The following is a 72,089-nucleotide window of genomic DNA, read 5'->3' as shown; positions in this document are numbered from 1 at the left end:
CATGCCCTTTCCTTATGTGTATTAAGGTCTTAAATGGAAGGGTATAAAGTTGTATGCATTTTTACAAGCCATGTAGGGAAGTTAGGGAATCATTTGGCCTCCTTTTGGGAGTTTACGGCCCATGGACCAATCCTAGGGGGGTTTACGGTCGTAAACTCCTAATTCCTTGGTTTAATTGATGTTTAAAGCCCCTACTTCAATTGTGGTTGTTTCTAGACATTTACCCAAGCCATAGGAGGTGTTTAAGGTCATTTCTAACACCTTAAAAGGTGTTCACGGCCCTTGATGAGGGGTTTACGGTCCAGGAGTGTTCTTGAGCCGTAGACTCATGTTTACTCTCCAAAGTTCAAGGTTTTGGTGTTCTAAGCTCGAATGTGTGAGTCCACAAGTCATAACTAAGTCCTAGGAGTGATTTAGAAGGGTTTTGGGGCTTCAAAACCCCACTTATGGGTGTTTACGGTCCAAGAGTGTTCTTGGGCCGTAAACACATGATTTGGCCCCTATTAGATGTCTTAAAACACGAATTTGCATGTTAAATGAGCTAAACAACAAGCTAGGGTGGATTACTTACTAGTTTGGGGCTCGAAATGGGCGGTTTTTGGATCGAAAGCAACTTGTAGAGAGAGAGAGAGACTGTAGAGAGAGAGTGAAAAGTCTCAAATGAGTCCACTGACCCTTATATAGGGGTTTGAGTTTGTGGCTCGGTGGAAATTTACCCGATACTGACGTTAAATGGGGCTTTTGGTCGCACCCGATTAAATGGTCGTAATTCGACTTGGTTGAAACTAAAACTTTTCACGGGATTATTGAGGGTGTTTCTAATTTGTTTCAACCCTTACGAAGTCATAAAAAGTCCCACTTTAATTAACCTAATCCAAAAGGTTAACGGACAAATAATAAAGCGGGTTTTATTAACGGAAGATGTGGTCAAAAATGACGTGATAAATTTCGGGTTGTCACAGGAAGTTTATATAATACAAATTAGACAAGATGATCTATCAGAGTTTGTTTATATAGTTAATCTAAAGATATGTTGATGGAAGGTCATATGTCAAAGACTAAATATCATCCCCTGTTGACTAGAAGACACTGACGACACTATTAGTACTAAAGGCACTAAAAGTATTATCAGCACAAATAGCATCATTCACTAAAGAATAATTAGTGTGTTCATATGCTGAATCTCTTATACTAATACATTGCTGATACATGTTGATGGTTATACACTCTTCTAAAGCTGAAAATACTCTAGCTGAAGTTGAAGTTGATCAATGTGACTCCCTAATGTTGATGCCCCTGATCATCATATAAGGTGCTGGTGTTGATGTCCGAATCTCGATCAGATCAGAATTACTTAGTGAAGAAGTATTCTGAAGATCTCATATGATTTGTTCCATAAAATACCAGCTATGCATTTATCATTAAAGATTTAATCCCATAAATCAGGGATTTGATTTAAGTGAAGATCTGGTGTATCTAAAGAATTCTTATCTCCTAGGTTTAGACAAATATTTATACTAGCCCTTCTCATTAGTTGAGAGTTGATGATTTATATTGTATTCTGAGAGTTAGAGTTTTTGTAGAGATAAGCATGACAGTTCTTAGTGAGTTGTTAGATTGTACTCATCGTCTTTTTGAATTGCTTTGTGCACCCCATTTCTTTGTGAGAACCTTACTTAGTGAAAGACGTATTTTTCATAATTCTATTATTCTTACTAGTTCTTACTTGTTCTTACTTCCTCTTACTTGTTTGTATTCGATCAACGAACCTACAAGATTCATACTTGTGTTATTATTTCGCGTTTCTTTTATATTCATATACAAGTGTTTGGGTTTGGGACCTCATAACTGGTATCAAAGCAGGACACAACATTCGTTTTATGATCTACTGAAGATTCAAAACTTCAATCACTATTCAAAAACTCAAAAATCACAAGGAGAATAAGAATAAGATATATTATACAATCATCTAGATATGATGAACACTACATAGTTATAGAAGAGAGATTATGATATGTTTTTTTTATCTATGTTACTATATAACTGCAACATGTATGTTTGCTCCTAATAATGTCTCTTAAATTAGAGAACTAATTTTTAAGTGGCATGATCAACAAAGATACAAATGTTCTTAATGAAGAAAGAGAATAATAAAAGTATAATATATAAATATGTAGTTGATGTAAGTCACTTATCATGTTTTCATGAACTAATGTGTGATCCAAAGGATCCCCTATCTATTTTCTTCATGGTTGAAGTTGATTTGAAAGTCAAAATTATCAATCAGAATCAGGATGATATAGAAGTGTTGAAGAAGAAACTAATAGAAAATGAGAAAGAGATACCTGATCTAAAGGAGAAGATAAAAGAGAAAGATGTACCTAACGAAATTCCATCTTTAAGAAACACAATTTTTCACCCTGATGAACATCACAACTCTTGCACCAACAAGCCTCATGCTGATAAGATTCATGTTGAGAAATCATGAGCTAGTCATACTCGAAAAGCCTCATCAAAACTCGTTACCATTCTCAAAAGACCCTCTTCCTCGACATCACCTCACTTTGGAATGACTACAGTTCACACGGTAAAAAAAATGCTCGCACTGCCAATCCTTCACACACTGATAAGTGAATTCACACTGACAACTCGTGTCTCAATTCAAAGAAAGTTAACACTGCCATTCCAACTTGTGTTGCCAAGAAGTCTTGCACAATTAAAACATTACTTAACAAATCATTCACACTAATAAGTTTCATCTCAATACAATGACAACTCGCATTATCAATCTATCTAAATTCGTGAAGACTTCATCTCACCCTATCAAGACTCAAGCTCCAGCTCCAACTCCAAACATCAGAAGAGCTCAAGCTGGTAATTTATCCTATGTATGTTCTTTCATGCATAATTCTTTTTATATGTGAAAACATTCACAGAAGAGAAAGAAAAGGACACAATCAAAGAAGTCTTGGTTTTTAAAGAAGTCATCTCTAGAACCCACAAAGATGAAGCAAGTTTGGGTCTCTAAGAATACATTTACGTATCCTGAAACAAAGCCAAGCATTGGAATCAGAAAGAAGAATTAGAATCAAAAGTCTCCTAGAAAGAAGGGAAGAGTTCAAAAACCTGGAGCCAATGTCTCTTTAGCTAATCAGAATGTTTCAGAAGTGAGGTATGCTCTAAAACTCATTCTCAAATGGGTTCCTAAAGTTGTTTGTTTATTTTTCAGGATGTGGGAGAGTCTGAACATTTGAAAGTGGATATTATTTGTCACTCATACTGAATAATGGTGTGATGTAAATTATTGTTGTAAATTATTCTCCTAAGTTTTATTTAGTTAATAAAAAACCATTTTTTAAAGTTTTAATAAAAAAAATTCTAGTTTCTAAAGTTTTAATTTATTTTCTTTAAATTTAATTTTCTTTTGTACATTTTTGTTCATAGTTGTTAAATTCATTTCAATTTGATTTATTAAAATTTTTATTTGATATTTACTTTGTTTTTCTAGTTATGGTTTAAATCTAAAAACTCAAAAACAAGTGTTGTGCACGTACTCTCAGCTAAGATTATAAAGTATATATCCTTTATCAGTTTGAAAGAAATAAAATTGGGAGAATGCACTGCAATAAAAAAATGGAGTCAATTCAACATCTCCGAGGGAAAATTTAAATGTTTTGTCTAGTGTTCAAATTATCTATGAACATCAGAACTTATTTACCCCTATCACTTCTAAAAGTATTATCTTTTTGTGTCTTTAAAGTTCTTTGGTTTCAAACACTGATTTGTAGTTGAATAAAAGATAGCATAGATGTTAGATCATGTGTTTTTAGATAGTTTCAAGTGGGTCTTGGTGACAGTCTACCTAATAGGACAATACATATTTCGTTCAAGATATGCAAATTCATTGCACCACTTTAATGGAATTGACGAGAAATGTCATGCTTTATGATCATAGACTATGCTGACAAAGATAATTGGATAATTAAACTGAGAAGATAAATATGAGAAAAACTTTAAATGTTTAAAATTAACCTTACATATAATTATAAAAGATTATAAAAGAATATGTAACAACCCAAAGAATTTATATATGTAATAGATTACTATATATAAAAGAATAATCAAACATGTGTCCTCACATGTTTAAATAATGATCGTTAGTTAAATCAAGACTAGGCATCATTCATGAATTCATGATATATAATAAGTATAAGGAAAAGACCTATAAAATGATCATTGAATAAGTGTCCTTTCCACTCACTAGTTTTTTTGTGTGGTGGATTGTTGTTAGCCGAAATGGTATGGTTAATTAACACAAAAATTTAAGAAGTAAGAAGATGATGTGGCACTTGTGGTCATGGTTTGTTGGCGAACCATGTCTTTTTAATCGGCATGCAAATTGAGGACCATGATATAATCAAGGGTCACGTTTTATTGTGTGGTTGTTTCAGCATCTTATTTGTGAGACCTCAGTATCCCAGGCACAAGTAGAGGATACGCAAATCGAAGATTAACATGCCATTGAATAGTTTTGATGAATGTCAAAAAATCTAGAAAATTTATAATGACTGAAATTGGTAAAGTGCATTACATACCTAAAATAAATTTGTGATATGATTAAGGTATCTCTCTTCATAAATCGAATTAAAATGTGGATCCAAAACTTAAAATAAATTAGGTATTTTTTATGGATTAAAATTAAATAACTAAACTTTGTTTCTCATTTTAGATGCCAGGAACAAATGGTCTTCATGTCCTATTTCCTCTACCCACCAAGACCAACGTTTCCCTCATTTTTGTTATTCATATAGAGAAGCTCACTGGTAGGGCTCATTATCTCTATTAGATGAGAAACCTAAGGATCACACTGAGGTACGAAAAATATTAATACATATTGGATGAACCGATCTCTGTTATGTATGATAACACAAGTGATGTAAAGAAAGTTGCTCACGCCAAACACATAGATGAGTAGAATAAGGATTCTTGCATCCTGATTGTCGCCATGTCATCGGGCCTTCATAAGGATTTCGAGAACACATGGTCATATGATATGAACTTGCAACTGGCTAAAATGTTTCAACAAAAGGCAAGGCAAGAGCGATTTGAGATTTTCAAATCCCTAACGTCATGTCAACTCAAAGAAGGTGGTTTGGTATGTGCTCATGTTCAACAAATGAAGAGTTATATAAACCGACTTAAGAACCTCGATGTTGTCTTTGAAAAGAACCTGGTTGTAAACCTAGCCTGTGGTTCTCTCCCTAGTTCATATAATAATTTAATCACGACTTATCAATTAAATTGTATGGAAAAGACATTGATGGAGCTCTACCGCCTCCTCCATACATCTTAAGCCAGTATATAGAAAACTCATTATACACCTCAAGCTCAAGTGCTCACCATTCAGAATAGTGGTTAGCACAAAACGAGGCGTTTTAACCCAAAGTAGAATGGAAAAGCAATGACTTTACATTCCCATAATGGAAAGATTGATACTATTGTTCCAGTTGTGAGTGATCCTAAAGAAGCATTGTGTCTCTATTATGGCATTGGGGGGTTGGGGGGGCATTGGAAGTGAAGCTTCCCAAATTTCTTGAAAGATCTGAAGGATGGTAAGGTTCAATCGACCAAGTCTTGTTCAGGTACTTATATGATCGAAATTCATAATACTACTACTGCCTCTAATTCGTGAGTTCTTGATATGGGATGTGGCACTCACATATGCATCGTATTGTAAGGACTAAAGGACAATAAGATTCTTAAGCATGGAGATTTTAATATGATCATGGGAAATAGATTAGTGTCGCCTGACTGGATTGTTAGAATATTCGAGTTGTAGCTTAGTAGTGGACTTTTGACTAATTTAGTTAATTGTTGTTACCCTTCAGAGATGTCTAGAAACATTATTTCTTTCCATGCAGTGTATAGACATGGTTTTCAGTTTATGTTTGATAATGAAAAGGGTGATATTTTAATTTATAAAGATGGTTGTTTTATATTTAAAGCTTCCCTTTGCAATGGAACTTATGAAAGTGTTGTGTACATTTCTAATAATAGCAATGCTAGCTATAATATTTATTGTAGCGACTCCTATTTCTATCATCAAATTAACTACCGAACTATTAGAATTTTTTACTAAAATGGGGAATTCTATTAAATTTTAAAACAGTCTACATCCTAGGTTACATTTTTTTTACAATAAAATCGTACAAATAATTTAAAGGGGTAAGGAATGTAAAAATAAATAAAACTACTCCTAATCTATGTCCTTGTGCTCCTATCTTCTTCATGTACTCCGGTTACAACCTAGACCTACAAAATATGAAACATCTCTACAACATTGGACAACAATGTCTGGTGAGTTATATTCTTTTTATTTTCATGTTTATCTAACTCTTTCTATCTTTCTATTCTCTAATCTTCTTATCTTATCTTTCACACACTCTACAATCTATCCTTTCTTCACTATCTTCCTCATATTTTTACATACTTTACATCATGTCCCCTTTTCTCATACTCTGCTCTATTATCTATCTTTCTCATCATATCTAGCTCTTACTATATCATCTATTCTTCTTCTCATACTCTTTCTTAGCCTCGTCTTGGACCCATCTCATACTCCAAACATGTACTATCTTCTCTTTCTTTACCTCTCTCATGCTCTACTCGCTTCTTACCTTTTCTATTTCTCTATACTCTATCTCATCTCATATTAGTCTATTATTTCCTTTATTTATGTATTCCATTCTAACACTCACAACATGCTCCTTTATCATATTTTCCTATTGGCATGACTTTCTCTTACTTTACTTACCCTTATTGCTTAATTCCAAGCATCTCATGCCTTATGCTCAACAATCATCTTTGAGTGACAACATCCAGCTAATGGTACAGAGTAAGATCATCCGGTCTTACTCATGTCTCTTATGATTCGTTGTGGATCCTTAGTCGTTTTCTTCTCTTGAATACCTTAAGGAATCCCTACTCCTAATCCTTTAAGGATTATATCAAAGTTCTTAAAAGAACTCTTTTACCTTGTCCTACTAATGGAAATTTTCTCTACCTCTTGTCTAACCATACAAATCCTTATTACTATAGGAATCACCTATCTATGTTCTTTTACGAACCATCATCTCATTCCCAATGGAATCATTCTCTTGTCCCTAAAGGAACCTCTATATCATTCCCGAAGGAATCATATTTCTACACTTATCTATCTCTATTATTTAACTCGTCATATATTACATTTTCCTATGGATATTCTATCGTTTATCTCATCGAGAGATTACCTACTACTCATATAGTACTTAAATAATTAAGTATTTAATCACCATCTATGTCTATTAACATATAGGTATTCTACACAATACCAATAATGTCTACACATACATGCATACATAGGATTATAATGTATATAATGTTATTCTATTTTATATACATTATAATCCTATGTATGCATGTATGCATGTATGTGAAAGATTATAATACATTATAATGTATACAAAATAGAATAAGATTATATACATAGGGAAAAAAGCATTGGCAAAAGTGAAAAATACATGGCAAACTTTGGACATTAACGAACAAAAAAACAACATAGGGACAAAACCAACAAGACCTGACAAACTTAACGACTTTTATGTCAAAAATCTTACTCATAATACCATTACCATCTACACATGCTTACACACTCTTTTGTATGATTATAATACGTACTCTATCTCTCTCTCTCTCTCTCTCTCTCTTTCTCTCTTTCTCTCTCAGTATATATATATATATATATATATATATATATACATACATATAACAACAAAGAGAAAGGGAGAGAGTTATAACACACCTTGCTAGTTGGTGAGGACTAACTACCACTTGGCTCCATATCTTCAATTGATGCATAATAACACGGGAAAGCACAAAGCCAATACCAAAGTAACACGAGACATGCTCTACATGGCCAAAGGTATAGCTCCATTATCATAATAACACGGGAAAGCATATTGCACATATAACGCATAACATACAATTGTCCTTATACTGAACTCACCGTGAAGTAACTGAATGGTAAAATGCTGATTTGGCCAGAACTTCGTCTCTAGATATGACTTTCTTTGATGAAATCGGGGATTTAGTTTGAAAACCGAGCCTTGCGTGGGCTGAGTTTTAACTTGAAATGATTATTTTCTTGGGTCTTCGGTGTGTCGGGACCTGCTTCGGGTGTCCGGGTGATTTTCTAGGCTTTGGGGGGTGTTAGGGTAATTTGAGAGAGTAAAAGGTAAAAGAGAGTGAAAGAATATGAGAATTTGTAAACAAAATTTGGAAGACTTGCTTTCTACTTATATTAGTCCGAAGACTCTCCGTACGCTGGGCGTAACTCTGTTACGTTGGGTGTACGCGTATGCAAGGCATAATCCTCGTTTGCTGGGTGTACCTGCTATGTAGTACGTGTTCAGTTCTTGGGCCTCGGACGTGTCATAACTGCATGATACGTGTCCTTCGTCCATAGTATGTTGGGCGTACGTATGAAGTACGTTGGGCGTACGGCTTCGGATAAGTCTCAAATATTATGTTTAAAACTTCAAGAATTCATATCTTTCATATACGGGCTCCGTTTTAGACGTTCTTTATATCCACGCATAGGTTAAATTATGCTCTACAGCTTTCGTTTAGAATGCATCGGCTAATTTTGACATCATTTTTAATATTATATTTTTAACCGGTCGGGACAGGAAAACTTTATTAAAAATTCACAACTTCTTCATCTGATATCCGTTTCATATGTCTTTTTACCGTTGTACTACTATTGACAAGACCTTCGATTCTCGTTTAACTTGTGTCGGCTAAAAATCACTTGATCTTAATTTTGAAATTTGGGTTGTGTACTGTTATGCAAAATCTTAGAAAAATCATAACTTCCTCATACGAAGTCATATTTGAACGTTGTTTTTATGAAAAATTCTGGTTTAACAAATACTACGACTTTCATTTAGATCACAAATGCTAAAAAGTAGTTTATCGGAAACTCGTTTTTTACGTCATATAGCATCGTGTCGATTTTGTCTAGAAACTCCAATAAGTCTTAACTTCTTCGTTATAACTCAGAATTCAGTGAGGTTTTCACTGTGACAACCCGATATTTCAAGACAATACGATGGAACGCAAGTCAAATTCAGGTCAAAATTTAACTTTCCAAAAATATTATTTGGGTTAAATAAAGTAGTAGGAATCGTATCAAGGTTTTCATACATGTAAAGAACCCAAAAATCCGAGTTATAACGAAGAAGTTATGACCAACCGAAGATTCTCGGCAAAACCGCCAATACTGATAGACGTAAAATACGAAGTTTCAATACAATAGTTTTTAGCCTTAGGTATCTAAGTAAAAGTTTTAGATATCATTAAACCGTAAACGTGCATAAAAAGAACGTCCAAATCTGACTTCGTATGAGGAAGTTGTGATTTATCTAAGTTACAGATATAACAGTAGACAGCTAAAAACTCGAAATAGAAATCGAGAGACTTTTAGCCGACACAATCTAAATGAGAATCGAAGGGCTCAACAATACTAGCGCAACGGTAAAAAGTCTGACGAAAACGGACGTCGGATAAAGAAGTTATGAATTTTTGAAGAAATTCCTTAATCACGTCATTTTAATAAATAAATAATAAAAATAATTTCATAATTTGCCAACGGAATCTAAACGAAAGTTGTGGATCTTAGTCTCACCTACGCGTGGATATAAAGAACGTCGAAAACGGAGTTCGTATGAAGGAGATATGAATTTTAGAAGTTTATTTAAATTAAATAAAAATTTAAATATAAATTCATGATAATATCCAAAGACGAGTCAGCAGATAGGACCGGAGTACGCCCTGTGTACCCTCGTACGCCCCGCGTACTCGAATCAAGGGCCTCAGATCGTCCACGTCGCCCCTACTCCTCTATGCTCTCCCATCCGAAGTGCGTAAGCGATGACGTCCCAGTACGCGCTGCGTACCCTCGTACGCCCAGCGTACCGAGGCGGTTCAGCACCCCTATAAAAGGAATGCGAGGGTTTCCGAAAAACTTGCCCATTTCTTCTCTTTTCTCTTACGTTTTGCCTCATTTTCCGTGCCCGTTCAAACCCGAAACCCTGGTCATTTTGCTCAAGTTCCGAATACTCCCGAGATTCCCGAGAATCCCGAGAAAAATCCGTTTCCCGAGACGATACTCTGCCCGATTTTCCATCTCGCTTTCTTCAATCAATCAGGTGAGTTCATACCCCTATAATCCACACTTTTACATGTTTTATAAATGTTTTTATAAGCTTTTAAGGGGGAGAATACAAGTAAAACACACGATGATTATCGTATGTTATATAAAGTTTCATTTTACACTATTTGTCAACGGAATCGCATGTGATTTATAACTATTATAATGAAGCTTTCATATGCAAAAATGTATCACGATAACATCAGATCTTTTGAAATGAAAAGTGTTGTTATTATTGTATAAATCAAACACACTGCTTATACCGTATATATACGTGTCCATCTTAGGCACTACAAAAATTATACCTTTCATAACAAGCGAGCATTTCACTAGGGATTTTTATACAAACGAGTCACACTTTTACAAGACTATAATAAGTATAGTTTTGTGAGAACATCATGAACTTTTATATACTAGAAATACTATTGCAAGGAGATACATTCATTTACAAGAATAAACGAATACTTTCATACATACTTCAAATAGTTTTCACAAACGTTTTTACATGTTGAAACACTTTTAAAAACTATCTTACAAACTATATGTTTCCTTTTTGAATCTGTTATAGTTGTACTTCAAACAAAGGTTTTCTCACATTTAAATTGTCTTGTCAAACGATTTTCGAATCGATTTATAAACTGACATCAAGTCACCAATATTCTTATTAAACTTTTCAAAGGTTTTACAAAACTTCTTTTATGCTTTTATATTATAAAATGCATGCCTCTATATGTATAGTTATATAAGAAATGTTTAAAATACTTAGGAAGGCTATCCACCCTGTTTCCTTTTCCTCGATTTGGATGTGGTCTGGTGGGATATCGGGTACTCTTTCGAAGGTCGTTTAAATATTAGTTATATATCATGTGTACATGTATGGTCATAAATGTTCCATCAGTTAATTTAGTTCTGATACTCTTGGATAACAAGGGTGTATAAACCTGCTTGGACACTCATCAATTACATTCTAGTAAACTATTATAGGAATAGTTTAGGGTATACAAAACATTATCTCTATTACAAGAAATTACACCAGAGTCAGTTCATTCATGAGTCTAGACTACATGCTATATGAAAGGATACTCTTACAGAGTTTCCGCTTACATGAATACGTGTACATAGATATACTTAGCTGAGTACATTTACATAGATCATATATGAAGAGTTACTACTACATATGATATGTGTAGATATTTTTATATAGATCACCTTCTTATCTTTACCTTGTGATGCAATCACATAATCGACGAGATGAATTGGACTTTATATCCTAGTACCAAAGGATACCTTGAGGGACTAACCATTCCTATAGCCACTATTAGCTACAGAGGATGATGACGTATCTACGGATGTCTACGGTTGATCAGTTTATGGCGAGTTTCCACTTCATGTGTATCTTTACTTAAGGGACTAACTATTCCTAAACCCAACTGTTAGCAACAGAGGTAAATGTACATCTACGGATGTCTACGGTTGATCAGTTTACGGCGAGTTTCCACGTCGTGTGTATCTTAGTACCAAAGGATACAACATAAGTTATTATTACTTGTAGAGTTTTATAATAATAGTTAAACAGGGAAAAACCGTCACATTTTCAAGTGATGCGTACTTTCAAAACAGTCAGGTCTTAGTAAAAGACTACTTTCAAAACATTCGGGTCTGAGTAGAAGACTACTTTTATACTAGTAGGAAATATGGGATTTTCTAGAGTTTTCATACTTATACTAAATGTTTCATCAATCATTCACCAGTCTTTCATAACAACTAATCAAAGCAATGACATTAAATACTTATGAACTCACCAGCTTAAATGCTGACCTACACTTTCAAAATAACTTGTATTCTCAGGTTACAAATAGATAGGTGCCGATGCAAGGTTTAAAGAAGATGGAGCAGTCAAGACTCGTCCTTTATTTTGATAAATTATCTTGTTGTCTTGTACTATGAAAGAAAACAATTGTAACTAAAATTATACTATTAATGCAATGGATGATGTTGTTGCTTGTTTACTACTTTACATTTGTTGTGATGCATACATGACGTCCTCCGCCCCAGAACGTTTCCGCCGTTCTCGGTTTTGGGGTGTGACATTCACGTAAATGAATATAACGAGATAATTTACAACTTTAAATAACATTAGTTTTACTTATTTTAAATTTTACATTTTCGTTAATTGCAATACTTAACTTTTGATTGGAATCTCAAAAGACTTCCCATCACTTACCAATGATTCTAAACATAGTTTACTTTAAATCTCACAAAACTATCGTGTTAGAGCTCAACACTCAAAATCATATATTATTTAATAATATTCATTTTTAAATAAAACACAATAACTGAACTATATGTTACACAAACTCTCTTCAGACCGTAAATGCCTCGCATCTGAAAACCATTTTCGGCCGTAAACCATTCGGACCGCAATCCTTGCATAATTTGCATTCTCAATCGAAAACACCCAAGTTTTATCCACTTCACACTTCCCAACCAAGGTTTCCCATCATGATTTCAGCCTTATACATATGGGGGGCCGAAATCATCACCTCACTTCTACACCTTCTAACCGAAAACACATCCCTTGTTCTCAAGATATTCAACCGAAAACCCACCATTCTCTCTCAACTATCATCTAAAAAAGCCTTGTATCTCCTTAGGATCTTGCCAAGAACACCAAGTTTTCTTCATTTCTTCAAGCTATCACCTTCCTTTTCGGTGATCTTAAACCGAAAATGCTTGAATCATCATAGTTTCACCAAGAACACACTTGGATCATCTAACCGAAAACCCAAGGTTGGCCGAAAACTCCAAATAGCCTTTCAAATACCTTCTAACACTCTCATTTTGTAAGTGAAACTTACAAATTAGGCTATTTCCTTAACCTAATTGCGATTATATTCACTAACTATATACATATATATTGCGTCAAAATGCTATTAGGACTCATTTTAGTCGCGCGATCTAACATGTGGAAAAACATCCTATATCGAACCTTAAATCGAACCACTAACATAAGGTGAGTCCATACCCTTACAATTTACCTTTTTCAATTTTTTTAGGAGGAGAATACAAGCAAAACACAATATAATTGTGTCAACACTTACATGTGAAAGCAAACAAATGAAAGAATTCTTATGCTTATAAATATTGTTAAAACCATTTTCAAACTCCTTTTAAACTATTTTAGACTTCTGTTTATATCGAATCATATTCATTTGTATATTTATGTATAATTAGGCTTTAATGGACTTATGACTACTGTTAATACCTTAAATACCGTTCAAACAAACATACTAGTAAACTATAATAGGTATAGTTTAGAGAATCAATTCATTCTATTTTCTAAATCAGAGAAACATTACATAAATCAATACATACACACTATTACTTTTCATTACAAAGTACACTACTCATTTTCAAGAACAAGAAACATATACATACTATATGTAAACAAGTTAACTAGAATGTGAAATACTACTTCATGGTACTTTGCAAAATCCTTGTTGAGTCGTGTTTTGTAACCAGAGTCTCTTGGAGGGAGAGCGTGAGTTTATGTATAGATCTATATGATACTAACAATCCCGCACCTTGGTTGTTAGCTACAGTTGAGACCAGTAGCTCTACGGGTGATAAATGTCATACCTTTTTCGACGCCTTAAGAACGTCGTGTATTATAATAATTATTTAAGTATGGTTATAATCTCATTCACATTAAGAATTAACTAAACAATTCAGTTTACAAGACAAACATTTCTACAGTAGTTTTATTTTAAACAAAACTACTAAAAGATATTATCTTCTAGTACATACATACAATGATCTTCACATATGACCAAACATACTATTTTTCTATTAAAAATAGTTACGAATAAGTTCAAACATACATTCACACTATTTCAAGTATAAACATACATTTTACACTATTTCAAGAGAACAAAACTTACAAACAGTGGGGTCTTGGGAAAAAGACTAAGTTTCGGTTTAAGTAGAAAGTACACTAACATTTTCATGAAACAAATAAAAACATTAGACACTAAATACTTATGAACTCACCAACTTAAATGTTGATACTCTCTTTTCAAAATAACTTGTATTCTCAAGGAACCAGTAGATAGGTACGCTCATGCAGGTTTTTGAGAAGATGGAGCTTACTCAAGGCTCTTCTTTTTATTTCCTTACATTTTTGGTGTCATACATTCAACTAAAAGAACACACATGTATTAACTATATTATTAATGCAATGGATGTTGTTGCTTTTTTTTTACAATTCTGCATTGTTATGATACTATACATGACATCCTCCACCCCTGAATGTTTCAGCGATCTCGATTTAGGGGTATGACAGGTAAGGTTAGTTTTTACATGAATATTAAAACTCATTTGTATGTGTTGAACAACTGGGTCTTTTCTACAAATCATTTACAGTTCAAACAAACGTACTAGTAACCTATAATAGGTATAGTTTAGAGAATTAATTCATACTATTTTCTAGATCAGAGAAAAATTACATGAATCAATACATACACACTATTACTTTTCATTAAAAAGTACACTACTCATTTTCAAGAACAAGAAACATATACATACTATACGTAAACAAGTTAACTAGAATGTGAAATACTACTTCATGGTACATAGCAAAATCCTTGTTGAGTCGTGTTTTGTAATCAGAGTCTCCTCGATGGAGAGCGTGAGTTTGTGTATAGATCTATATGGGACTGACAATCATGCGCCTTGATGGTTAGCTATAGCTAGGACCGGCATATCTACAGGTGACAAATGCCATACCTTTTTTGACGCCTGAAGAACGTTGTGTGTTATACTAGTCAATTAAGTATGGTTATAATCTCATTCACATTAAGCATTAACTAAACAATTCGGTTTACAAGACAAACATTTCTTCAGTGGTTTTATTTTAAACAAAACTACTAAAAGATATTATCTTCTATTACATACATATAGTGATCTTCACATATGAACAAGCATACTATTTTTCTAGTAAAAATAGTTATGAATAAGTACAAACATACATTCACACTATTTCAAGTATAAACATATATTTTACACTATTTCAAGAGAACAAAACTTACAAACAGTGGGGTCTTGGGTAAACGACTAATTTTCACTTTAAGTAGAAAGTACACTAACATTTTCATGAAACAAATACAAACATTAGACACTAAATACTTATGAACTCACCGACTTAAATTTTGATACTCCCTTGTCAAAATAACTTGTATTCTCAAGGAACTTGTAGACAGGTATGATCATGCAGGTTTTTGAGAAGATGGAGCTTAGTCAAGGCTCTTCTTTTTATTGCTTTACATTATTTTGTGTCATACATTCAACTCAAAGAACACACATGTATTAACTATATTATTAATGCAATGGATGTTGTTGCTTGTTTTACTATTCTACATTGTTATGATATTGTACATGACGTCCTCCACCCCTGATTGTTTCCGCCATCTCGGTTTAGGGGTGTGATAGGTAAGGTTAGTTTTTACATGAATATTAAAACTCATTTCAAAAAAAATACTTAACTCATTTGTATATGCTGAACAAATGGTATTTTCTCCAAATCATTTACAGTTGTGTATTATACTAGTCAATTAAGTATGGTTATAATCTGTGACAACCCGATATTTCAACTCTTTGTAATGACCAAAAAGGGTCAAGTATTGTAACCACTTTTGTGTAATAAAATTTACTTTCATAATAAAATGTACAAATAGTTCTATTTAATTTCCTTCTATGTTTAAATGTCTTTGAACCATGATCGTACGTGAAAAGAACGCCCAAATCCGACTTCATATAGCGAAGTTATGATATTTCAAAGTTCGGCTTAGCAACAGAAATCTAAAAACTCGAATCGGAGATCGAGCGACTTTTGGACGGAATGACCTAAACGAGAATCGAAGGTCTCAACAATGGTATTCCAGTGGTAAAAAGTCTGGCAAAAACCGACATCAGATAAAGAAGTTATGAATTTTCAAAGAAATTCCTTAAACACGATGAGTTTAAAATATATAATAAAAAAATAAATTCGGAATTTGCCGACGGAGTCTAAACGAAAATTGTAGAGCGTAGTCTCACCTATGCGTGGATATAAAGACCATCGAAAACGGAGTTCGTATGAAGAAGATATGAATTTTTGAAGTTTATTAAATAAATTATATATTTATTTAATTCAAAAATCGGACCTTATCCGAAGAGGGGTCAGCGTCCTCATCCGAGGTACACGCTGCGTACCCCTGTACGCCCTGCGTACCCGAGAGACTTGGCCTCTGATCGTCCACGTCGCCCTATCCGAGGCGTCCGACCCGTTCGACCCGTCCGAAGCGTCCGACCCGCCGTCCCATCCGACCTGCCTCCCCAGCAACCCGTCCCATCCGAAGCCGAGGCAGTCGAGGCTTCGGTCATGCATGACGTACGCGTACGCGCTGCGTACGAGCGTTCGCCCCGCATACTGAAGCAGTTCAGCCTTCCTATAAATAGGATGCGAGGGCTTCCGAGAAAAGGGCTCATTTCTCTCCTCTCTCTCACAATCTTGCCTCGTTTTCCGTGCCCGTTCAAACCCGAAGCTCTGGTCTTTTTGCTCAAGTCCCGAGGGTCGATTTTACTCCCGAGATTCCCGAGAATCCCGAGGAAAATCCGTTTCCCGAGACGAAACTCTGCCCGGTTTTCCATCTCGCTATCTTCAAACTTTCAAGTGAGTTCATACCCCTTAATTTACCTTTTAAATATTTTATAAATTCTTTTATATGCTTTCAAGGGGGGGATTACAAGTAAAACACACGAGTATTATTGTGTGTTACATAAAGAAACTCTTTTATATGCTGTTATATATCCAAATCACATGCGATTTATAAACCTTTAAGGAACTTTCATATATATATAACATATGTTAAAATAGCATTCTATCTTTTGAAATATAAATTTGTTGTAATGCATGTATAAACTAAACTTTTCTTAGATTATTCTTGTCTATCTTAAACTCTACACCAAAAATTTATGCTTTCATAAACAAGTGATTCCTTTTCTAGGTATTTCTAAACAAACAAGACACACTTTTAGAAAACTATAATAGGTATAGTTTTACGAACAAATTTCTAACTCTTATGTACTAGAAACCTGAATTTCAAGAAGTTTACTTTCGTATACAAGAACAAACGTAACATTTTAACAAGTAGATCTGTTTTTATGCCACGGTTTTGTGAGACACTAACTTCATGTACGTTCGAGTACACATTTCAAGTCCTGTATTATATACCCGAATCCCTTGGAGGGGGAGCGTGGTGTTTGTGTATAGATCTATACGGGCTTGACAACCCGCGCCCTGACTGTTAGCTGCAGTCCACCGTTTGGGGTGACAAACGTCATAATATTCCAACGCCTGAAGAACGTTGTGTATAGGCATTTCGAGTCGATAGTAGGGTTATAAAACTCACAAGGGGTATTAAAAATGCATTGATTTACAAGGTTTTCAAACTCATTGGTTATTTTACACTTACATACATTTTAGAAACAAACATTGGTCTTGAGTGAAGGCTACTTTTATACTAGTAGAAAATATAGGATTTTCTAAACACAAACAAACAAGGACAAAACATTTCATTTCATTCAAACATTGTCATTTAAATACTTATGAAACTCACCAGCTTAAATGCTGATCTACTCTTTCAAAATTACTTGTATGTCCCAGGAAATCAGTAAATTTCAGGTATTCATTTTGCTTTTGATGAAGGGATGCTGCGGCGCCAGTTAAATCTCGTATTTTGACATCATATTGTAATTGGTTTTGAACATGTAACTTTTGACAAATGTAAACTTTCAATTATATATATGATGGTTGTATTGCTTTCTTTACTATGTATTCATTTGTTACGTTACCACATGAAGTCATCCGCCCCCGAACGTTTCCGCCGTTCAGGTTTGGGGGTGTGACATAATCTCATTCACATTAACCATTAACTAAACAATTCGGTTTACAAGACAACCATTTCTTCAGTGGTTTTATTTTAAACAAAACTACAAAAACATATTATCTTCTGTTACATACACACAGTAATGTTCACATGTGAACAAGCATACTATTTTATAGTAAAAAAAGTACAAACATACATTCACACTATTTCAATTACAAACATACATTTTACACTATTTCAAGAAAACAAAACTTACAAACAGTGAGGTCTTGGGTAAAAGACTAGTTTTCACTTTAGGTAGAAAATATAGGATTTTCTAGGAAGTACACTAACATTTTCATGAAACAATTATAAACATTAGACATTAAATACTTATGTACTCACCAACTTAAATGTTGATACTCTCTTTTTAAAATAACTTGTATTCTCAGGGAACCAATAGATAGGTACGCTCGTGTAGGTTTTTGAGAAGATGGAGTTTACTCAAGGATCTTCTTTTCTTTTCATTTCTGGTTTCATATATTCAACTCAAAGAACACATATGTATTAACTATATTATTAATGCAATAGATGTTGTTGCTTGTTTTACTATTGTGCATTGTTATGATATTATACATGATGTCCACCACCCCCGAATGTTTCCGCCATCTTGATTTGTGTTGTGACAGATTGGTATTAGAGAATTGTTTATAGTGAACTAAGTATATCAACCCATAAAGGATATACAACTATAAATACAAGGGGATTAAAACACTCTGACCAAGAGTTATACTTTTTAAATATAACAAATATTTTACTAAAGTATACATACATGCATACATACATACCAAAAGGAGTATCATACTAGAATAGAACGAAAGTATTCTAATTGTTGAACAACACAAGTAGGCTTGGGGATATATAATCAGGTCTAGCATTTATATAGCAATATCAACTATATCTATCCGAGAAGTGATTAGCATATGCCTAAGAATAGTTGTGGTGTTGCAAAAAGTCTAAAAACTTACCAATTCTTACTACAAAGAAACGCTAGAACTTAACATAAACTTAAAATATTATAGGAGTATTTTCTGGTACTATAATTTACTTATGTGAAAACTAAAAAGACCCTTACTAGTAGGTCTACAGTTGTTGAGTGGAAACGCTAAGGTTATATATGACCAATATGCTATAGACTTAGAATTTTTTATCTTCACTTTACTTTCTATTCCTTGTTTGGTTGTGGTCTTAGAGTTGGGTCACTTATTCGAAGGTCTATTCTATCTTAGTTATATATTGCTTATATGCACTACGTAAGTATAGGAGTAACTGGTAAGGATCACCCATATAAATATCTTTAGAAATACATCTATTATATGTCTCTTACACCCCTATTCTCGGTTAGATAACATGGCTGGATTTTATCTGTCGGGTGACCCGTACTTTCCCAATCAAGGGAATGGTGGATGGCTCGAAGTTGAACCAGAAGAAGATAACCCTGTGGTCCCAGTGGAAGAAGACCCCGAGGAGATTTTTGAGGAAGAAAATGAAGGGGAAGTTCAAGAAGACTCCGACTCAGAACCAGAGGTCTTTAATCCACCTCAAGTTACCCAAAATCCTAACCCTCGACAGGATTTTCAAGGCCCGATGCCTCTATGGGCAGTAAACTTGGGAAGGTGGAGTCACAAACAAGAACAACCCCCTCCTTATAATGAGGACCAAAGCTTCTACAACCTGAGTGTAGGAGGCTCAGCTGACAGAATCCTCCTTATCTTGGTTCGTCGTGTTGCTCGCAATGATGAAAAAGGAAGAGCGGCCATCAACCAAGTCATGGAGGTTGGTGCTAACTCGGGAGTCAACACAGATCGCCTCCGCCACCTGAGCGAGGACCATGAGTTAACATGGACTCACATTGATGCACTACAGAGGGAACTGACTGCCAGTCGATCCGAAGTTAGAGATCTTTAGCAGTGCCAAGTAGCACTTGAAAGGCGTGTATGGGAAACAGAAGACCAGTTGGCTGACCCAGGGCTAGAACTAGTACTAAGTAAAACAACACTCCTCGCGAGTAGGGCATACTCTACTCACTCTTTTGGATATAGATTAAATTTCCTTATAGACTCTAGTGTTACTTTCTTATTTATAATTTGACCTCAAAATTTCTATTTCTCTAGGTCTTTATGCTGTCAAAAGCTTTCTCTATGTTGGTATGTTGTAGACCTACTACAAGGTCAAGATTTTCCTGAAATCTATACATCTATAATATCAATGGATTTGGCAGCCATCTAATTCTCTGGAAAGGTTTCTATCTGAATTCATTCACTTTCTACTGATATATCTCTATTGCAAACACTTAAACCAATACATGGTGAACTAGAGAAAAATTGGTTCAAGGAACACTCACATTATAATCACTATTAGCATCTTACCATTATCTTCCTTTTTATAAACTTCTAGTTAAAGGATGCCTCCTCATAAATCAAACAGACGGTTCAACAATAATCCTCTAATAACTCCAACTCAACCACCACCACCTCCACCACAATTCAATCCTATAGTTTTACAAGTTGCAGTGATTATGGCTGTGACGACAGCCTTAACTCAGATCAACACTAGCGGTACTAGTGGGGGTGGAACGGGTATTTACCCTACCCAAGAAGATAGTCACGGACACCCTAAGGAGTGTTCATACAAGGACTTCACCAACTTCAAACCTAAAACGTTTATTGGGAGTGGGTGAAGCATTTCACTATGACAATGGTTTGAAAAAACGGAGTCTATCTTTGAGATCTGCTCCTGCCTTAAAGGAAGCAATGACAAATCTGTTTCATGCACCTTCTCTGACAAGGCCCTCACATGGTGGAATAACCATGTCAAGTCACTTACACTCATAGTGGCTAACTGAATGGGCTGGGAGACACTAAAAGATCTAATGATGGTGGAATATTGCCCGAGGGGCGAAGTACAGAAACTAGAGCAAGAACTTTAGGGCATTACTATGAAAGGCTTTGGAATAGTAGTTTACACTACTAGGTTTAGTGATCTAGCGGCTCTATGTCCAGGGATGGTCCCAACGGAAAACAAAAAGATGGAGAGGTACATCTGGGGACTGTTACTTCCATTTCAGGGGAATGTAATGTCATCAAACCCCTCTACATTCGATTATGCCAAATGCTTGACAGAGAGACTCATTGACCATGGAGTCTATTTGCCAGTAACAACCTTTGTCCCAGAACACGCGAAAGTGATCGAAAAAAAGAGAAAGTTTTCGGAAAGAAAGAAGAACCAATCGCCACAGAACCCTGCCAAGAAACAACAGATTGTGGTTGTTCATGTTGGGTTTTGAGCATTGTAACACTCCTAAGTGTACATGCAACCCTAAATACCTTGGATCTATGTTTTCTCTATTATACATACATATATGAATATTCCAAGGTATTACCCTAACTAGCATACAATCTTTTGATACTTGAATAATAAACTAGATAGAAATACATACCTTGATGATGTAGCTTAACTCCATGAAGCTCGAGAGCCTAGTGCCCCAAGTGTGACACCTCAAATGGTTCAAACAACATCATCAAAACTTGGAATAACCATGAAAAGAACACAATTCATGCTCAAATTGGCTAGCCCTCATATAAGTATCACTAGTGCCAATTTCTTTAGCTAAAGGGGTCTTCATATAGTGTGGCTATTAGGGTTACACCATGTAACTCATGACTTTACCCATTCCTTATGCTCCATGGGTTTTAACCTCCATGGAGTATCCAACAGTCTCCCACTTGGATATGTCTAAAACTATTATTGAGTATGACTTCAAAACCTAACTGGCAATCGTAGCTCTCAAAAGCCGCTGTCAAACTCTGACCTTGTTGATGAATTTTCCATTAGATAAGGGATCATATATTCCTCCATTCTAGATATCATATAGACTGAGACATGGATTAAAATCATTCTCTCTGTCCATTTGTTGTTTCCCGATTTCTGATTTATGACGACTGACTGACTGAACAGATTAAATCAGTTCTGGCTTGGCCAAGCACTCACATGTGTCATCATTAAATCATCGAGGGGCCCACAACTATCGCTTTTATCCCGAAGGTAAAAGGAATGGATAAACTTCGACTCATATGGCTTGTTCTACTACTTGTTGAATCATACACAAAGGCACGTTTTATAACATCGAGTTACCGAATGTGTTTTCGTGCAATCAATGTACAACCAACTCATAGTAACAACTCATATCTCTAGGTTTGAAGAATATAAGATATTATCGTCTCATGATCACTCATGATAAAATCCATGAAATAATTCCAATGAGCGCGGGTTGAATCCAATACTCAGAACTTATGAGCACTCATGAGTGTTATAGCACAACTTTGTCCACCGACTTGGACCTTTACAAGCCAACCCATGACTGTCTTGATTCATATCTACTTCCAACATATGACCGACTGTGGATGGTTTGAATAACTTAGTCATTCCGGAAGAATAACCTAGTTTACTCTTGAAGTCAAAACATGCAAAATGAAACACAAGAATAATTGAATCTAATATGGTATCAAAACCTATGAACATAAATAAAACACCTTTTATTTATCACCATATGATTACACATTATTAATTGCATATTGTTTCAGCTATCAACTTTATTCTTGAATTAAAACAATAGTTGTCCCATGCTCCGAGCATGTACACTATGTTTTTCTAAACAATAGCTTTTCCATACACCAAGTAAGCACTCTATGTTTGTCTATGATCCTTACTTTGTGAAATAAACTAATTGACCAAACTTTCAATGATTCGAATTTCACACTCCTGAATTCTTATGGCAAATGCAGGAATTCCAAATTCATGCCATTTTACCGAAATTTGTTAGATTCTAAACTTATATGCAATGATTCTCTTGTAATGATTATGCACAAAATCACAAAGACTTGACAACAAATTTTGTAGAGCATTCCAAAGGAGATCAACTCCTTGGAAACATCCTTCTTGCATTAAGTTTCCTAATCTTACATAGATTTATTGAACAATTTCCACCAATGTGATCATTTCCACATTCTCCTTTTGACTATCACTTCTGAACAAGAGTTTCCTCTTTTCAGAATATGTCAATTTGATCCTTCCAACAATTAACACTATACTTCCAACTGCCCCAGGCATTTGGAAAATTTTAGAAAGGATGAATATAGAAAATGTAATCGATCCTATATCTGAAGCATATGGGACACGATTCATGATCTCTCACATAAAGACTAAACCAGTCTTTTGGTATAATATTTCCATTTCTATTTGCCAAGTTCTCATAATTCAGATTCTGAAAAGGGATGCCGTAATCATAATCGAATTTTAGAACGCAAATAATGAACCCATATATAGAATTTCCTTATGTTGAGCCATTCTAACATGAAATTCATATATATATATATATATATATATATATATATATATATATATATATATATATATATATATATATATATATATATATATATCCTTGACTAAATTTGATTAAAATCTCAAGCTATGCTTTTCGAATTGAAATGAAGTATAATTTCCTCTCCATTAATTATAGCAAAACAACTTTTCAATCCCTGCAGCCTCACGGATTGAAACTTTTGTTTTCTATAATTAACATTGCTACCTTGCAATACTTATCACAATTATCATGCTCCCACTAACATGATGATTAGTAGCATAACACTTAAGCTCCCACTAGCTTTGACATGTACTCAGAAATCAGTTGGACTTCTAGAAATCAATACTTTATTGACTTTCTTACCAAAGTGCACTTTTCTGATACTAGATTGCTTTGATAAGACTTTATCAAAATCATACACCTTTCATTAGATAGCTCACAGGTGTGTCTAAACAATTTAAGAACTATGAAAAGGGATGTCGTAATCATAGTCTCAATTGTTTAGACCTTTGTCGCTTCTCACAAGTCCAGGTTAGTGTGCCGATTAACCACACACGCTCCACTAACGACTTTGAGAATGCAAATATCACAATTTCTATCTAGTTAAAATCTACTTAGTGAAAGTGTTTCCTCACTATCATTTTCATGAATCAGAGAGAAGCCTTATGACACTTAGATTTAATGGTGTATGTGTTCTTATCCATGTGAATTGTCAAAACCATAGTCACAAGACAAGGATAATGACAAATCCAAACTCATATGGACTGAACTCAATCTTAATTTCTTGCCATCTGGCAGCTCAAGGGCTTGCCATTGCTTCTAAGTTGTTATGCAACCAATTGAGAACTCTAAGAACTCATATGAAAAGCCAACTTTAACTAGAATGAGCACAGAATATGTCAACATGATAGGTTATAAACCTCAAGTCGTGTGCTAGTGATCAACTTACAGGTTTTTATTCTTGATTATCCTTTTAGGATCTTTAAGATTGCCACTATCCTCTTGACACATAAGGCTCACTTGCCAAATATTCAAGAGATAGTTTGGATTCTTTATCAAGACAAACACTTTACACAATTGGCCTTAGTTGGTCTTTGTTTTGTCCAAAACATCACAACTTACCAATTTCAAAGGTACAAGAGTAGAAAACTTTTACTCTTACATTTGACAAGTGTTTTAAACCTTTCTTTAAGATATTTCACTCAACTTACAGTCTTGGAGTATGACTCTAGGACTTGTTTTGGAACGAAGTATGACTCAACTTCTTGATTTGACCACTTCAACAATTCATAGCTCCTCTTCTTAGCTATCAGAATGCACTTAGGGAATGAATTGCGATAAGGTCTCTTAATCGTTAAGATGATCATATGACATGATACTAAAGTACTCTCCCATCTTTTCAGATTTGAGAAACTTTTATCCTTTTGCCTAATTTGATTCTTCTTATTCGCTCTGCCATACATTGGAACCTTTTCCAATGTCTCAGAATTACATTTAAGCTTGTAAGTGTAACCATATTTACTGAGCTTTAGTAAATTATGACGAATAATCTTATCGGTCCTTTGTGGTGGAATTTGGCCAGTGCACAAGAATGTGTACTCGATCACTTAGTACTTCACTTGACTCACATATACATGTGAATAAGGAACTAGTCTTAACTTTCCAAAGATGAACAATTCTCATTCATCATGCTATACAACTTGCATGATTCCGAGTTTCGGTCCAATTGAAACTTGGGTGATGAGGATCTTTCCTTATTTGATAAATTTAGACATTACCACAAATGAAAGAATCAATTTCATATTTCCACTCTTGCTATTAATGGAATCATATAAGCAACAATTTTTTTCCTCGAATGCCATTGTAAGGATATTTTAAAATATATAAAATCATCATTTTTTCCTTTTATTTTAAAAACTTTGAGGAAAAACTATCCTTACAATGCAAAAGAGCATGAAAAGTTTGTTCTTATATATTCATAAGCAATATATCATAACTCCTAAGAAGTAGCTCAAGAATCCAATCTTCAAACTATGCGATAGAAATCCAATCTTCAATATGTGACCCAGTCACATCATGTATCAATAATCTTAGTATAGAAACTTAGCAGAGTTACATAGTGGATTTTACCTGAAGTAGGGTCAAAGTTATTGACTTTAACATCCTTAGGTAAAATTGGTAGCTTCGCAACTAATGCCCCTTCCTTTGGCAATATAAACATATGGACCCTTTGGTAATGGTACTGGTACTATCACAGACTTAGCTTTTCTCTTTACCATTTGGTCAACCGAGTTGACTATGGCCGATCCCTTTCCATTGGGAAGAGAATGCTTTTTCTAGATTTCCAGTGTCTTCATTATCAATGTCCATAAAGTTTTAGGAAGCTGATCTTAGCAAATAGATAAGATCATTAAGGTCTTGTCATAGTCTGTTTCATAGGAGTCCCTAAGGAACTTACTATGTGACTTAGAAAGTGATTGAAGCACCAACTTTCTCAAGACTTTAACACCCAACTCTCCTGGCTTGTCAGTATGTGACTTCATCTCCAAGATGTGATCACACCAAGACCTTTCCTTGCCAATAGGGCTTGAGTGACCTTGAACTTGTGGGTTAGGGAGAATAATTGGAGGAGGTGGAGGAAGTGAAGTTCCAAGAGATTCGGGAGGATCGTAGATGTCTGAACTAGACATCTTTTGGGAGACATTAAAGATAGTTGATTAAAAGTACTTAATATAACACCCAATATGAAATATTAAGGCTAGGACCCTACAAACTATTTTTATAACTCGGAAGCGAGATGCCATAATCCAAGCTATAAAATATTTGAAGGTAGGTGAATGACGATTCACCAATTTCCACCAAGATAAACGAAATGTATTATTAGGTTTTAATTGGTTTTTGAAACTCCTAGATCTTTTGAGATTCATTGAACTGTTCAATGGCATGTTTCAATCTTGAGTGTGCCCTTCAGGTTTTGTGCCTGGGATGCCAAGGATCACAAAACAAGGTGTGAATAACCATACAAATATACTTGGTACCCTTAATATTTACCACTCAATCAATGTGCCGGTTAACCACACACGCTCCATCGATACTATGATAAATATTAAGTTACCCTTTGCCTACCTTGTTAAATACGAGTTAGTGTGTCGGTTAACCACACACGCTCCACTAACTGACTTAAACAAAGTGCAAAGTGTAATTTCATGGATTAGCACCTTATTCACATTTTCCTAAAGAAACTAAGATTGGGAATTATAAAAAAATATTTAGTTACTTTATATTTATCATTAATACTTTTAATGAAGGGAGAATTATAGTCCTTGTCCTACCCGTTCGGCTAACGACCCTCCACCGGTCAAGGAAGCAGTGGGTGAGAGTGGACACCCATTAAACTGCCAATTTATAGGCAGTAACCTTATACCCCCCTTATAGACCGGCTTTGTGAATGAGGCCTACTAACGGTAGGACTGAATTGCTCTTATACATATATAAATATTATTAACTTATAATATTATAAAGTATAAGGGTTGAATTTTAACTCTTTAAAATTCTAAGGGCTTAACTTGGAATTAAATTATTCATAAAAGAAAACTTTTCAAATTCCTAAACTTGAGGGCAAGTTTTGAAACTATTAAAAACTCTTGGATTTTCATAACTTATGAGTTTTAATTAAAGCACTAAAACTTTTAATGAAGAGACTATTGGACATCCATAACTTGAGGACAAGTTATGGAGGCATAAAAACTATTTATAAGAAAAGACTCTTCATTTTTTATAACCTAAGGCATTTTTATGAGTTTTTAAGATTCATAAATGTGACTTTTCATATAACTTGATGACAAGTTACAAAAACACATTTTATGAACAACTTTTAGATTAATTTGGATTGAAAACATGTAACACATATTTTTCATTAATCTAAAAAATAACTCATAAAACAAGGAAACATAACTTATAGAGTTAAATGTTTGTTTGATGATGAAACTTTTCATGTTTCGTAACTTAAGAATAAGTTATGGAATTCTTTAAAACATTAGCACCAAATTTTGTAACTCCATAAAAACTTTGAATCAATTTTTTTAAACCTTTTCATATAAATAACTTATGGAGGTTTCCAAAAACTCTTTACATCAAACTTTTAAAACTAATAAAATAATCATATCATTTTATCCTTTACTAAATTTGACCTAATTCAACTCATATAGCAAATCATTCAAATTTTACAAATAATTATTTTTTCACAAAAACAAGTAATTATCTTAAAATTTGATAAACGTCATGTTTTTTTTCCTTTTTTTTTCAACTTTGAAAATACAACATTTGCATCAATATAACAGAAAACAACCCATGTCTCTGATACCACTATTGGATTTTGAGCATTGTAACACTCCTAAGTGTACATGCAACCCTAAATACCTTGGATCTATGTTTTTTCTATTATACATACAAATATGAATATTCCAAGGTATTACCCTAACTAGCATACAATCTTTTGATACTTGAATAATAAACTAGATAGAAATACATACCTTGTTGATGTAGCTTAACTCCATGAAGCTTGAGAGCCTAGTGCCCCAAGTGTGACACTTCAAATGGTTCACACAACATCATCAACACTTGGAATAACCATGAAAAGAAGACACTTCATGCTCAAATTGGCTAGCCCTCATATAAGTATCACTAGTGCCAATTTCTTGAGCTAAAGGGGTCTTTATATAGTGTGGCTATTAGGGTTACACTGTGTAAATCATGACTTTACCCATTCCTTATGCTCCATGCGTTTTAACCTACATGGAGTATCCATGGGTCACCACATGGGTTAAACCCAACATAAGGAATCTTGGATCATAAGCCCACATATATAAGAATTAACGATTTTCACAATCAATCCCCATATATTTAATTAGTCCCTTTTGATTACTAAATTAAGTCCAAATTAATTCTTGATCAATACTAATTAAATAACATGATTTCATATTAATATATTTGAACTTATAATATATTAATATGTCACAAATGTCCACTTCTCACAAACGGTCTATCGAAATGTTTCGATGCCATGCAACCCAAATGGACCATGCTGAGTCGGGTCAAGTACATACCAATTATAGTTATGGACTTAGACACTAATCCAACAGTTCATGCCACAACAACCCCTGTTGTCCCTACACCAGCAAAGCAGTCTGCTGGAAATCCGCCAAAGTGCAGTAAGTGCAACTTCCTTCACAACGGACCCTGCTGGGAGATGCAATGTGCTAACTACAGTAGAAAGGGGCACATTGCCCGTTTCTGTAAGGCACCGGCAAGAACAATCACCCAGGTCCGTAGTATTGGAGTAGGCAATGCTTGTTACGGGTGCGGTGAAGTTGGACACTACAAAAGGAACTTTTCAAAAGCAGGGAATACTAGTGGAGTAGGGAGAGTTTTGGCGATAAGCCATGAGGAAGCTGTGACAGATCCCACGGTGGTCACGGGTACATTTCTCATCAATAACTCATATGCATGCATACTACTTGATAGTGGAGCGGATAGGAGTTTCTTGAATCGAAAATTTAAACACTTACTTAAACAACAACCACAAGCCCTAAAAGAAACTTTCATCGTAGACATGGCTAACGGGAAGACTGAGAGCACTAACGATATATACATAGGATGCACCCCCACTTTATATAGCTATTCATTTCAAATCAACCGCATGCCTGTCTCAATTAAATGTTTCGACGTCATCATCAGCATGGATTGGTTGAGTCTCCATCGTGCTGACATCCTGTGTTTTTAGAAAGTTATTTGTCTTAATCTACTGAATAATGAAACCCTAATTATCCATGGCGACAAAACATGCACGGCCCTTCGAATCATATCATGCATCCGAGCCCAGAAGTACTTACGAAAGGAAAATCATGTGTTCATTGCTCACCTATTTGATGCGAGCCAAAAGGTGAAAGACATAAAGAGCATCCCAGAAGTCCATGACTTTCCTGACATTTTTCCCGAGGATCTTCATGGAGTGCCACCAGAACGCCAAGTCGAGTTCAGATTCGATTGAATTCCTGGAGCTACCGTTGTAGTCAAATCTCCTTATCATCTAGCACCAGCAGAGATGTAGGAAGTATCCATTCAACTGAACGAACTACTCAGCAAAGGACTTATCAAACCAATCTTCTCTCCCTAGGGAACACCGGTCTTGTTCGTGAAGAAGAAGGATGGATCGTTCCGTATGTGGATCGACTATCGTGAGCTAAACAAACTGACCATTAAGAACTGATATCCTCTACTGTATATCGACGACTTGTTCGACCAACTTCAAGGAGCAAATTAATTTTCAAAAATTGACTTAAGATTCAGGTATCATCAATTACGTGTTCTAGAGGAATATGTTCCCAAAAAAGCCTTCCAAACTCATTATTGTCACTACCAGTTTGTAGTGATGCCTTTCATATTAACCAATGTGCCCGTAGTGTTCATGGACTTAATGAATGGGGTGTGTCGTCCTTACTTGGATAAGTTCGTGATAGTATTCATTGATGACATGCTTATCTACTCACGCAGTAAGGAGGAACATAGTCAGCACTTACGCCAAATCTTGGAAACACTACGAGCAGAGAAGCTTTATGCGAAGTTCTCTAAGTGCGAATTTTGGATTCGAAGAGTCGAATTCTTAGGTCGCGTGGTTAGAGAAAAGGGAATTCACGTGGATCCTTCCGAAATCAAGTCAATTTCTAGGCCTTGCTGGCTACTATCACAAATTCATTCAGAATTTCTCAAAGATCGTGAAACCACTTAATACCTTGACCCAGAAGGGTGTGACCTTTGACTGGGAAGTGAAATAAGAAAAGGCGTTCCAAACGCTAAAGCAAGCCTTATGTAGCACACCGATATTGTCCCTTCCCAGATAAATAGAAGATTTTGTGGTGTACTGTGATGGACCCAACCAAGGGATTGGTTGAGTTCTTATGCAATAAGGAAAGGTCATCCCCTGCGCCTTACGACAGCTTAAGACGCACGAACTCAACTACACTACTCATGATCTTGAGTTAGGAGCAATGGTATTTGCTCTAAAGATCTGGATACACTTCCTGTATTGTACAAAAAGCACTATCTTTACGGATCACAAAAGTCTGCAACATGTATTCGATCAAAAGAAGCTCAACATGAGACAACAAAGGTGGGTAGAGCTACAAAATGACTATGAATGCAAAATTAATTATCATCCCGGTAAAGCCAATATATTAGCTGACGCCCTAAGTCGGAAAGAGTACTCAGGTCGTAGAGTCAAAGCATTGACTATGACCATCCCATCACGTGTGTCCACACAAATTAAGGAGGCTCACCAGGAAGCCTTGAAACTTGAAAATGTGGTAGGTGAAAACCTAAGAGGAATGGATAAGAACTTAGAAGTCAAGGGTGACGGAGTCTTTTACCTCATGGTTCGGATCTAGACACAAAATCTGAGTGGTTTCAGAGACGTTGTCATGAGCGAAGCACACAATACTCGATACTCCATTCATCCAGGTTCAGACAAGATGTATCTGGACCTCAAAAAGTTATATTTGTGGCGTAACATGAAAGTAGAGATTGCTACCTTTGTGGGCAAGTGTCTTACTTGCGCCAAAATTAAAGTAGAATACCAAAATCCCTCGGGATTACTGCAACAACTGGAGATACTTGAGTGGAAATAGGAATGGATTATAGTGGATTTCATAACCAAGTCGCCCAATACAACGGGTGGTCTTGATACCATTTGGGTGGTCGTCGACAGATTAACCAAGTCCGTGCACTTCCTACCAATTGAAGAAACTGACAACATGGAAAAACTGACCAGAACATACATTAGGGAAACTGTGTGACTGCATGGTGTACCCATATCTATTATCTCCAATAGAGATAGTAGATTCACCTCAAGGTTCTGACAGTTACTAAAAAATCCCTTGGAACCAGGCTGGACATGAGTACAGCCTACCACCCACAAATTAATGGACAGAGTGAGATAACCATTCAAACATTAGAAGACATGTTGAGAGCTTGTGTGATCGACTTTGGTAAATTGTGGGATATCCATTTACCATTGGTCGAGTTTTCATACAACAACAACTACCATACTAGTATCAAGGTTGCCCCTTTCAAAGCTCTTTAAGGCTGAAAGTGCAGATCACCTCTATATTGGGCTGAAGTGGGTGATACATAGCTAGCTAAACAGCAAGTTCCTGACAGCACTCTCATTGGTCCGGAGATCATTCGGGAAATGACAGTAAAGATTGTACAAATTCGTGAGCGACTAAAAGCCTCTAGAGATTGACAGAAAAGCTACGCTGACAAAAGACGGAAACCCTTGGAATTTCAGGTTGGTGACCTTGTGTTATTGAAGGTCTTACCCTGGAAGGGCATGATACGCTTCGGAAAGAATGGAAAACTGAAACCAAGCTACATTAGGCCTTTCTAGATCATCGCTAGAATCGGAACAGTAGCTTACAAACTCAAAATACCTCAAGAACTTAACAATGTAAACCCTACCTTCCACATGTCCAAACCAAAAGAAGTGGCTATCTGATGAGACTCTTGTTATCCCACTCGATGATATCGAGATCAATGAGAGCCTCTACTTCATGGAAGAAACAGTAGAAATCATGGATAGGGAAGTCAAGCAAACCAAACAAAGTCGTATACCCATAATGAAGGTTCACTGTAATGCCAAACGTGGACCTAAATTAACATGGGAGCGGGAAGATCAAATGAAACAAAAATATATGCATCTTTTCCCTAGTCCATGATTCTTCCCTATAGATTTAGTTTTGGGATGAAATTCCCTCTAACAGGGGGATGATGTGACAACCCGTTATTTTCAATCTTGTAAAGTCAAACTTGGGTCAACTAATGTCAAACTTATCATTTTTGATCTATCGTATTAAGGTTAGATTAATAACCTATATGTGTATAAACCTTGTATTAAAGGTGTTGTGTGATTAAAAGTAAAAACACTAGAATCAAAGAATTTTCACTCAGACCGCAAACGAACCTCGGACCGCAAACTCTCTTCAGACCATAAACACCTCGCATCCGGAAACCATTTTCGGCCGTAAACCCTTCGGACTACAAACCTCGCATGACTTGCATTCACGGCCGAACACACCCAAGTTCTGTCCACTTCACACTTCCCAACCAAGGTGTCCCATCATGATTACGACCTTATACATATGGGGGGGCCGAAATCATCACCTCACTTCTACATCTTCTAACTGAAAACACACCCTTTGCACCTCAAGATCTTCAACCGAAAACCATACTCTCTCAACTATCATCCAAAACAGCCTTGTATCTCCTTAGGATCTTTCCAAGAACACCAAGTGTTCTTCATTTCTTCAAGCAATCACCTTCCTTTTCGGTGATCTTCAACCTAAAATGCTTGAATCATCATAGTTTCACCAAGAACACACTTGGATCATCTAACCGAAAACCCAAGGTTGGCCGAAAACTCCAAACAGCCTTCCAAATAGCTTCTAACATTCTTATTTTGTACATGAAACTTACAAATTAGGCTATTTCCTTAACCTACTTGTGATTATATTCACTAACTATATACATATATATTGCATGAAATGCTATTAGGACTCATTTTTGTCACGCGATCTAACTTGTGGAAAAACATCCTAGATCGAACCTTAAATTGAATCACTCACATAAGGTGAGTTCATACCCTTACAATTTACCTTTTTCAATGTATTTAGGAGGAGAATACTAGCAAAACACAATATAATTGTGTCAACACTTACATGTGAAAGCAAACAAACGAAAGAATTCTTATGATTATAAATATTGTTAAAACCATTTTCAAACTCTTTTTAAACTATTTTAGAATTCTATTTATATCAAAATAATATTCATTTGTATATTTATATATAATTAGGCTTTAACGGACTTAGGACTACTGTTAATACCTTAAATACCGTTCAAACAAACATACTAGTAAACTATATTAGGTATAGTTAAGAGAATCAATTTATACTATTTTCTAGATCAGAGAAACATTACATGAATCAATACATACACACTATTACTTTTCATTGCAAAGTACACTACTCATTTTCAAGAACAAGAAACATATACATACTATACGTAAACAAGTTAACTAGAATGTGAAATACTACTTCATGGTACTTAGCAAAATCCTTGCTGAGTCGCACTACTAGAAAAAAGCCCTTTAATGACGTGCAAACAATGACACTCGCTGATAAAGGACACGCATTAGGGGGTGCCCTAAAAATAATGTCATCTCTCTTAAAATTTAAAGGATTTAGAACACGCATTTTTGCGTGCCATGAAATTAGTGTCTGAAAAAAAAACGGAGGGCACCAATAATAAAATGTGCGTCGTCTAAGGATCTCGCTTTATAAATTTTAATAGAAACGCGCGTTCCATCCTTCTCGGGGGAAATGAAATCCTAAAATATTAAAATGCCCGCCTTCCTTTTTTCTCCTCCACTTTAGTTTCCCTCTTGCCCTAATTATCGACATTCCTCCTTCCCTCCTCCCGACATTGAGTGCCGCCAACTTCTTCCCTCGCACTTCGAACATTGTTACTTGCCCTTCCCGGTCGTCGACGTCGATCAAGGCAATAGTAGGCACGCCGTCTCCGAAGTTATTTATACCACTGGCTTTTAATTTCACGTATTCGGTAGCCTCTCTTTATGGGTATCTGTAATCTACTCAATTTATCTGTTTCCACCACATAGATTCCTTATTTTCCTGTTTCATTCTCTCTACAAAAAGCCTTAATCTATGAACCAAGGTAAAGTCTGATTAAATTAATGTATTAATTTTTCTGTTACTTCCCATTTTGTTTCGTCTCTCTTCATTCTGTCAACGCAATCTATGGTTTGGTACTAGTGACCGCTTCCTCCTACCATCTTGTTTCGTCTCCCTTCTCAACAATCATTCACCAATCGATGATAGACGATGAACACGGGATGTTCACCTAGAACTCAAAGCCTGTAAAAGTAAAAGCTTCGAGCCCCTTTTTCAGTTTTCCTCAAAGTTATTCATCTTTGGGGCTAATTGAACCCCAATTAAACCACTCCAGTCTAAAGTATAGACAATTGTCTTCTTGTTATCCTCGCAAAAACATCTCCCTTTTGAAATCCTCTGTCAGTAAATAACATTCCGTCGATGAAGAAGATGGATCACTAGATCAGAAGTAGTGGAGCACCAAAACTCCTGCACTATTCAGGGTGATGAAAAGCTAAATCAGGGAAATTGTTTCGATCCGGGCTTATGATCTACTATAAATCCAATCCCAAGGTATCGATTTTTATTGCATCTTACTATTTCACTATGAATTAGGTTTTTTATTCATCATCATTTGATTAATAATGTTTCTTTTTGTTTAGGGAGATGAAGTTCCGGAGGAGATGTTACCTAAACCATTCAATCAATCAAAATGTGTGACATCTTCAAATGCAATGAAAAATCTCAATCTTGTCTCAGTTTAGGATACAACCTCCTAACATCAGTCATTGGTAGCATCTCATATGGCCTCAATCTTTCAAGAGATGCTTCTCAAAACAAGTTTCTTACCATAGCTCCACCAAAATAGCTTGTGTAGAGCCAGCGGTATCCCGTGCAACCCCTTAAAATCATCCGAGAACAGTGAAAAAAATCATGTTGCAGACGTGCTGCCAAGGTGCTACTAGAACAGATCGCAGAAGAAAGACAATTGGGGAGGTGCTCTAACGGTTTACAAGTAAAGATGCCCCCAATAGTTAGGAGACGAACACAGAGGTAAATTTGATTTCTCCCATTTGAATCGAAAGCAACCTTGATTTCTCTAATTCAAATCGGAGCCAGAATGTTACCTTGATTTGATTCGGTAGTTCTAAATTTTAGATTTCTCACTTTGGCCTACATACATTCCATTCATCAATTTTTATACCCACATTTGCTAAATCACCTTCTGCTCCGTTAATGATTCTATGTGTAAAATTTCACCTATCTTAACACTTGATTCCTTGAAGTTTTGTCCATTGGTTATATATTTACATTAGATATCCATCTGGAAAAATCTATTCCACTGCTATTTTAAGGGAAAAAGATGTTGCACAATTAGGTCTATCAACTTTATATTTTTTATATTCTAGTTTGCTCCAAGTCACTTTTGTTTTTCAATTTTCACTAATTGTTTGGTCTTTTACTCCTTTAATTTGTTGCACTTCTTCCAAAGTGCTTGTGCATGAAAGTTGATTGTAAAGGAAGGAAATAAATAATTGTATATGTTTCTGTTTAATGTTATGAGTCTAGTTTTAAATGTGGTGTTTGAATTTGGCATGCCAAGTGTTTGTGAAAAGTCTTGGTTTGATATTTAGAAGAACCTTACAAATTATAAGAATTTTCTTGATTGTTGTCAAATCTGAATAACTAGATAAGAAATTGAGACAAAATTGATTGCAGATTTTTATTTATTTAACTTGAAATCCAAACTGAATTGTATCTCTACTATGATAAATATGATTCATTGCAAAACATGAAAATATAATTTAAAAAAAAATACTTAATATAATCATAAATATTATTTTGTGGGTTTCTGTTTGGCAACAGGATTATAATGTAAGATGTCCAAAATGCTCAAAAAAGGGGTATACTATCACACACAATAGGTATAAATACAATCCACTCGTTTTTCTTTTACTTCTTATGGCCTAATGCATCATGTACTTGTACAGTACAACTGTAACAAACTATGCATTTATTTTTATTTTTTTATGATTGAACAGACGACATCTGCTGATGAAGGCCAAACCATGTTTTATAATTGCCCAAACTGTGGATACAATTTCACAGACAACACATGAGAACTGAAAGTGTACTAACTAGCCCCTCTACTTTCTTTAAATTGCAGTCAACACCCTCCAATTTTAAATCATGTAGTTTTGTGAAAAGTCATGTATTGCAGAACCTTTTCTTCATATAAGACTACTTCGTCTTTTGCGTGTTTTGGGCCATGGAGATGTTGATGCTAGTGATTCCATGAATGACATTCTTGCCTAGGTTAGCTTTTATTTTTTTAAAGCTTATTCTGATATATAATCCAAAATTATAATAATTTATGAATTCCTTCTCTAGGTGGCAACAAAAACTGAGTCAATATATGATCAGAATGTGGCCTTCAGAATGTGGTGCCAATATATGATCAGAGATTAAATTTACTTGTAAAAGATGTTGATGCTGAATAGAAAATGTTCTCTGAGAACTCTATAAAGCATTTGGAGAAGACCTTTGCACAAAAGTATATTTCGATTTCTATTTCCAGTTGTTTCATCTCTAGTTTTATTATATGAATCAACTGACTCATTTACTTTTAAATAACAGAGAAGACTGGTCTTATGTATATTACTTGGGAAAACTTAGTGAAAATCGTAAATACTCACGTGAGAAATCTTTTGCATACTGTGACAAGGCTATTGCTTTGAATCCATCGGCTGTAGATCCCTTTTACAGAATGCATGCTTCACGCTTGAAGTTACACTGGTCATGTTCCCAAAATGACAAGGATGCCTTAAAGGTTATCTTCACTTCATGATATTTTTTCTTTTCTTGTTTGTATTTTATAGCATCCTACTTTCATTTCTTTCTTTTAGTTCATTTTACTTTTTACACTCTATCAAATTATAGCATTTTTGTTTGAAAATCTGTCCAGTTAAAGTAGTGAAAATTACTATGTATTCAGATGAAATTGCTATAATAAGAACAGATGAAAGTAAAATGCTACAATAAACAAGTTATTGAAAGTATGTTCATAGTAAAGCTGGTCATTTTTTTATTCCTTGACAGATTGCTGCAATGTATTGTTTTAATAAATTGACAAAGGAAACTGATATGAACATTCTTGATAAATCGAATCCCAAAAATACCCCTGATGATACGTGGCACATTCTTTACAACGATTGTCATTATGGCCTACAACTTTGTGTGGAAGAGGACCTGAAACATTTTCACGAAGCTCGATATATGCTTGCTCAAGGACTATACAGAAAGGGTGAGAGTGGGGATCTAGAAAAGGCAAGAGATGAACTTTCATTTTGCTTCAAGTCTTCCCGATCTTGTTTTACAATCAACATGTGGGAGATTGATAGTACAGTCAAAAAAGGAAGGTAAAAAAAAATAAAGTACTGAATAGACCTTTTATTTATTTATTTGTGTATTTTATCATTTCTTACTGTTACAACATCATACTTTCAAATCCTTTCTTATTTGGACAATTACTGGAGTCTTATTTTAACGTTTTTTCTTGGAATTTGATGTGTTTATTGTTCATATCTTTAATTTTCTCTTAGAAGAAATTGGGGATATCTCAACCCTTGAACGAGCTTATATTTCTATTCGTGCAGATAAAAGGGTAAGTTTTGTTTTTTTTTTAATATTATGCAAGAAATAGCAACATATTGTCATTTATTTGTGTATTGTAGCAACCTACTTTTTTTTTGGCATTGTTCTTTCAATTTTTTCCTAGTAAGCCATCGTACTTTGGTAAATCTACTAAGATATAACATTGTATTAAAACAGATTAATACAAGTTTAGTATTTTTTAGATAATCACTAGGCAGTTCATGAAGTATCTCCATCCTGATCTTGGTGTTGGTAACTTTTTATATCTTACATACTCTATATCCCACGAAAAATTTAATTTAATTTTTTAATTTTTTGAGAAGTTTTCATCATGTCATGATTTTATATTTGTAATGGTTTTTTTTGTCTTCAGAACTTCCAGAAATATCATATGGTGTTGATTGTCGAATATATATACCCAATAATCCCACTAACAGGTTTATAAACATTTATGTATGATTTCTTCTTTCACAATCTTCAAACCTTTATATTATTCAATTTTATTTTTTTACATATTTTCCTAAAGTTTTTTTTGGCATTTTAGGAAACACTTTTTGATGAATTTGTTCCTGTTCATTTATTCAAGTGGTGGGCAAAGGCAATAATGATCCGTAATCAACCACTTTTATGGGTATTATCAATCGGATTCAAGTTAATGGAGGTCCGATTTTCAAATTCAATTAATCCAGTTTCTTAATCTTAAAAATCAAATTTTTCAGAAAATATAATGCTTTAATTTCGCCATATGTTGCCAAATTTCAATGAGTGTTGGTGGGACAACATTGTTATTGATATATTAATCTGCAATTGGTTAGGTGAGATGCCTAAATAGTTAAATTAAATAGTTTCATTTAGATGCATATTTAGTAATTTGTGTTAAATTTTATTGTTTTGGAGTAATGCTTGTAGTGCTATTTGTTATCCCTTCTTCTTGTTTTGCCTGTAAGTTTCATCATTTTCATCTTATCTGTATGTTCCATTTTCGGATTTATAGAAGTGAACAAGACTCAGCCCTCAACCAATCAAAGATATGGTTCACTTTTAAAAAGTCTGACATTTATGAAGACGTTTGCTTCTAGTGTTTTAGTTCCGAAATCATGCATATGGCTTTCAAGTATTTGGTTCAGATTTCATGAATGATGTGCAACTTGCATATAATTACAGTTATGACGTTGTAGAAGAGTATCTGTATTTTGTGGATAATGGCAAATTCTCTGTGGACGGTGTGCTTTCCGACAATCCAGTGACTCCATCAACAGCTTTTAGTAAGTTTTGAACCCTTTAAATCTCATGATATGATTCTGCATATATTGAAAAATGTTGAATGCAAGAAATAACATTCTATTTTCAGAAGCTAATATTTCTACAACCATGCAGGTTGTTTTTCTCATATTGGGAAAAAACATTCTCAGCCGGGTGTGTCATTTTATACACAATCATCTGACATTTATATATGTTCATCATAAATCGTAAATTAAATCCCTTGTTGCTTCAGGAAAAGGAAAGCCTTTAATTATCTCATTTGAAGGAGCAAGTGGGGAGTTTCCAGGGTGTAGTGATTCAGCATACAGAAAAGTTGTTTCAGATGGAGCAGATATAATCGATTGTCCTGTTCAGATGACAAGTGATGAAGTAGCTTTTTGGCAACCTTTCATCCAGTGTTCCTGAGCTTCAATCTGTGAATGGAATATATACATTCAGCCTCACATGGATCCAGATTAAGAGCTTAAGACGTAAGTATTTTATTAGTGTCTTTTCACCATTAAAGCATCTCTGCATTCGCAGTTGATCTCTTATGAACCAAGAGTTGTGGTGGAAAGAGAAGTCCTTCCATGCCCTGTTGCCTATCAGAGTTCCTGCATTCAGGTTATTCTCTTAGAAAGGAAGTTGTCAAAGGAGATTGTCAAAGGAGAATTTAGTCATGGGTTTCTTTAAATGTTGTACATGTTTTGTTTTCTATAATAAATATTAATTTTAAAAGTAGAATGTTCTAATAAGAATTAATTTTAAATGTAGAATGAAAATGGCAAGTGATTTTGTGTTGTGTTTATAGGGTTGATGATGAAAGGGAATAGCTCTGGAGTTAGAAGAGGAAAAGAAAGCTCAAGATGAAAGAGATAAGATGCTGCAAATGCAAGTGTCGCATTCTTCATTCCAATTGTTAGTATGAAACACGGAGTAGATTAGATGAATGCAAATTTATATATTGTAAGAAAATAGAATTATATGACATTAAATTTTATGCAATGGATTGTATCTATTTTATATGGTATTTTAATTCTATTATGATACATTAAATATAAATTTAATTTGAAAATTAGTAAATATATAAATAATGTTTTTTTTAAACATTTAAAATTATGATACGCAAAAATGTGTGTCATCTTCATTTATGACATGGCCTTTCTTGACAGGGGTTTTCTTGATACGCATTGTGTGTCATTAACACGCGCATCGTAAGGTTACGACACACAATTGCGTGTCGTCTACCTTTATGACAAGGCCTTACTTGATAGACACTACGTGTCGTAAATGCGCGTCGTAATTGCACGTTGTAAATGAGCTTCGTAAATGCGCGTCATGTACAGACGACGCGCTCTCTCTTTATGACAGGGCCTTCCTTGACGCGCATTTGCGCGTCGTCTGAGCCTTTTACGACGCGCAATGAGCGTGGTAAAAGGCTGTTTTTCTAATAGTGTCGTGTTTTATAACCATAGTCTCCTGTAGGGAGAGCGTGACTTTGTGTATAGATTTATACGGGACTGACAATCCCGCCCCTTGGTTGTTAGCTACAGTTGGGACCAGTAGCTCTACGGGTGACAAATGTCATACCTTTTTCGATGCCTGAAGAACGTCGTGTATTATACTAATTAATTAAGTATGGTTATAATCTCATTCACATTAATCATTAACTAAACCATTCAGTTTACAAGATAGACATTTCTTCGATGGTTTTATTTAAAAAAAAAACTACTAAAAGATATTATCTTCTATTACATAAATATAGTGATCTTCACATATGAACAAGCATACTATTTTTCTAGTAAAAACAGTTACGAATAAGTACAAACATACATTCACATTATTTAAAGTACAAACATAGACTTTACACCATTTCAAGAGAAAAAAACTTACAAATAGTGGGGTCTTTGGTAAAACACTAATTTTCACTTTAAGTAGAAAAAAAAGGATTTTCTAGGAAGTACACTAAATTTCATAAAACATTTACAAACATTAGACACTAAATACTTATGAACTCACTAACTTAAATGTTGATACTCACTTTTCAAAATAACTTGTATTCTCAAGGAACTAGCAGACAGGTACGCTCATGTAGGTTTTTGAGAAGATGGAGCATACTCAAGGCTCTTCTTATTATTGCTTTACATTTTTGGTGTCATACATTCAACTCAAAGAACACACATATGTATTAAATATATTATTAATGCAATGGATGTTGTTGCTTGTTTTAATATTCTGCATTGTTATGATACTGTACATAACTTCCTCCACCCCTGAATGTTTCCGCCATCTCGATTTAGGGGTGTGATAGGTAAGGTTTGTTTTTACCTTTACTATTTTAAAGTTGGTCTGCGAGTTCCACCATGGGGCCTGGTACTATTTTCGGTCATGTGCATGTAGTTTTATTGAGGGTCTTCCTGATTCGATAAAAGTTGGAAGAATGAATTTATCTATTTGAATAGTTCATGATTTTGTTTCTTAACCAAATTTCACCTTCCTAGGACAATTAACGACCAAAAGCCCATTAGAACTAGTGATTTAAGTTAGGATGTAGACAAGATCACTCGTTATAATTTGATGATGAACGAATTCCAAGAGGTTGTGTTAGGGCAAGTTGGTATGTGTCCGTAGTGGTTGCGTCTTGGCATTGTTTCAACGTTATTCGTTTGGGTTGTAGGTTTTTTCTAACAATATGTTTTTGTTCTTGATTTTTTATGTATATTGATCCAATGCTTGTCGTGTATAGATGGAACTCGACTGCCTTTCCTTTTATCTGATTTTGTTGAGGGTAAAATTAATGCTCGGGATCTGGGCTCGGAAGATATTGACCTTCCAATTCTTGATGATAGTATTACCTTAGTGGTAGAAATGGCAATAATTCTCACAATGATAAGGAGGAGAGTTATGTGTCTTCGGTCAGGTTCTGTAATTCGTATGATGGCACAAACGACGGCCATACTTCCCTTGTTGCTGCTAAGCCTGTGATTAATGTTGATGATGATGGTGAGGGTGGAAGTGATGAACAAAACTTAATTCAACTTAAGAGAGACAGGGATTCTGCTGCCTCTGCTGCTCTGGAAGCTTTTCTATCAAGCGGAGAAGGTAGTAGTGGTAAGGTTCTCAAGAGGTCTCATTCCCTAGAACCTAATTTTTTTTTCATGATTTTGCTAGCAGTCTTGGTATTAATCGTCCCTTTTCATATGTGTCTTAATTGAAAATGAACAGTCTGCCTTCTCAGATCGAAGCTTCTCACCCAGCCAGTCCTATTTATGTTCCTTCTTGGGAGTATATGCGGGATAAAAGCCTGATGGAACCAAAGGTTTCCATATCTTTCTTCGAGAATTTTGCTTCTCCTGGGAGTTATTCAGGTGTCGTTCAAGGTCGTAGAGAGCATTTTTTTTATATGTATAAATTTAAGCTTGTGGTAAATATGATTCTCGGCCAAGAGATCATTTCGTGGCTTGATGAGAATGAGGCGTTGCAGTTATAGAATCGACGTTTACGCGATGAATTCAAGAAGATATTGGATTTGGTTAAATCGTTTGTGGTGTTCTCCGGAGGAATAGCTTATAACATGAAATTATTTCAAGATCAACATGTGGAGCATGTGGAAAAAGTTGTTGAGTTGGAGAAGGTTATGCCAAGTGTCAGAACGGTGCCTCAAACTGTGGTGGATAAGATGAGAGATGAACTAGCCACAGTCCAAAATGAGAAAGTTTTCTTGGAAAGCAAACTAGCAAGTTTAGATGATATTGTCGAGGAGGTTTCAATGTTAAAGGCCACAGTGGCATCTCTTGAGTTGGAGAAGACCGAGTTGTTAGAAAAGATAGGTATGTTTGAGCACGGTGTGTGAAAGTTGAAGGGTGCCCTGAATGAGTCCACCTTGTAGAATACTGATTTGCAAGCAAGTGTTTTGGGGCTAGAGAGTTAGTTGAGCAAGGTGAATGGAGATGTGACTTGGGTATTATCTCATGGGGTTACGAAGTTAGTTGACAAACTTGTCACTAAGCCATCATTTTTTGAGGCCAACTGTGATATTTAGACCATTTATGTTGATTTTTGTAGGAGGGTGGGCTACGAGATGATGAAAATTGAGTTTAATATGGGCCTACTTGAGACGGATCTTCCGTTATATGACCCCACCCATGTACAGAAGATGGGAGAGGCATTTTCAGTTTTATTTTATGGTGACTATTTGTCTGAGTTTGGCTTTCCCTTGACAAGGTTTGACTAGTTGCATGCACTGGTAGATCGTGCTGGTGGTTATGTTGCTTGTACAAGTGGTCATGGTGGGCACAGTTAGCCTTGAAAGGTATGGTTTGTGGGATAAGGTTGCTCGTATATTTGTGGGTATTTTTTGAATCATGAATGTTAGTCTATAAGGTTGTTGAATTTGGACATGTTTTTTTATTATCTCGGTTCTTAGTTGTTTTTGATCTATTATTTTTTCTAACACTTGAGATGATGGAATTGATATAACTGGGTTGTATGGAAATGTGTACTACGACATATATTGCTTGATATTTGACTATGTGGAAGCTATTTTATTGTGTGCTTAACTTAAAAGTTTTCTTCCTACACTGCTAGAAAAACAGCCTTTTACGACGCTCATTGCGCGTCGTAAAAGGCTCAGACGATGCGTAAATGCGCGTCAAGGAAGGCCCTGTCATAAAGAGAGACGACGCACAATTACGTCGCGCATTTACGACACGCAATGCGTATCAAGGAAGGCCCTGTCATAAAGGAAGACGACACGCATTCGCGTGTCGTAACCTTACGACGCGCGTGTTAAGGACACGCAATGCGTATCAAGAAAGCCCCTGTCAAGAAAGGCCATGTCATAAATGAAGATGACACACATTTTTGCGTATCATAATTTTAAATGTTTTAAAAAAAATATTATATTATTGATTTACTAATTTTCAAATTAAATAATACCTTAAAAATCTCATAATACAAAATAAAATACCATAAATAACAAAGATAATTCATTTCACTAATATGTCAAATACAAATAATTATTCCAATATTGAGTAATTGTAATAAAGGAAATGAACTCAAGAGAAGTAGAATTCATATACAATCACATTATCTAGCTTACTATGTGCTAACAACTCTCTGTGTGTTTGCTTTTGCTTGAGTCTTGTTTCCTCCAAAGCTTCTAGCCATGCCAAAGTATGAGTCTTGCTTTTGCTTGAGTCTTGTTCATGTCCAAATCAAGTAAAACATTGCTAACTTATATTCATCAAGTCCTTGTCGTGAAGTCTTAGATAGATGCTTAACTGCAATATCCAATCCTTCTAGCAGGCCCTAGAGATCAACCTGTCAAAATAGTACACCAAATTAATCAGAAGCTGAGATGCTACCTATAGGACAATCCAAAAACACAGTAAATCCATGGACTTACTGTGGATCAGTAATTACATACACCAAAGTAATGAAAACAGATGTTTGTTGGCCACACAACACACATAACAAATGTAGCAGAAATGACACATACCTTCCTGGAACTGAATTGAAGTCACCACAGACGAACATTGGAATATCTGCACTTGCAATTATCTTTTCGAATCCTTTTAACAGTGTGTGAACCTTCAATTTTCACATTTATATAGTTTTTAAGTTATTAAACAAGAAGAAAAAGTGTATATATACAAACAACAAGAGATACTTATCTTCTTTGTTGTCATTTCTCTTCGACAAAATCTACACTAAAAGAAATGTGTGCATATATGTTAATGTCAAAATTCCTATGAGGGAAAAATGGTCATAATAATTCGGAACAATCCGGAAGAGTATTTTTGTCCGAGTGGAAAGTGAATCTTGATTTTATACATTTATATATATATATATATATATATATATATATATATATATATATATATATATATATATATATATATATATATATACACACACACACACAACACAACACAATATCAATGTATGTCAGTGTGTGTGCTAATAACCGAGAAGCTAAAGAGCTTCCTAACATGGAAGATAACATGAAAGTAGCAAAAATGAAACCGTGTGGAATGTCTTCACCATTTGGGCTTAAAGCAAGTGTCCATAGAAACACAAAAGTGTACATGGAACCCTCGAATAAAGATTGTATTGCACCCAATAATGCTATCTTTTCATATGTTTTTACACAAAAAAAGAAACTATTAGGTCCAAATTTAGAAGGCAGAATGATATGTATGCATAATTACAAGATTGCCACTTTGGATTCTTCATGCTTCTCCTATATACAACACCTGTCTTTTATATTCATGGATGCGCTTCACTTGAATGTCAAAAAGGGTATTTGGGTCAATTGTTTCGCCTGTTACTTTCGATATGTACTGTGCTAATCTCTATTTATTGGCCATTTTGGCTGAATCCCATTCAGCTTTAAGTTCTGGATTGTATAAGCATTTGACCTGAGAAATTACCAACATGAAACCATTAAAACTGAAGAGAAATTTGATAGAAAAAAGTATAGTTGAGTATCAAGAATTCAAGATTATGTCCCCTTGAAATGTTGGTGCTTTTAAGCAAATCAAGAAGCATATCAGAGTTACTGTAATAAAGTAAGTTGTCAACAACAGATAGACACCCATAACAGATATATAAATCCACCCCAGAATCAACAACCTGTTCAGAAATGAGAAGAAAAGAAAGGGTATATCAGGGAAATTGTAAAAGTTAGCAAGAAATCAGTACAACATGATTGACAAATGATAACCAACCTGGATCATGACATGTAATAAATCATTCCCAAATTTCTCTACAAGATCAGGATGAGTCACCAAGAAAGCTTCTTTTTCTGCAGCTAATGGAACTTCTTGATTTCTGAATACAACGGGTAGAAGCTGAATCAACAACTTCAAAACTTCATGCATTTGATTATAATGTCCATCAATTGTCCGAGGGGAAGGGACTCTATGTGAAAGGTCATATATTGACAAGATCTCTTTCAAAATGCTACTTATATTAAGATCAAAAAGTGTCTTCACAGCCACCATAGAACCAGAAGCAAGTTTAACAAGTAGTCCAATTAAACCCTACATAAAAATACACAAGAGTTCTTAAAAAAGATTGGAAAAAAAATAAAAATTACTAAAAATAGAAGAAGATGGACATACAGTATGAACAGAATAAGATAGAGTGGTATGGTTGATCAGTTCTATAAGATATGCCACTTGATGAATCAATCCATGTTTAGAAAGTTCATCAAGCATTTCACTGGATTCTTGTACTCTTTCTGCTATTTTAATTAAGCATGTAGCAACATGTTCAACAAGTTGCAATCGCAAGAATATGTCAGTAAAGTATAAAAGATTATAAGAAAGACCATAATTATATTTATACCTGATTGTCTTAGCTGCAATCACAAGAATGAGAAGATGTTGAAATCAATGAGGTTTTTGAAGCTTCTAGAGCGATCTGCCTTAGCTGGCGTAAAGCCTGTCACGTATTCAATTTTTTATTAATTAAGTAAAATGACATAAGGGTATATTTGGAAACGTTATGGATTTAAAATGTTGTATTACCATCATTGTTGTTTTTTTGAGCGAGAACAGTTGGAGATCATATAAAGGACGCAAGACTTTAGGTACCCTCCATGCCTAATGAATGATATAATAAAGTAATTTAGAATATAAATGGAGTTTAAATATGAATATATTTGAATCTAGATATAGTATATCGTAAAATGACATAATGAATAATAAAGTAATTTAGAATATAAATGATTGCTTACCTCTACATTAACTTTGTCAAAAAGCTCAAGCTTAAGATCATACTCATGCTGACCAGCTGAAGCAGATAATGTAAAAACACCTTCAGGAGCAAGATTCACTTTTGCATCTTTTGTATCCGCCAATAAAACTGTGATATAAACTTTATCCTCTCTCTGAGCCCACTTAATTTCTGGATGACGACTACAAAGCTCAATATATTTTTGAATTTATTAGGATACACCAATCATTGAACAAAGCACAAGCAAGCATAAATATGTAAAACTAATAAATCAACTGTTTTCTAATTCTCACCATTGCAACACAGAGAACCCAATTCTTGTGCCCTGAATAGATATGTAAAAATATAACAATTTGTTTGGCTTTTGTGATTATGAAGTTATGATAACAACCATCATATTCACTATAGGGAACTTGGCTTCAGTGAAACTGTATACCACTTACGATTGTGAGCTGAAAGAGTAGAATCTGTAACTGCAAATTGAGTAGAAAGAATAACATATATTTTATGAATCAAAATTGTGTTTACAAAAGACAGAAGCAGTATAAGAAGAAGAAATCATAATAAAATTGTACCTAAGTGTTAAGGAGTGAGCCACTGACCGGAGAAACCACCTGAAGGGGCTACCAACACTGTGAGATGATAGAATCGACAGATGACGTGATTCTCTCATCTATATGAACTCAAAAAGAAACAAACGTTACCTCTGTTTTACATTTTCCAAACCAAACATTGTGGATTCATCATTGGATCAATCGCAAATAAACGACGATATACATGTCGAACCCTATAATGGTCTGAGTAATTGATCATGTCGAACCCTCAATCAAACAAATTAATGTATCATTAAGAAAGACATAGCAATTGAAGATGGAGAAAGAACATCAAATTTCCCAAAATTCCATAGTTGAACAAAAAATCGGTTTAGAAAAAAATAAGGGATCGACGAAATAATGGTTACCTAAAGTCGAATTTCAAATTTCTCTTTCTTTTTCTCCCACTCTATTGTTCGTGTTTTTCTTGTTGTCAGCTATCTGCGTCTGCTAATTCTTGGTGACCGGAAAAGGAGGTGACATCGAGGGTGGATGGCCGGTGGGTTTTGATCGGAGTTGACAGAGAACAGCGGCTACTGACCTGAAACTGAAACCAAGCTAGTAGCATCAAGGCGAGTATGAAACCGCGAAGGAGAAATTAGGTAAGAAATCTTCACACATAGACAAGAACAAAAAACCCTTACACTGGGTAATCGATGTAGAATTAGGGTTTTATCAACATCCGAGTAGATTACAATAACTACATTCTATAAATCAAGCAGAAATTGGGTTGTAACACTCGAGTAGCTGTGAAACCATTTAATCCGAACAAAATTACGTTAATTACACAATTGTCTCTCAGGTGGGTGTTTGAAACCATTAGGCAAGATATCGTCGGCCCCCTTTCGGCGACTGTACAACCCATCAATAGAATAACTAAATAAAATCAACAAAAATTATAGGATTGGTGATGATATTAGGGTTTTTTTGGGTATTAGAGTGATATATATATATATATATAGAGAGAGAGGGAGAGAGAGAGGGAGAGAGAGATAGAGATAGAGATAGATAGAGAGAGAGATAGAAAAGAAAGATGGAAATAAGGAAGAGGATAACAATGGCGACCTTTCAAACTTTTGGCATTTTCGTTTCCCCCCAGCTGCAAAAGAAGAGAGCGCGCCTTTCAATAAAAAAAATATAAAGCGGCATTCCTAGACGTCACCCATTTTTAAATCGGTGCCCTCCGTGTTTTTAATTTTTTTTGTTGGACAATAATTTTAGGGCAAGCACAAAAGCGTGTCTTCTATCCTTCAAATTTTAGAAGATATGACATTATTTTTAGGGCACATGCTTTTGCGTATCGTAAATCACCGCGTGGCATTGTTTGCGCGTCATTAAAGGGTTGTTTTCTAGTAGTGCTAATACCATTCTTTGCATGCGTAATCATTTTATCCCCCCAACCCCCCCCCCCCCCCCTTTGTGTTGTGAATCCTCTAACTCGTTTGGTCTCGTTTGGTTGGCATTTTCATCGTTTTCCTATTGCCATTCTTTCAATTGGGCTTCTATCCTTATTCCAAAGTTTTAAAATTGTCATAAAAATAGGTATCATTTTTTGATGTATTATTGTTAGAATAGGAATTTTTCTAGCTAACAAAGTAATATGGGTCGAGATATTAAACATTGACTTGTATGAGATTATAGTCGGTTGACCGAGTCACAAAATTTGAAAAAGAATGAAAATATTCTTAGGTTAATTAGGTATTATCGATCTTTGACTTTCATGCAATTGTGGTCGGCTGTCCAAGCTACAGAATTGATATCGAGTGAAGATATTCTTAGGCTAAGCATTTGGCTGGGGTCAAAGTGTTGAATTTTGGCCTTTATTAGATTGCAGTCAGTCGATTGAGCTACAAAATGTAAATAGAATAAAGATATTCTTATGCTAAGCAGGTAGCTAGGGACGAAGTTTTAAATTTTGACCTTTATTATGTTGTAGTTGGCTGGCCGAGCTACAAAATGTAAATAGAATAAAGATATACTTAGGGTAAGCAGGTAGTCAAGGTCAACATGTTGAACCTCAACCTTTATTAGGTTGTAGTCGGCTGACCATGCTATAAAATGTAAATAGAAATTCCCACCCCACCACGCTATCAGCTGCAGGAGAAACTTCTATCAATGTCAATTAATTATCTTACAATTGTAAATACCTGCAAAAATAATTAAACTATCATTTGACTGAAAGATCATGCAATACAACGGTTGGAATAAAACAAGAGTTTTGCAATTGAGCCAAATCAAGAGTTTTAAAACTATTTAATCATTGTGGCATGCAACCAAACATATTCGCTTAATATAATTAATATCAATGTTGGTTTCACATAGCACAAAGCAAGCAGCATTCGAGCAACAAATCCATTAGGAAACAAGGCATAATAAAGATCATGCAATTCTAGAATATACTTAGCCTACATACTACCATACATCATAGTTCACATATCAGTCACACAAAGGCATCTCTCCTAAGAAAGTGTTCAAGCATGCAACCCTGATCAGATCCTTATTCTAACTTCTAGAATGCATATCATATTATAACAAATATAACATATCAACATATATACACAACTAGAAAATAGCCTTTTAATGACACGCAAACCATGACACGCACGGGTTTACAATATGCAAAAACGTGTGCCCTAAAATAATGGCATCTCTCCCAAAATTTGAACGATTTAGGATACACATTATTGTGTGCGCTAAAATTATTGTCACAACAAAGAAAAAACATGGAGGGCGCCTTTCATAAAATATGTATCGTGTAAGGATGTCTCTTTATAATCTTTTTAATAACGTGCATCAATTCTTCTAGATAAGCAACTAGGGCTTTTTTTTCAAAGTGGGGTTATTGGAAATGTTTGGAACCTTCTAGAACTTCATATTTACAGATAAAACCAGACAAAAGGATCTTGATGTAGGATGATTTTGGTTGGAGTATTAATACAACAAATATATGTATCCTCAATCCTCATCTAAGGTAATACAAAAAATTATCTTTGATTTTGTTTTTCATCTTACTTTTTCTGATTATTTTTTGTTATTCTGATTCAAGTTTGTAAATTTACAAGTTCTGATTCTGATTAATGGTGGAATGTTTAATAGGGATGGGGATTGGAGTGGCCAATCTTACAATGATGGGATGCGCCATGGGAGTGGTATATAGTTTCACTGACCACACTTGCTTGTGGTTTAGGGTAAGTTTGCTTATCTTTGTTTGCATGAGTCATTCTTTCCATACAAACCCTAAGTTCTTATATGTAGCTTGTATATGCACTAAAAAAGTTATAAAAATTCCCTATGAACCTTATGTTAAAAGAAGATTTATCTGATCCTTTTTTTTAGTTTGGTATTTTTTTTTGGTGAATGTAGTATTCCTTATAATTATCACTTTACCTTTATCATTATGTAATGCACTTTAATATATAGAGGTTGGTATTTGAAGAATGACAGGGGATTAAAACAGTGGAAGAAGCCGAATCAACACTATGGTAGTTAATATAAAGAGGTGCTATTACATTGTGCATAAGTAACAAAGATCTAAATTTCCAAAATAGTTTGTGTTTTATGTTTGCAGATATTTGGATTAGGAAGATTTGTTTTTCTAGCTTGACTGATGTTAATAAAATAACAATTAAACGTGATTTATTTTGAATATTAGCCCATTTATTTTATGAAATGGATTGTTTTGTTATATAAGTATTTTATTTTGTATTATAGGACTTTAAATGTGTTATTTAATTTGAAAATTAGTAAATCTATATATATATATATATATATATGTATATATACACACACATTTAAAAACGTTTAAAATTATGACATGCAAAAATGTGTGTCATCTTTCTTTATGATAGGGGCTTTAATGATATGCAATGTGAGTCGTAAACGTATGTCGTAAGGTTACAAAATGCAAATGTGTGTCATCTTCTTTATGGCAGGGCCTTCCTTGACACGCATTACGTGTCGTAAGAGTGTGTCGTAAATGTGAGTCATCAGGTTACGACACACAAATGATTGTCGTCTTCCTTTATGACATGGCATTCCTTCACACTCATTTGTGTGTCATCTGTGGCTTTAATAACACACAATGCATGTCATTAAGGGGTGTTTTGTAGTAGTGATGGGTATTTTATGAATGACTTACTTCAGCTCCATCTAATTGCACGCATCGCATCTTTTTCATTTTGTGAAAACTTTAAAAAACGTTTTTGTAAAAAGAAATCCTTCAATCCTCAGTATGAGTTCATACACACTATAGAGTGCGCTCGAATCCCTTAAACTAAGGATATGATACCAACTTGTAACATCTCAAATTTCAAAGAAATTTTTTCATTTAATATTACAAGCATTTGTTCCAATTACATCTACAAAGATTTGAAATAAGACATTCTTTTTAAAACAACAATCAGAGTATTAACTTAATAGTTATTAAGTGTGGAAATATCCAATGGATGCGATAAAATCAATTCATTCACTTCCTTCAATAAAAGAAAAAAAATCTAAAATAATTTAAACTAAAATCGTAAGCATAAAGCTTAATGAGTTCCCAAGATACCAGGGCCTTTCCCAACTTTCATAACGGGCATCACCCAACATAGATAATGTGCTTTGCCCAATAATATAATGGGTCTCACCCAATGGGCCTTACACAACAAACATAATGGATCTCAACCAATGGGCTTCGCCGAAAATACTGAGCAAACATGAAAGAGTCACAAAGACAGTTTAGCATCCTACATAGTATACTGGGAAGACCCACTTGAACTAAATAGAAGAAGCTCTACAGCAACTTGGCAACAATACTGGTAACTTGATCCAACTAATCCCAAATTAAGACTAGTCCTTACTCAGATACTCAGTTCTTCCAAAGTTTGACCAAATGTCAAACTACCCAAAAAGTTAACGGCCAACTATCAAATTCAACGATCAACCAACCATCAACCATCGCATTGCGGCCATTCCTTTTGCCCACAATGTGGTTAGTAGAGGACAAAATACACGCAGGATATACAGACCATAGCGTTGTGGGCAACACCCCATCGTGCTATGGAGAACGCCTAAAATAACTTATTTCATTTAGCTCTTAACCACTAAGTCCAAATCCACAAAGCTCGTATTTATTTCTTCTAATGATTCTCATGGATAACTTTTCCACTTTTATCCATTCCAAAGGCTTAAAACAATGATATCTCTAACAAGTCCAAATATCATCAAAAAGACCAAAATGCCCTTGACAACAAAATAACAATCTACATCAGAATTATCCCAAAAATCTAGGTTTTCACATTTCCTTAGTGGGAAACACTCAGAGGATGTGTATATGACACTACTTAAAGGGCTAGAATAGGCTCCTTATTAGAATAGAGTGTGTAAGCTTGAGAGGTCCATTTGGACTCAAACAAGCATTACGAAGCTGGAATATGTGCTTCCATGAGAAGTTAAAGATTTTGGGTTTTCGATAATTCCGTATAATACTTGCATATATGTCAAAGCTATTAGGAGTGTCATTTTGTTCCTAGTATTGTATGTAGATGACATACAACTCAATGGAAACAATGTTCTAGAGTAGCAAAGTGTAAATTCTTAGCTCAAGAAGTTTTTTGCTATGAAAGACCTAGGAGAAGTGGCATATTTACTTGGTATAAGAATCTATAAGCATAGACCAAATCATTTAATAGGACTTAGTCAGAGTACATACATCGTTAAAATATTGAAAAGATTTGATATGGAAAATTCCAACAATGGAAGTGTTCTAATGGAACATTCCTAAAAAAGAAGTGTTCCAAGACTTAGGATCTATAATATATACCACAACATGTACTCGTCCTAATGATCATATGACTTGACCATGGTAAGTTGATATCAAGAATATCTAGGACTTAATCATTGGACAACTGTCAGGAAAATTCAAAAGTATTTGAGAAATACTAAATACATGTTACTTGTATATGGTGTTGAACAAGAACTGGTTGTGAAAGGATATAGTGATGCATGTTTCCAAACAGATAGAGATGATTCAAAGTCACATTCTGGATGGATTTTTACTTTTAGTGGTATGGGGACATGGAAAAGTTCCATGTAGGAGATGGTGGCAAACTCTACATATGAGTTTGAATATATTGTTGCAAATGAAGCATCCAAGAAAGCTACCCGGATTAGAAACTTCATATGCGACATTGGAGTTGTTCTGAGAAACAAAGATCCATTGGAGATATTCTGTGATAACGAACGTGCAATCGCTCCAACTAAAACTCCTACGGATCACGGAAGGTCAAGGCATATAAAGAGTAAATACCGCTACATTCGAGATAGAGCTGAGGATAGAAATCTAGTAGTGAAGCAAGTATCATCAAAAAAAATCCAACTGATCCATTCATAAAAGAGATGACCAAGGAAAGACATAAAAAGCATGTTGGGAGCATAGGCATGAGACACGATGTAAATTTTAGTAGTTAGGTGATTAATTATAAACATTTTCAACAAAGGAATATATTTTGTAATTGTTATGGTGATGAAATAATAGAGATTTATTTTTATTCAACAATGATACAATTTACAATTAATTTATTTTCGCATTTTTTTCATGTTTAGATCCCCACTTCCTGAGCATTTGTTTACTCAAACTCCACAATCAATCATACTCTTAGGAGTAAGTATTAAACTAAGAGTGTTGTGAAGTGTTATTAGATTGTCTATATTAGTTAGACATAGCATGGAGATTGCGACTAACATTCATGAGTGCATAATGGAGATTTAGGTATTAGAGAAACCCATGCTCATAGAGATTACTTCATGGATTTAATAATGAGTAATTATGATACGATAATATCTTTTATTCTTAAAATAGGGAGACATTTGAATTCTTTGCATACGAGTTGGTTGTGTATTAGTATTGCTCAAATGTTATCCACAACTGGTGGTCATAACGGGTAAGTCTAAACATGATTCAATGAGTATAAAAATACTATGTAGTTGATGTTTATTTGTTCCTTTTCACCTTAGTAGGAAAGAGATATTTTGGCCCCTCGGTGATTTGACGATGATATTAAAGTGCTAGGCCTAGCCCGGACTGAATTGATGTGTTCAATTAGTAGTCTGATTTGATCATCAGAAATCAGAAACTAAAAAACTAAAGTTGAACCGTTAGTTTGATTCATTATCCATGACTCATTTCACAATGACATATTTTAGAAACAAAGAATAATTGATCACGTATATAAGGTACGCTTTATTGGTTCTCTGAATATTATTCGACTAATAGTAGCTGATGACTTGTCCAAGTGGGAGAATAATGAAAATAGATGTCCAATGTTAAAACTAATATGGTTGTTCATGGGGTAATTCGGATTGAAAAGTAATAAAATTGTGAACGGTGACAGTGGGGCAAGTACTTTGCATGCACTAACCAAAACTAAACCGAACTGATAAGAAAACTGAACCGAACCGAACCAAACCGTATAAAAGCAGCTTATCGTAATTCGGTTCACATGTAACCGATAAATAAAATAAATATATAAATAAATAAAACTACAAACTCCATTTCAACATATTTGTTCTGAAAATCAAAAACTCACAAAAGTCTAGAAAAAATCAGTTCTTACTGATAAAAAACCCATTTTGTGAATTATGATAAGACATACAATGTGAGCCTAATCTCCATGAGTAATGTATGGCCATTGATCATTATTTTACTTAACATTTCATTTTAAACAAAATTTATATATATATATATATATATATATATATATATATATATATATATATATATATATATATATATATATAATATGATGGTTCGGTTCGGGTATTCGAGGTTATCTAAACACCCAAACCGAAACCGACACGTAGGTACCCGGTTTTTTTGGTTTTAGTTTTTTTGATTTTGGGTTGGCCGGATCGGCTTGGTTTTCTATTTTGTGGTTTTTTGCACATCCCGAATAACTAATTGTTATAACTTTGGGAACAATAACAAAGTCTTTTTTAGGTTTCCCTCAAGAGCTAAAATAGCTAGAAACTAATTAGAGAGATTCAGATATATCGTTTATTAAATTACTACATGTTAATAAATTAATTGGAATTAATTTGTAATTAATTTGAATATTTTGGATGTCCATGGAGTTGGACGGTTCTGGTTCCAGAAAGCTTCTTGAATCTTTTATATAGTGGATAAGGATAAAGATTTAAATTAGGATTAAATCTAATTATTTAATTGATTCAAATCAGGTTTATCTGGAAAGTATGACAACAATATAAAGACCCCTCTAGGCCTTAGAAAATCTTATCATACTAAACATAAGGTTTGAATTTTCAGATTCTCAGTCTCTCTCCTTTCATCTTCTTAAAGTTATATGGTTTTAGTCTTTTGGGTATGATTCATTAAAGGCATTCTACTTTAGGTGCTAGACTTTCCAAGAGCAACAATGAAATCGAAATCATCAAGATTCAAGTGACAAATTCGATTTTGTCAAAATGTTATTAGATCGATCTCTTTCTTTAGTTTATATTGTTATTTTTGATAGTACGTTGTCATAATAGTAAAACTTAGATTTTAGGGTTCATGTACACTTAAGGTTTGTTATAAATGCTTATGTTACCTAAAATTCATGTATAGATGCCTAGTAAACCCACCACAAAGTCCTGGTGATAAGGGGCACTTTTACAATGATTGATTGGAAACTAGTTAAGGAATCCTAGTGAATAAGTTAAAAGAAGCCATGTGTTAACTTACCAAACCTTGTTTTATGGTTCTAATATTTAGGATGCCACTACTATTCATGGGATCACCTTGAGGAAATAGGTTTAATGGGCCTCTAAAACAAATGTTATTATTAATGTGGTTCCTAGAAAGTGTAGTAGGGTGTTAAGGTTTCCTAGGAAATTCATTAATTATGTTATTAAAGTAAAACATAAGTTTGGTTTTAAAAAGTTAGTAATTACTCTAATTCAAAAATAGATCAAGATGTGTGTCTAATTTGGATAAAAATTTTGAAGCTAATACCTACCAAGAAGCATCTTTAGACCATAATTGGGTAACGGACATGAATAATGAAATGGAATCCTCATGAATTGTGCTTGTATTGTGACTGACTCGCAAAATGGTGAAAATACATTGGTTGCAAGTAGGCTTAAACAAGATCCATGAAGTTGGAAAGAGAAAATTGACCCTAATAGAATTTCGGTTTAGACAAAGTATGAACGATTAACATTTATTAGCAAAACTAATGGATGATAGTATGGTCTTTTTATTATATGTTAATGATCTTCTTGTTCTAGGAATTCTATAAATGAAATAAATAAGGTTAAAGAATTTTTGAAAACAAAAATTATCATCAAAAATCTTTGGTTACTCTATCTTTCAAGAATCAATAATATTAAAACCAAAGATGGTGTGTGTGTGACCTAGAGGAAGTATTTCCTCGCATTACAGTTATAACATGTGTTTGGAATTCTCAGTTGTAAACTAGTTAATACTCTCAGGGATCTAATTTCGTTATTTGCTATGAAGGTGTTATTCTAGTGATAGTATTTTTATTAATGTTACAGAATACCAAAAAAATGGTTGGCAAACTAATTAATCTAAATAATCCACATCCTGATGTTTCTTTTTTATTGAAAGCATCTGTCAGTCAATGCTTTCTCTTGGAAATTCTCACCTAAAACTTTATTTTATGGCTTTGAGGTATTTAATAAAATTTCATGGGAAAGGTGTTAGTATATGCATGTCTTTCGCCAAGAATGGGTGATTATGTAAATTAATATTGGGATAGATCTATGTCTTCTACTAAGGCTAAATGACATGCTCTTGCAACTACATCATGTGAAATAATATGGATTTTAAAAATGTTGTATGGTTTACTAATAAAAGAATTAAAACATGTTGAAGTGTTTTGTGATCATAAGTATGCAATCTTATTAGCATGGGATCTTGTTCTTCATTAGAAAACTAAACACATTGAATTCGACATACATATGGTAAAAAAAATGGCCAATGGGATGATTAAAATTATCAAGATTGACATACTTTTACAAACTGCTAATGTTTTTCAAAAAGTTACTTGATTCTTATCGACATGAATTTTTAGTGGAAAACTAAATCTTTTTAACCATTTTATTGAGAAGATTCAAAGAAAATATTGAGAGATATGTATTGCCATCATATCAATAAAAGAATAGGTTGGTTTCATATAACGGTTATTAACTTGGACATTTTGGTGGATGTTAAGTGCTTAAGAAGGTTCCCACTAGTTGGGACTTTTATCTTAAACAAGGGACTAATGTAGCATTTCGTCTAAATATTGAGGGTAAATGAGTGACAGACACTAGTGTATGGACTGGAAAATGGATATATATGGAATGCAAGTGAAGATAAGATAGGTCTCATACTAATAGGAATACATAAATGCATTATTACTTAAATGTTATATAAGGACCAACCATGTACAATTTGTTCATTACCTCATATATTTTTCATCTCTTCATCTTTGTTTCAATCTACTTGTGTGAGAGGAATAAATTAGGGTTTATAATTTGTTAGATGAAATCAAGTTGTGTTTGTGTTCATATTTACCGTAAAACTTTCAGGAAGCACATAATATAATTTCCAAATACTAATTAACCAAAGAATTTGTTTTATTTGCGATTTTAGAAATAATATATTTTGTTAAGAAGTTATGTTAAGTATAACTTTATTCTTGTTATAAACATGCTAGGAAATATAAAGTTCTAGTAATCAAGAACTTATATTTTTTTTACAGATCGTGCGGATTCACTTTCGGTGTTGATATTTATCTCATATAATCCATGGTTATTGAGAAATTCAACTTTAGATAATCTATGAATATCACTCTAATTTGTAGACACAAGAAGAGAGAGCATGTTTCTGAAAAGTGTATTAGTTGCTAATTGTCATAAGAGAGTTCTAAAGTAGGCAAAATAAGACTATATATCCTCTATCCAAAAATTAGATAAAAACATCAGAATATTTGGATTATGTACTGGACAACATTTATCTAAAAATTATTAGGCACCTTGTGCAACACTCCAAAAATCACAAAAATTTTAATTTTACAAAACAACTATTTACTAAAAAAAAGTGTTTACAAAACCATTGTTTCTAAAACATTATTTAAAATTAGAGTCTCCTAAGATCCAATCAACATAAAACCAAGGATGTGTACAGTTACGCCTTCGCCTTGACACGGTCCTTAGAAGTATCTGGACAAAACTAAAACTATAAGCCAACGCTTAATGAGCTTCCCCCAAAGTACCACCACATAAACATAACAAACAACAGCATGCATACAAAGCCTTCAGCATGACTGGACCGCCTCACTGGGCCTTTAGCCTATCTGGACTGCTCTCCAGACCTTCGGCCTGACTGAACTGTCTCGCAGGCCTTAAGTCTATCTGGACTGCCCTAGGTATCTTGGTCTTCAGCACAAAGCAGGACTGCCTCAACCCAATATACCATCAGATATCAACATATATAACATATACCATAACAATCAATAGCTTGCATATACAGGTAGTCATACAGATCTAACAGATCACCACAGCATAGCAACATCATATATACCAGGATACAAATCTAACAGATCACAACAGCATAGCAACATACGGTTAACCAGGATATCAATCCAATGGGTCGGCCTTGGTGCCTTTGACCCGTAAGTACAGTGAGGAAAACTCACCTCAAAGTGTGACGAATAGCTTATCAATACTCTGCTCCCCACATACCGGCTCAACTTAAATCCTAAATGTCAAAACCTTACCCATCTTAGATTAATACATTTTTCCCAAAATACCCTTGGTCAAAACTAGTCAAAATCCACAAGTCAACCGAGTCAACCCAGCTGAGTCAACTCAGGCTTCGTATACGGGGCATAGTACATTGGTATGCAAGGCATACTCAGGCTTTGACCGCAGTCGGGACTTTAACCTCGTATGCGTTGTGTACTCTAGATTCATAGGGCGTACGCTAAGATTTCCCATAATCTTAATAAGAGCTTAATGCATTAAGCTCTCACGTCCAACTTTCAAATCCAGGGCCAAAATAACACTAAGAGTCATAAAGTTTCGAAATTTATGACTTTTCATGTCAATTAAGTGCTTAATACACAAAATCTCAACATCTTAATACCTTAAGACCTTCTATAGCATGCATGGTGGAAAACTAATCACTAAGACCAAATTTTTATGACTTAAGACCCCTCATAAGGTATGAAAGGATGACTTATTTGGTCAAGAGCATGCCATACTCAAGAATCACCATATTTGGGACCAAAATTGCCCTAAATGAAGAAATGACTAGATCTACAAGATAGAGTGATCGAGCAAGGAGCTTTTTACCTTTTGGAGTTAGCTAACAAATGAAGAATCCCAGATCTAAGTTGATTCCAAGCTTCAAGATCCTTGCACTACTTCTTCTACTTCTTTAAGAACACCAACAAAGCACACAAAATGAGCTCAAAAGCACTTTTCTCACTTAGGATTTGCTAGAGGGTCGAATTCTCAGTTAGAGGCTGATGAGGGAATGATAAATGAGGCTATAATGATGCTTATATATGGACTAAACCCTAAAAATTAGGGTTTGAGGTTTCAATACATACGCCCTGCATACATGGTGTATAGGTCTGCTCTATTACGCCTAGCATACACAACGTACGCTCAACATACTACATCCTGGCCAAAATTACCAAAATGCAACTATAGGCCATTTTGCATCCTTTTCATGCACAAGGACAAGAATGCAATGTTTATCCATACATAGGGATAAAATTGAAATTACATCAACATCATGTTACACCTTGGGTTATTAGTAGCTTCATTTGCTAAACAATATGAGTTATCCCCCATCAGACCCAAAACTTTTCTAATTCTTTTAAGTTCCTTGTTATGATCATGTTTTCTCACTATATTCCTGGTCCACCTCCAAGTGTACTTCCCCTTGGACTCCGCAAGGTATGACCCTATGGCCCATGCTTCTTTTCTTTATATGTGGGATCAAAACTGTCGTATATACAATGTAATGTAACGCCCGTAGATCCGGGCTAGTCAATTTAGAGGCAATAGGGGTCGAAAACGACTTTCCAACAAAAGATTATTTATAATAAATAATCTTAACCAAGTTGTAATATATGTCACAAGGTTTCCATACATATAAAGAATGCTGAAATCCGAGTTATAACAAAGAAGTTATGACCCGTCGTCGGAACCGGCACGGTACCAGGACGCGTGAATAGTGAATTCACGATAGAGCGAGATTTAGCCTTAGAGATCTAGACGAAAGTCGTAGAATATGTTAAACTAAGAACATCGATAAAAAGAACGCCCAAATATGACTTCGTATGAAGAATTATGATTTTTCGAAGTTTCGGATTAGCAATGTACAGCCCGAAATTCGAATATTGGATCGATCGGTTTTTAGCCGACACGACCTAAACGAGAATCGGAGATCTCATTAAGAGTAGCGTAACGAGAAAAAGATGGGCGAAAACGGATGTCGGATGAAAAAGTTATGAGGATTTAACGGACCAATCCTGTCCTGGCCCGTTAATAATATAAATTTAAAATCAATTCGGAATTAGCCGACGGAGTCTAAACGAAAGTTGTAGAGTACGTTCCCACCTTCGCGTGGATATAAAGAACGTCGAAAACGGAGCTCGTATGCAAAAGTTACGGATTTTTAAAGTTTATGATCGAATTTGCAAAGGCTGATAAGGAATTGATGATGTGACGCATTGTGGGCCGTCCATCGTTGATCAGATCTCGCTTCGGATCATGCCACGAAGCCTCGCTATTACGCCCCGTGTACGAAGAAGCTACGCCCCGCGTAACTTCGATCTGATCTATCCGATGAGTGCAAGACAGCTGGGTCCGAGCTGGTGGTCTTATCCGAGGAATACGCCCAGTGTACCCTCGGTACGCCCAGCGTAGTCCGAAGCCAGCAGCCTATAAATAGCTGCGAGGGCAGCCTTCATTTTTCACACCATTCTCCTTCTCTCTCTAAAATACTCTCTCTCTAGCTCCCAAACCACCCCTAAGCCCTAGATAAAATCCCTAGCTCCCAAGGGAAGCTCGAGGCTCCCGGAGTCCCGAGAAAAAGAGCCTTTCGGTTTCTAAACGCTGCTCCTATTAAGTTCCAGTTTTCGATAAAATTCGTTGTAAGTGTGCTATGCTTATGCAATTTTTTATATAGCTTTCAAATAATTATAGGAATGTTGTTAGTTCCTTAAAATAATTATTTTGGCTATTATTATGAGTTATATTGAGTGTTATTAATGCTTATATAATAATAATAATAGTCAGGCTATTAATTTGTCGCGGTTATCGTTAGACTAAACCCTAGTGATATTGGTACTAGGTTTTATCGAAGGAAAATCGTTTTGAGAGTATCGAAGCGCTGTCCGAATGCTGAGTCATCACCTTTCCAGTGAGTGCATAGTTACTTTCATCTTACACATAGATATGAAGTATTTTATATAAATTACGTGTTGTGTGTGTATATTATTAGTATACTTGCTATCTATGCTGGATGAACGCTTTTATACATGTTTTCAATGATTTAAACTGTATATGTATTTTATATCTACAAAACGTGTTGGGTAAAACATGGGTAGATGTAATAGTTGCTGTGTGACAAAATAAAATAATGAGAGACCTCGTTATAGCTATTCTTGATGATCTAGTCATCTAGCGGAGTATAGATGACAACCACGGACTATTCTAGACAGTCCAGTGGGACACTAACAGGCTCGCAAACTGTAGGTGTTTATTCGAACTGTGTTTATTCGAACTGTGTGAACTGTGTGCTCACCAGGTATACTCCTTCCCAATGATAGTCCTTCGACTAGGTCCCTTGTGTTAGATTTTGTAGGGACGTAACGTGAGGGTAACGGGAATGGGTAATTGGGTTGATTGTTTGATGTTTAAAAATAATAATTATATTATTGTGGGTTGAAAACCCTATGTGCTCACCAGGTTTCCCAAGCTGACCCTGTAACATCCCGGAATAGCAAGAGTAGAGTTGAAGGGCTAAAAGAGTAAAATTGGAAGGGGAACTCGGCGAGTCCATGCGTGGACTCGGCGAGTAGAGTCGCGACTTGGTCGCGTGTTAAGTGGCCGACTCGGCGAGTCAGTAAGATGGACTCGGCGAGTAGGCGCTGAATGGAGAAAACCCTAAATCCGGAAGTTGAGCCCTATATAAAGAACATTATGTTTCCTCCCCAGCCTCCTTATCATCCCTTGAGTTCCAGAAACCCTAATTTCGTGGAGAAACCCCATTGTTGAGTGAATTGGAGCTTGGAGAGGTGGTTGTTGAAGAGATCTTGAAGAAGAAGAAGAGGCTTGCATCCAAGGGCTTTGCAAGGATTCGGGTTGATCTTTCCTGGGAGCTTCCTTTTGAGGTATCATTTCATTGTTTGAGCTGCTATTGTCTAGATTCTTCATTTTGGGGGTGTTAGAGATCATATCTCTTGGTGTTTTGGAGTTTAGAGGTTAGATCTGAGGTTGCTACCTCAGATCTGGAATGGAGAAGGGTTGGAATGCATGAAAGTCTCTGTTTATGAGTGATTGACGGAGCCATTATGTCCCAAACCCTAGCCCTAGGGTGTAAAAGGCCTAGATCTCCTTGGATTCACGTCAAGTTTGCCAATTTACGTGATGGATGGGTTGTAGGAGGCTAGATCTATGTTTTGGATCAATTGCATGACCTGGAATGCTTCTGTATAGATTCAGACCGGTGGTACTCGGCGAGTCACATGGGTGAACTCGACGAGTTGCTTGAAGATGAGCTGGAACTCGACGAGTTGGAAGAAAACTCGGCGAGTTGGATGTAGATGGCCTGGAACTCTACGAGTTGGAAGAACAACTCGGCGAGTAGGTTGAAGATAGCCTTAGACTCGACGAGTCTGTTCTTGGACTCGGCGAGTCTTGTCGAAGAGTCTCAATATTTTCTGGTTGAGTCGAGAATCGGTGAGTCAAGGGATGACTCGGTGAGCTGTGTGCGAGTGGACTCAGAGTTGTTGGACTCGGCGAGTCTCGGGGTGACTCGGCGAGTTAGGTCGCGGATTGAGGGAAGTTCGGAGCATGGGGACTCGGCGAGTCATCGGGTTGACTCGGCGAGTAGAGTCAGTCAGGGGTTGACTTTGACCTTGTCTTTGACCAAGGGTTGACCAGTGTTTTCTAGGGGCGTTTTGGTAATTGTTGGATATTGTTCTGAGTTTAGTGCGTTGGTGTTGATCAGTGGAGGAGTTCGTGTCGGGGTTTGGAGCAGCGGGATCTTACCCTTTCAGCCGTCAGTTTCGAGGTGAGTTATCCTCACTATATCAACAGGGTCTAAGGCACCAAGGCCGACCCTTATCGAATTGAGATCCGGGTAGTTGTTGTTATGTTATTACTTTGATATGTTTGCATCTTGGTAGCTAGGATGGTATATGTTAGAGACATGATTGAGATCGGTATCCTGAGAGATAGGGTGATGCTATGCTAGTGACCGGTTAGGTCGGTATCCTGGTTAGGATGATGATATGTTATGTGATCTGCTTGATCTGCTTATTGACTGTGAATTGCTATATGATTGTATGTATATGTGCACATGGTTGTTTGGACTGGAGTTGGGTTGAGGCGGGTCCTGCTTTGTGTTGTAGGCCAAGATACCCAGGGCGGACCGGTTGTCCCGAAGGCCCAGCGAGCGGTCCGGATAGGCTGTAGGCCCCAAGAGGGCGGACCAGACGTGCCGAGGCTCGGAGAGTGGACCAGGCCGACTGAAGGCCCGGTGCGGGCGGACCAGTCATACTGTAGACTCAGAGAGTGGACCAGGTGGATTGAAGGCCCGGTGCGGGCGGACCAATCACACTGCAGACTCGATGTATGTGGTTAGATTCGGAGAGTGGACCAGGTGGATTGAAGGCCCGGTGCGGGCGGACCAATCACACTGTAGACTCGAGGTATATGGCTAGACTCGGAGGGTGGACCAGGTGGACTGTTGGCCGGTGCAGCGGACCAGTCCCACAGTAGACCCGAAGTACATGGCTGTTCTGTGATCGGATATGTTATGACATGTTATGCGTGTATGTTATATGTGGTTGGTATTTTGGGGATATCTCACTAAGCTTTCGGGCTTACAGTTGTGGTTTTATGTTTTTCAGGTTCTTCAGGAGACCGTGGCAAGGCGAAGGCGTGATCGTACCGCTCCTCGTGTTTATGTTGTGAGGAGATTCTGGGAATACTTAAAATAAACTAAAATGAAAACCTTTTTGTAATAACTTTAATGGAATCGAGCTGTTTTTCGAAAATTTTAAATTGGTTGAAATTTTTGGTCGTTACAAGTTGGTATCAGAGACTTGGTTTGAGTGAATTGGAGAAACACTCGTGTGACTCCAGTCTCAAATCGAGGAGAGTTTTCAAAAGAGAGTTTAAAATGGTTTTCAAAATGAGTAAAGGAGGACGCGGAGGTACGATCAGCCGGAGCCAGTAAGTAACCCCAAAATACCATGCATGTTATTTGTTTTTGATCTTTGATAGAACAGCATGCTAGTGTTAGGCTAGGGATCTTTAGGATTTCATGATAATGTTGCCTGATTTGTGATGCCTGTAGCCTAGGGTTTCCTTGTGGGATATTTTCAGTGTTCCTCTAGTGGTGAGGGTTGAGAGTTGTTATGCATGTTTTCGCTAGGGTGTTGTGGTAGTACTTCATGCAAATATGGGTAGGTGTGGAAGGTAGTATGGGCCCGTACTATTGAAAGCACAGGACCCATACGCGCATCAGGGAAACCATGACCTCTAGGGTTGGGTTGAGAGAGTTGGTTCCCGGGATAGCGGGAAGAGTCTGAGATTTTGTGTGGTGTTTTTCAGTATGGAGATTCCGAGGCATGCTGGGAGTGGATCCAGATCAGGATCGGGAGCAGGAGAGGGAGTTCCGGGCAGGTCAGTACCGCCCGAGGTTATCGGTCAGATGAGCACGTGCGAGTTGGATGAGAGGATTCGTGAGATCCTGCGTGATGAGATTGCTGAGTTGTTCCGGGCTGAGTTGTCGTAACTGTTTGGGTCGATCAAGACCGCCATGGTTGAGTATCTTGATGAGCGCTATGCGGCTCTCACAGAGACAGCTGCCGCGGCGGCTACAGCGGCTGTAGCTGCGGCAGGGGGAGGAGCTGGTCGGGGCTTTCAGTATCGGGACTTCGATAATACGAAGCCTCCCACCTTTAATGGAGTTCAGGACCCGATTGTCGCTATGAGATGGTTATCAGACGTGGAAGGGTGTTTCTTCACGTGTTCATGCCCTGCTGATCAGAGGGTAAGGTGTGCTCTGAACCTGTTGAGGCTCGGGGCGAAGGATTGGTGGAGATTGACCACGGGGTCATATTCGGATGCGCAGAGGGCTGCGGTTTCATGGGATCAGTTCAGGGAGATGTTCAGCACTCGCTATGCTCCGCGAGTTGAGAGGGAGAGATTGGCTTAGGAGTTCCTTGAGCTGAAGCAGGATTCGGAGTCGGTGACTAAGATCACCAGGATGTTCACTGAGAGGGCGATGTTCTGCCGAGAGTTCGCCTCGGAGCAGGCTCAGATGTCTCGATATATGAGCATGCTCAAGAGGAATATCATACAGTTTGTGTCTACGCAGAGGTGTGAGACCCTGTTGGAGTTGCAGGAGGCCACCAGGCGGCGCGAGTTAGAGATTGAGTTGCAGATGCGTGAGTTGAGGCAGGCTCCAGTGCAGTTGCAGCCGGCGCCAAAACGGTCCAAGACCGTTGATTCTGGAGTGGGGGATCTGAGTAGCCACACTTGTGGGAAGTGTGGGAGGGGTCACACCGGAGTTTGTAGGTCCGGTGGTGCATGCCGCAAGTGCAGAAAGGAGGGCCACTATGCGAGGGATTGTCGGCAGTCAGCGCCGGTTCGGGATTTAAGGATTTGTTACCATTGTCATCAGGTTGGACATTTGAGGGTCAACTGTCCACAGCTTGCTGCAGGACCGGTGCAGGCTCCAGCACCGGCCACTTTGAGGATTACGGGTGGAGGTCAGGGTGGAGCGGAGCCCCCAAGGGCTTAGGGTCGTGCATTTCAGCTTTTAGCAGAGGAAGTCAGAGCAGTGCCGGATGCAGCTGCGGGTATGTTTCTTTCTTGATGTCTTGTTATCTTGCGATTATTGTGGTGTATTGTTTATGTGTCGGTATCTTTGTGTGGTTTTCTATGCGGTATTCGTCGTTTTTGAGGATTGTGGTTGGGTTATGGGTTATTGTATTGGGAATTTTGTTGGTTATCATCCATGAGGGTTATTAGTGGAAACCTGGCATTGGTTTGAAGGTCGGGTAGCATCTGCTTTCTGAGAAGTGGTTAGATACAGGATGAATTTTTTTTTTTCGGGCGGGTTAATCAGTGTTGATGTGGGATCTTGTTAAGGTTGTTTATGCCTGTGTGAATCAGTCCGCGTGTAAGTGTTGGTTTTGTGCAGAGTTGTTCTGGGAGGTCGGTGATGGCGACCGGTGGTTGTTATTTAGTGCTACAAGTGGGGGAGAATTGGAAAATTCTCCGGGAGATCGATGAGTATTTGAGGGTGCTTAGCTGTTGGGATTCAGTAGTGTTCCGTCAGTCCAGAGTGTAGGATGGTAGGAGCAAGTGTCGGGCATGCGGGGCGGGATACAGACCTAGGGCATTCGATTGTGGAAGGCTTGGGATCAGGCCGGGATCGAGTATGTATGATGGAGATAGAGTTCGGAACCCCAAGAGGGCTAGAACGGTATGCACGGGAGGATTTCCCAGAGAGATAGCTCAGAATGATGAATGCTAGTTGAGCGGCCCGGATAGACTGAAGGCCGGTAGGCGTACCAGTCAGGCTGAAGGCTCGGAGGACAGTCCAGCCAAACTGAAGGCACTGAGAGCGGTCCAGATTGGCTGAAGGTTCTGAGAGTGGTCCAGATTGGCTGAAGGCCCGGTGAGGCCTGTCCAGTCATGCTGAAGACTCTGCAGGTATTGTTGGATCGATTCGAGGATATGGATTTTGTATGTTGCAGTGTGATAGCATTAGAAGGTCTGGCCCCGGGTAGTGATCTTGATTAGTTGAGATAGTGCATGGGCTTGAGAGTCCCTGCGATCAGAGTCAGAGCATGTGTGCTGGATGGATAGCGGTTACGCTATGAAGGAGTGGTGTAGCGTTGGGCGAGCACCGTGGCACTTGTCGGAGTGACAAGGTGGCCAAGTGGATTCCTTGGTAAAGGAATGAGAGAGGAGTGTAACTCCGAGAGGGAGTGCAAGTTCACGGAAGTGAAAGCGGCAGAGCAGAGTTATGATTAGAGTAATCCGAGTATGGTTATTGAGCAGCGTGTTTGCGGCAGTGGAATGGAAGCACATCCGATTTGGGATGTCTGCTGAAGTCGCGGAGGGAATTTCGCAGGTGTAGAGCCAAGAGGCTTGGAAGGGATGCAGGGAGGGAGTCTTGGGCTCTCAGTGAGATTCTGATCAGGGAATTGTGTATGTATTGGTGGTTCATCCTGGGGGATCTTTGAAGATATCATCAGTGTATCGGGTTTTCCCAACCTGAGGGTGCTAGAGCTAGCTCAACATGTGTATGTGATTGCAAGAGGAGAACTCATGGGAGTTGCTCTGAAGAATGTGTCTTTCTGTCAGCGGAATGATTAGAGTGGGCTTCAGATCGGTAATCCGGTGGTTCATGGTTGTGATTTGGAGCAGTGTTGCATCGTGAGTAGTACTCACTAGTTAAGTAGTGTTATCATAGGGTAAAGTCGGTGGCCGTCTTAAGTCAGTGGTTAGGACACCGTAAGAAAGGAGAAAGTGAGCTTCTGGTTTCTATGGTTGTGTTTTGAGGAACCTGGTTGGGTTAATGCCAGGTGGTGCGTGGCGGGGGTATTTCTGGAATTGAGCTGCCGCAGGCTTCGAGGACGAAGCCTAATGTAAGTGGGGGAGAATTGTAACATCCCGGAATAGCAAGAGTAGAGTTGAAGGGCTAAAAGAGTAAAATTGGAAGGGGAACTCGGCGAGTCCATGGGTGGACTCAGCGAGTAGAGTCGCGACTTGGTCGCGTGTTAAGTGGCCAACTCGGCGAGTCAGTAAGATGCACTCGGCGAGTAGGCGCTGAATGGAGAAAACCCTAAATCCGGAAGTTGAGCCCTATATAAAGAACATTATGTTTCCTCCCCAGCCTCCTTATCATCCCTTGAGTTCCAGAAACCCTAATTTCGTGGAGAAACCCCATTGTTGAGTGAATTGGAGCTTGGAGAGGTGGTTGTTGAAGAGATCTTGAAGAAGAAGAGGCTTGGATCAAACGGCTTTGCAAGGATTCGGGTTGATCTTTCCTGGGAGCTTCCTTTTGAGGTATCATTTCATTGTTTGAGCTGCTATTGTCTAGATTCTTCATTTTGGGGGTGTTAGAGATCATATCTCTTGGTGTTTTGGAGTTTAGAGGTTAGATATGAGGTTGCTACCTCAGATCTAGAATGGAGAAGGGTTGGATTGCATGAAAGTCTCTGTTTATGAGTGATTGATGGAGCCATTATGTCCCAAACCCTAGCCCTAGGGTGCAAAAGGCCTAGATCTCTTTGGATTCACGTAAAGTTTGCCACTCTACGTGATGGATGGGTTGTAGGAGGCTAGATCTATGTTTTGGATCAATTGCATGACCTGGAATGCTTCTGTATAGATTCAGACCGGTAGTACTCGGCGAGTCACATGGGTGAACTCGACGAGTTGCTTGAAGATGAGCTGGAACTCGACGAGTTGGAAGAACAACTCGGCGAGTTGGATGTAGATGGCCTGGAACTCTACGAGTTGGAAGAACAACTCGGCGAGTAGGTTGAAGATAGCCTTAGACTCGACGAGTCTGTTCTTGGACTCGGCGAGTCTTGTCGAAGAGTCTCAATATTTTCTGGTTGAGTCGAGAATCGGTGAGTCAAGGGATGACTCGGTGAGCTGTGTGCGAGTGGACTCAGAGTTGTTGGACACGGCGAGTCTCGGGGTGACTCGGCGAGTTAGGTCGCGGATTGAGGGAAGTTCGGAGCATGGGGACTCGGCGAGTCATCGGGTTGACTCGGCGAGTAGAGTCAGTCAGGGGTTGACTTTGACCTTGTCTTTGACCAAGGGTTGACCAGTGTTTTCTAGGGGCGTTTTGGTAATTGTTGGATATTGTTCTGAGTTTAGTGCGTTGGTGTTGATCAGTGGAGGAGTTCGTGTCGGGGTTTGGAGCAGTGGGATCTTACCCATTCAGCCATCAGTTTCGTGGTGAGTTATCCTCACTATATCAACAGGGTCTAAGGCACCAAGGCCGACCCTTATCGAATTGAGATCCGGGTAGTTGTTGTTATGTTATTACTTTGATAGGTTTGCATCTTGGTAGCTAGGATGGTATATGTTAGAGCCATGATTGAGATCGGTATCCTGAGAGATAGGGTGATGCTATGCTAGTGACCGGTTAGGTCGGTATCCTGGTTAAGATGATGATATGTTATGTGATCTGTTTGATCTACTTGTTGACTGTGAATTGCTATATGATTGTATGTATATGTGCACATGGTTGTTTGGACTGGAGTTGGGTTGAGGCGGGTCCTGCTTTGTGCTGTAGGCCAAGATACCCAGGGCGGACCGGTTGTCCCGAAGGCCCAGCGAGCGGTCTGGATAGGCTGTAGGCCCCAAGAGGGCGGACCAGACGTGCCGAGGCTCGGAGAGTGGACCAGACCGACTGAAGGCCCGGTGCGGGCGGACCAGTCATACTGTAGACTCAGAGAGTGGACCAGGTGGATTGAAGGCTCGGTGCGGGCGGACCAATCACACTGCAGACTCGATGTATGTGGTTAGATTCGGAGAGTGAACCAGGTGGATTGAAGGCCCGGTGCGGGCGGACCAATCACACTGTAGACTCGAGGTATATGGCTAGACTCGGAGGGTGGACCAGGTGGACTGTTGGCCGGTGCAGCGGACGAGTCCCACAGTAGACCCGAAGTACATGGCTGTTCTGTGATCGGATATGTTATGACATGTTATGCGTGTATGTTATATGTGGTTGGTATTTTGGGGATATCTCACTAAGCTTTCGGGCTTACAGTTGTGGTTTTATGTTTTTCAGGTTCTTCAGGAGACCGTGGCAAGGCGAAGGCGTGATCGTACCGCTCCTCGTGTTTATGTTGTGAGGAGATTCTGGGAATACTTAAAATAAACTAAAATGAAAACCTTTTTGTAATAACTTTAATGGAATCGAGTTGTTTTTCGAAAATTTCAAATTGGTTGAACTTTTTGGTCGTTACAGACCCACTCAGTTTATTTATATCATAGGTGACGATACGAAGTGATATTACACTGAGAGATTTAAAGAGATGTAGATCACTAGTGTAAATAATTGTAAGTTCTGTTTATGCTTATGTTTCTGTATTAACGATGACATCCCAGACGTTTTAAGATGAATAAAATACGTTTGTTCGAAAATGTTTTAATAACGTATTTATCGTGTTTTTTCTGGGAACAAATTCCGCAACATTTTTATTAAAAGAAGAACTCTGATTTTTATAAAGCATAAACAAAATCGGTCTTTTCTGCCCGTGAAAATGGGGATGTCACAGTTGGTATCAGAGCATTAGTTTAAGCGAACTAGGAATATGGATTTATTTCTAGACTTAAACTTAGAATTCTAAGCGATGATTGTGAGGTGTGAGCGCTAGATTATTTTAGGAATTGTGCCTAAAATGCTTTTATGCTTGTGCTTGATATGCTGTTATTTGTTCGGATCTATGGTCTGTTGCCGACCGGATCTGGAAACCTTATGTGTTTAGGATTCTAAACGAACGACTACGATATTAGAACTAGCATATAAACTTTTCGGAGTGATAAGGATGATTTAACCGTCAATCCTAAGTAAAGATCTAGATTCACCTTATTCGGTGTATAGATCAAGATGGTAAGGACCCGTAGTGGAAACGCGAATGCAAATGGGAACCGAGATCAACCCGCAGTGATTGAGCAAATACCGGTTGTGGTAGCCGCTGCTGAGCCAATAACGATGGCCGGAGTGCAAGCGATGATCCAGGCAATGTTGGATCGTCAAATGGAGGAAAGCAGACGTTTGCTCCAGCAAAATCGAGAGGAAGCGACCATTCAGATCGAACAGCCCGAGTTGAACGAAGGGCAGACTGAGGAAGGAAACTACAGTGGGACTGTTGGTCAAGTCAACTCACCAATAATTCGAAAAAAACAACCAAGATGACGAAGTCGAGAGGAATGGATGCAAGTACAAGGATTTTCTGACTTGCAAGCCATCGACTTTCACTGGAAAGGAGGATCCGATCGGGGTCATGGATTGGATCTCGGAGATGGAATTAGCTTTCATGATGTGCGGTTGAAAGGGAAAACAACAGACCACATTTGCAGTGCGTCAGTTTCGAGGAGGCGCTGTACGTTGGTGGAATACCTTGGGGAAGACTTTGAGCCCCAACAATCCCCTGCAACTGACATGGGCAGAATTTCTGGTGCAATTCAAACGAAAGTACTGCTCAGCTCAAAACCTGCTCGAGCTAGAGAACCAGTTTCTAACCCTGAAGAAGGGAAGCATGTCAATCGATGAATACA

This window comes from Lactuca sativa, chromosome 7, assembly GCF_002870075.4.
Source record: "Lactuca sativa cultivar Salinas chromosome 7, Lsat_Salinas_v11, whole genome shotgun sequence".
Taxonomy (NCBI): domain Eukaryota; kingdom Viridiplantae; phylum Streptophyta; class Magnoliopsida; order Asterales; family Asteraceae; genus Lactuca; species Lactuca sativa.
Note: the sequence above shows the minus strand (reverse complement) of the source record.